We start from the raw sequence: 71,203 nt of genomic DNA on the forward strand, positions 1-71,203 counted from the left end.
CTAGGTTCGATCCCTGGGTTGGAAAGATCCCCTGGAGAAGGGAACGGCTCCAGTATTCTGGCCTGGAGAATTCCATGGGCTGTATTGTCCATGGGGTTACAAAGAGTCGGACACGACTGAGCAACTTCCACTTCACTTCATTTCACTTCACTGGATCAAGAGGGCAAAGCCTTCATGAATGGGGTTAGTGCCCTTCTAAAAGAGCTTTCTCGAGAGCTCCTTCCACTTCTGCCACGTGAGGACACAGTGAGAAGATGGTTGTCTTTGACTCAGGAAGAGGTCTTCACCCAACACCAATCTTCTAGATCTTTGATCTTGGACTTACAAACTGTGAGAAATAAATTTCTGCTGTTTATTAGCCTAGTATGTATTTTTTTTGTTATGACAGCTTGAGCGAACTAACATACCAAGTCCGACCATCCTAAATATACCCTTCAAACAATTCATGTGGCTATTTCTTCATAATGCGGATACAGACAAATATCCAGACATGCAATAATATCAATTGTATTTCTATTATTGTTTTGTTTTCTTTTTAGTTGCTAAATGATGTCCGACTGTTTTTTAACCCCATGGACTGTAGCCTGCCAGACTCCTCTGTCCCTAGGCAAGAATACTAGAGTAGGTTGTCATTTCTTTCTCCAGAGAATCTTCCCAACCCAAGGATCAGTTGGGTTTTTTACCACTGAGTCACCAGGGAAGCCCCATTGTTATGATACTGTTGTTATTATTAGTAGTATCAATACTACTCCTGATACACACTAATCAGCTGTTTACACAGGGCTCAGGTCCAACAGTTCTGAAACCCAGTGCCCAGAAGAACTGGACAGTGGGTGTGGTTGACAAAGGAAAGCCCTGTGAGGCAGGACTTTGTAAACACATTCAAAGGAGAGCTGGAGAATATACCTAAAAAGGACTCTGAAGGGTCCCATACGCTTTTAAGCTATCAATAACACTCACGTACCTTATATATAGAAGCCCTCCCTGGTCAAAGCCCCAGCTCCCAGGACTGCTTCCCAAGGGCTATGTGATCCTACTGCAACAATAGAATCTGGTATCATTGCTGATGGCGCAGAGAGAAGCACTTTGTAGACATCATCTCATTTAATCCTCCCAACAAACCACCAAGGGAGTGAATACCCCCACAGAAGAACCATACTTCAAGGAGCGGCAGGGAGAGGATGTTGACCCAGAGCCATTCTGAGATTTTTAGTTCAGTTTTCGTTTTTTTTCCAAACGAGTGAATGCTACTGTGGACTGCTAAGCATTATTCCCGGATTAGTGTGTCTTCGGCTGGCACCTGTGGGTGGTGGTGCTGGGCTGTGGAGTCACTTAAATGCCCCACTGACAGTTTTCACCAGACCAAAGAATATCTGATTGGGCTGGTGAGGACTTCTGCTCAGCCACTAGGAGTGGGGGCAAGTCCTGAGCTCATTTGGGGGTGATCTGATCGCCCAGATGTGGCCAGGGCCCTGCTTCTAGCATCTCCCTTGAGGGTGCCCCATTGGCAGAACAACAGCTTCCCAGACTCTGCACAGCAGCTGTTCTGACTTCATGGAAATAGCTGAGGCTGGCATGCCTCACCCCGTCTTCCCTTGGATACCCCGGGAGCCTGAGGCACAGCTGAGGCCTGGGTAGAGGGGGAGGAGGTCTCTGGGGCTCTGATCACAGAGTTCACCCTGGCAGAAGCTATAGAGCTCAGGGACCTTCCCCCTAACCCTTTAAAATCTGCCAGAGTCAATACTGCCTCAGACAGCAGCCTGGGGGGCAGAGGAAAGGGGATGAAAGAAAAAACTGTCAGGCAGATGCTCAAAGACCCCAAAGCCTCAGAAATGCACTGAGTCAACTCCCCAGCCCATTGCACCAGTGGGGAGAGTGAGGCCCCAAATCAGACTCTTTACAGGAATCTCATAATATCTCCTTAGAGAGAGTGTGTTGGGTGACCTTGTCCTCTCCTCCCTGGGAGGGGCCTAAAAGGTCCCAACACAGCTCATGTCCTCCATGCCTCATCCTCCATGCCTGTCTCGACTTTCCCCTCTGGAATCCAACCACACACCCTGGACACTAGAACTGGGGTGCCAGAGAGCTCTGAATTCACCTCCCATACAACACTCTCTATATACCCCTTTTAAAGCGACAACAAATCATTTGTCAATCTTTCCAAGCCTATAACAAAGATAATACCAATACATGCTTTTCCACTCCTGGGTGTATGCTCAAGACTTGAGTACATACGTCGACCAAAATACCTGATACATGTATTCATAGCTGCTGAGTTCAAAACGGACTCAAACCTGGAAAGGACTAAATGCCATCAACAGGAGACTGGAGCGTTGAGCTGTCGTGTATTTCTGTGACAGGGCGCTACACAGCCATGAGAAGGCAATGACCCACCGGCAGGCGCAACATGGATGAGTCACATCTTTACTGTGTACCAAGAAGCCAAATGCAAGAGAGTACTTACTGTATCATGCCGTGGGTATGGAGGTCAAGAACAGACAAAACTATCCGAGATGATAGAAGGCAGTGGTTACATTTGTCATATACTAAGTTCCTCTAGGCATTTAGCTACTATACCAGTTTCCCAAGGGCTGCTATAGAAAATTAGCACAAACTGGGTAACTTTAAGTAGCAGAAAGTTTTTCTCTCAACGTTCTGGGGCCTAGAAGTCTAAAATCAAGATGTCAGCTGGGCCAGGCTCCCTCTGGTGACTCTGGTGGAATAAATCACCCAATTAGCCTGTGGTACCTTCTGGTAGTTGCCTTGGCATTCCTAGGGTTGTGGCAGCAGAATGCCAATCTCTGCCTTGGTCTTTACATGACCTCTCCTCCAAATTTCCCTCTTCTTATCAGGACACCAGCTACTGGGTTAAAACCTAATCCAAAATGACCCTAATTCCATATGACCTCATTTTAACTTGATTACATCTGCAAAGACTCTATTTCCAATAAGATCATACTTTGAGTCCTAGGGCTTAGGACTTGAACATATCTTTGGGGGAGATACAGTTTTACCCACTACAAATATGGTTTCACATTTCCTATTCTGCTCTATTGATCCATCAGCTTAAAATGCACCAGTAGCAGACTGTTTAAAATATTGTAAGCCTGTTGCTGTTTAGTCGCTCAGTCATGTTCACCTCTTGTGAGACCCCATGAACCGTAGCCCACCAGCCCCTCTGTCCATGGGGTTTCCCAGGCAAGAATACTGGAGTGGGTTGCCATTTCCTTCTCCAGGGGATCTTCCTGACCCAGGAATCAAACCCAGGTCTCCTGCATTGGCAGGTGGATTCTTTACCACTGAGCCACCAGGGAAGCCCACTGTAGATTCATGCTGTGCTCTCATATCTGTCAAAACCAGTACCCTCCATTACTCTTCTTTTTCAGGTTCTCAGAATTCCCTTACTTATTTTGCCATAAGGACTTTAGGGTCACTTGCTTCTTTTAAAATTCCTATTGATATTTTACCAAAATTCATACATATATATGTAACATTACTCACCAATAACAAAAAGGTGAATTATTCAATAAATAGCAGTGGGACAGCAAAACAGACATCCAAAGAAACAGCTGAACCCCTACTTCACACTGTATACCAAAACAAATTCTAGAATAAAACTTTGGAATAATTGCAAAAGGATTCTCAGAGTAAGAAAGGCCTTAAAAGTATAATTAAAAAAAAATAAATCTAGGGACTTTCCTGGCGGTTTCATGGTGAAGACCCAGTGCTTCCACCGCAAAGGGACAAAAGGTCAATCCCTGGTAGTGGAACTAAGATCCCACATGCCATGAAGTATGGCAAAAAACAGAAAAAACGAACCCATAAATGAAAGGATTGATAAATTTGGCCACAAAAAATTATTTTAATTCTTCATGAAAAGTAACGTAAACAAAGTCAAAACGCATATTTATTATAGACATATCATATGTTATTGAGAAAGGGCTAATATTCTTGCTATTTTCAGAACTCTTACATATCAGGAAGGGAAAAAAAACAACCTAATTAAAATATAGGCAAAGTATATAAACAAACAGTTCCCAGGAAAGGAAATGTAAATGATTCTTAGTCATATGAAAACATGGTCAACCTCCCTTGTAGCAGGAGAAATGAAATTACAGCTACGAGATATCATTTTATATCTAACAGATTGACAAAGATCAAAAAGTTTGATAACATGCTGTGTTGGCAAGGGTGTGGGAAACAGGCATTCTCATTCATTGCAAGTGGGAGGGCAAATTGGTACAACCTCCCTGAAGAGAGATTTGGCAATATCTAAGTAAATTAAAAATCTACATACCCTTTAGCCCAGCCAGTCTATTTCTAGGAATTTGCCATACAAATACACTTGTACACATGCAAGTTGATGTATGGATGTGGCTATTTGTTGCAGCTTTGCTTATAATAACAATAGATTAGAAACAGCCTACCTTGCCATCAGCAGAGCAACAGTGAAATGAATTGTGGAAAATCTATTTGGTGTAATACTATGGACGGTTTTTTTATGGAGATGGAACAGTTTTATATTTACAATGTGGAAAAATCTCTGTAGCTAAGGGCAGGGAGGAAGCAAGGAGCAGAATAGCATGAACAAAGCAATACCATTCGTGGGGAAACAAGGACACGGGCATAGAGTATTTCTCAATGGATACACATGAAACCGGTAACAAAGACTGCCTTTAAGTAAGGAGCTAAGATACTAAAGTTAGGAAACAGCATACTTAATGCCTTCCAATACTATGTGCAAGTGTGAATAACGCCCCAAAATCCAAACATTTTAAACACAAGAAAATCATAAAGAAGGAAAAACAGTGAGAGTTTGCATCTGAGATCTGAGTTTAAATGTCAGCTCCACCACCTTCTTGGACAAGTTATCTCAGCTCCTAAACCTTAGTTTTCCCCATCTGTAAAGTGGGAATAATACATAATACCCATCTCAAGAACTAGAAGGGGAGAGTATGGAGAGCAAGACAGCAAAAGCAAAAGTGCAAAAGGCTAACAATTGGTGACTCTATGGGGAATTCCTTGGAGGTCCAGTGGTTAAGACTTCAAGCTTCCATTGCAGGGGCCACAAGTTCCACCCCTGGTCAGGGAACCCAACGTGCCACACAATGTGGCCAAAAATGAATAAATAAATAAACAAACAACAACCACACACACACAAAAAAACAATTGGTAACTCTAAGAATGTTGTTCTTCAAGCCAGGCTTTAGCAATACGTGAACCGTAAACTTTCAGATGTTCAAGCTGGTTTTAGAAAAGGCAGAGGAACCAGAGATCAAATTGCCAACATCCACCGGATCATCGAAAAAGCAAGAGAGTTCCAGAAAAACATCTATTTCTGCTTTATTGACTATGCCAAAGCCTTTGACTGTGTGGATCACAATAAACTGTGGAAAATTCTGAAAGAGATGGGAATACCAGACCACCTGACCTGCCTCTTGAGAAACCTATATGCAGGTCAGGAAGCAACAGTTAGAACTGGACATGGACCAACAGACTGGTTCCAAATAGGAAAAGGAGTATGTCAAGGCTGTATATTGTCACCCTGCTTATTTAACTTCTATGCAGAGTACCTCATGAGAAACGCTGGGCTGGAAGAATCACAAGCTGGGATCAAGATTGCCGGGAGAAATAGCAATAACCTCAGATATGCAGATGACACTGCCCTTATGGCAGAAAGTGAAGAGGAACTAAAAAGCCTCTTGATGAAAGTGAGAGAGGAGAGCGAAAAAGCTGGCTTAAAGCTCAACATTCAGAAAACGAAGATCATGGCATCTGGTCCCATCACTTCGTGGCAAATAGATGGGGAAACAGTGTCAGACTTTATTTTTGGGGGCTCCAAAATCACTGCAGATGGGGACTGCAGCCATGAAATTAAAAGACGCTGACTCCTTGGAAGGAAAGTTATGACCAAGCTAGAAAGCATATTCAAAAGCAGAGACATTACTTTGCCAACAAAGGTCCATCTAGTTAAAGCTATGATTTTTCCAGTGGTCATGTATGGATGTGAGATTTGGACTGTGAAGAAAGCTGAGCGCCGAAGAATTGATGCTTTTGAACTGTGGTGTTGGAGAAGACTCTTGAGAGTCCCTTGGACTGCAAGGAGATACAACCAGTCCATCCTAAAGGAGATCAGTCCTGGGTGTTCTTTGGAAGGACTGATGCTAAAGCTGAAACTCCAGTACTTTGGCCACCTCATGAGCAGAGTTGACTCATTGGAAAAGACTTTGATGCTGGGAGGGATTGGGGGCGGGAGGAGAAGGGGACGACGGAGGATGAGATGGCTGGATGGCATCACCGACTCGATGGATGTGAGCTTGAGTGAACTCCGGGAGTTGGTGATGGACAGGGAGGCCTGGCGTGCTGCGATTCATGGGGTCGCAAAGAGTCGGACACGACTGAGCAACTGAACTGAACTGTGTTGTATGGGAATTTACTGCATTAAAATTACTACTTTTCCTGTAATTTTGAAGTGTTTTCTAACTAAAAAGTTCTTATTTTTTTTGTTGATAGTGTGTCCCACCCCAGACCTATTAAATCAGGAATCTCTAGAGGTAAGGCTTGTGAACCAACCTCTTCTCCCAAGCAAGCTGTATTCTGAGAACCACTGGATCAGCACAAATCTGGGGTGACTGAGCAACCCCAACACCTCACTGCAGCCCACTTGCCTCCCTTCGTGGGGCACAGGTACAGTGGGTACTTTACCTGATGGGCATGTGCAGGACTGGGAACATGGAACTGGAGTCTGGGGCAGAGACTGGCTCCCCCTGGTTATCTTGGGGGACAAAGGGGCCCAGTGCCAAGCCCAGCCCCCCCACCCACTGCGGGGCTCTCTCCACGGGGCCTGTGCTGGGACACGCAGGGAACCCCGGCCCTGGCAGAGCCCCCATCAGATAAGGCCGCCTCCCCAGTGCTGGCAGCCTTCAGAGCCGGCGAGGAGTTTACGTAAGCCTGTTGTTGATGGAAAAACAAATGCACCAGCAGGCGTTTCCTGGCCTGCTCAGAGCCCTGGGCCCCAGACGCTGGCTCACCCCGGAGAGGCTCCGTCCTGACAGCTCCCCTGGGGGCTCCGGCGAAACTCTGGGGGTCCCATGTACTAGAAGCCCGGCTCTTTGGAGGCCACCCAGAGCCCCTACCCTCAAGCCCAAGCCACCCTGCACGTGAGCCCAGCATGCAGGAGGCATTTAATTAATGCTAATTCTTAACCACTTTCCCGTGGCCCTAGCACCAGCCTGGGCCTCCAACTCTGGCCCTATCCTCGCCCCAGCCTGGAGCCCAGGAGGGGCTGGTCCAGGCATCCATCAGCACCACTCCATTGAGTGCTTGGTGCATGCCTGGCCCTGCTCTGGGGCAACGTGGTGAGGGAGGTATGGGAACCAGGGAAGAACTGAAGATGGGCAGAAAGAAAGTGAAGTCGCTCAGTCGTGTCCGACTTTGAGGCCCCATGGACTATAGCCCACCAGACTCCTCCATCCATGGAATTTCCCAGGCAAGAGTACTGGAGTGGATTGCCATTTCCTTCTCCAGGGGGTCTTCCTGACCCAGGGATCAAACCTGGGTCTCTCGCAATGCAGGCAGACGCTTTACCATCTGAGCCACCAGGGAAGCAGAACTAGCAAGAAATTAGGGGGGAAACCATCTTCACATGGCACCTCTTTTCTTGCTTTTAAAACTAGGGAGCGCTAAGGCACCTTCACAGAGGTGTTGGACAGAAAGAAATGAGACAGCTGAGGGGTTTTCTTACCCACTCCCTATTCCCTTTCCATCTTTGCCTGGAGGAAGGGAGACAACCAAGGTTGCAATTCCAGCTCCAGCAGCTCCAAAACCTCATCAGCTTATGACCAAGTCTCTTTATAAAATAGGGCTATTTTTTTTTTATTATTTTTTTTTTGGCCTCACTGCATGGCATGTGGGATCTTAGCCCCTCAACCAGGGATCAAACCTGGGTCCCCTGCATGGGAAGGGCAGAATCTTAACCACTGGATCACTAGGGAAGTCCCTAAGATAGGGCCAATTCTTGCACCAACCTCAAGTACTGAGAATTAAATGAGACATTTTGAGAATTAAATGTGATAATGACTATAAAGCTTTTTTTTTTTTTAATTGCACCATGCAGCTTGTAAGTATCTCAGTTCCCCGACCAGGGATTAGACCTGCGTCGCAACAGCGGAAGCCCAGAATCCTAAGCACTAGGCGACCAGGGAACTCCCTAAAACTTTTAAATCACACCCTATCATTGTTATGTCAGGCACACAGTATCACACAGAAACAAGTCACCATAGATGTAAATATATTATGCCCACCTGCCTTTTCCATCTAGACGCAAATATCTGCTTTTCCCGGTACCCTTTCCTGACCCCCAACGGAGGGCTAGGTAGGTGCCCCACTTACTTTCCCTCCCAAGTCCCCCTCCATCCGCTCCTTCTAGCAGCCCTCGTCACCCATGTTACCACCCCCAGACTATGCACTCCCTGTGTGCCAGGCTCCACGCTGGCCTTGGGCACCCAGAGATAAATCACGTTCTGGCTCTGTCCTCTAAGGGGACCCAGCCTAGAGGGTAGAGATAGATGATTACAGAGAGCAAGGAATCACTAACCAACACAGCATTGTAATTATCCTCCAATTTAAAATAAATAAAAATTTAAAAAGAGAATATTATATGAATTACAAAAGCTAAAGTGGGCACTCTGCTGGCATGACACCTGACACACAGTAGGAACACCCTGAAGCCCTAATTACAGTAAACGATGCTATTTAGGGCTTCCCTGGAGGCTCACGTGGTAAAGAATCTGCCTGCATTGCAGAAGACCTGGGTTTGCTCCCTGGGTCAGGAAGAGCCCCTGGAGAAGGAATTGGCTACCTACTCCAGTACTCTTGCCTGGAGAATTCCATGGACAGAGAAGCCTGGCAGGTTACAGTCCATGGGGTTGCAAAGAGTCAGACATGACTGAGCGACTAACACACACAATGCTATTTAACAGCGGAAAGCCCTGGAGTCAGGTGCTGGCTCTGCCACTCGCCTGCTGTGTAACCTTGGGCCAGGCACCTTCTGTGGACTGCGATTTCTCCATTCATCCGGGGAGATGCTAACATTAAATACCCATCTTCAGGCTCTGGTGAGATTCTAACAAGCTAATACACCTTCTGGACTATCAGAGAACTGAGTTTATCAGCTACGTCTGATAAACGACTACCCTATCAAGGCCTGTGTGGGGAACACAGTCTCGGGTACAGGCTTTGGTATCAGGCCTGCTCTCAGGACCCAGCCTGGATGCCCCCTTGTTTTGCAATGTATGGCTAATGGCTCAGCCTCAGTTATCTCTAAAGTGAGGATAATGGTATGTACTTCCTAGGATGCGGTGAGGCGCCAAGGAGATAACAATGGTGAGAGTTAGTATTTGTTGCACACTTAATCATTGCCAGACAGGATTCTTGAGTGATTTTTGTATGTTAACCCATCTCTGGTCATTTTACAGCTGGATAAATTGAGGCAGGGAGACTGTAAGACCTTGCCCAAGGGAAGTGTTGGCAAGGGAATCATCCTAGCAGTCTGGTTGGCGCCAGAGCCCAAGGTCCTAACCACCCTGCATCACTGCCGCCCTTGAACCTGTTTCAAAAGCTTAGACATGGCACATAGTCAGGCCTCAGCAAACAGTAGCCACTATTATGATTCTATTAATATATGTGTTGGTATCATCACGATCCTAATTACTCATCAATCCCTTCTCTAAGCAGGGCAAGCTGAAGCACTTTGGGCCTGAGTGGGTGCCAGGTGAGAGCTGGCACGATGAGCCCCGAATGTGGGCAAAGTTTTAGTTCCTGGTCACACCCAGTGAGAGTCAGCACACGGGGCGGTGGGGCAGGTGGGTCCAGCACTGGGGCCAGGCCCCAGGTGAGCATGGATGTCACAGGTGGCCCTCTTCGCCCAGCCTGGCGCTGGACACCCACCCAGCTCCCGAAACAGGGCAGGGCCAGGCTGGAGAGGCCAGGGCAGACACTGGGCCTTTGTGCCCTACTCCCCACGCAGCCCAGCCCAGAAACCCATCCCCACCCTTGCCCCAGGCTGGGCGCAAGGTGTGCAGTGCCCTCCTGGGAGAAGAAAGAATTCAGGCCGGAGCTGGGAGTCTGGCCAGGACCCTGGCTCCACTGCCCTCTGGCTGAGAGTCCTGGGCCAGTCTCTCCCTGCTCGAGGCCTGGTTTCTTCATCTCCAAGATAAGCATAGCGAGCTAGACTCAGTATGGGTAGGGCTTAGGAAGAGGGAGGAAAGGAAAGCACTGGTCCTGACGGGCTGCAGTAAGGGGACAGGGTAGGGGCCTGGCCACCCCTCTGTTGGGTACAAACATGGTTAGGGCTTTTCACCCCCTCCTCAGACAGGCCCAGATCACCCTCAGCCCCATAAGCACAAACCCCCAAACTGCAGCATTCCTACCCCCCACCTGCAGTACACAGACACCCCCTTGAACACCTGTATTCATCTGAACTCTTATCCCTGTGTGAACACACAGATTTAAACACACCCTTGAACAAAGACACACATGCCTAATCACAAACACACACGCTCTGGATCACAGACAGACACACACTCCTAGTCATAGACACACATGGACAAACATCCCTGAACAAAGATGCCCACACCTGATCACAGACACACACATCTCAACAAATACACGTGTGCACGCATACATGGTCAGTCATGTCCAACTCTTTGTGACCCCCACAGACTGTACCCCACCGGGCTCCTCTGTCAATGGAATTTTCCAGGTAAGAATACTGGAGTGGGCTATCGTTTCCTACTCCAGGGGATATTCCCCACCCAAGGATCAAACCTGAGTGTCTTGCATCTCCTGCATTGGCAGGTGGGTTCTTTACCACTGTGCCTCCTGGGAAACCCCCAACAAAGACATAGACACCCCCAAATTAACATACATACCAACATGACACAAACAGAAACTGACATCAAAACAGTCTATACCCAGCACACCCCACACCTGCCTATCCATCACACACCAGGCAGACGGGCTTCAGTCCTCATTCATGGAGGCCACTGGGAAGGGAGGTGCAGAGTGAGCCCCCAGAGGAGCCCAGGATGGGTGCCTGGAATTGGAACTGCACTTCCTCTTCCCTTTTCATACTTGCGGAACACCTCAGGCTTAAGCCCAACATCTCTGCCCAGAGGCTTCCAGGACTGAGCCTAAAAGAAAGGAGGACATTTGGAGAGACCTCCTGGGTGCCAATCCCTGAGCTGTGTGAGTCCATGCCCTCAGAGCCCTGGACGCTGCCTAATGCAGTACCTGGCACACCTTAGGGACTCCAAAGCAGAAGCTGAGGAAAGCGTCCAGAGCCCCAAACAGAAATAGCTCTCAGGTCTCTCAGCTGAGGTTCCCCAGGTGGCTCAGCGGTAACGAAAATGCCTGCCAATGCAGGAGATGAGGGTTCAAGCCCTGAGTCGGGAGGCTCTCTGGAAGAGGAAATGGCAACCCACTCCAGTATTCTTGCCTGGGAAATCCCATGGCCGGAGGAGTCTGGCGAGCTACAGTCTATGGGATCGCACGACTTAGCGACTTAAACAACAGATCTCTGACCTCCCTGCAGGGTATTTCAACAGTGCGGACCCCACCAGAGCAATGCCGCGGTGCACCGCCAGGGGGCGCCCTTGGCCCGGTCGCTGCGGGGGCTCTGCTGCCCCACCCCTGGCGTCCCTCTTCCAGTCCCAACGGTGCCGGCGCGGCTCCCCCCGGAGCTTCGGTTAGGTCTCCGCGGGCGCCCCCGCAGGATGTCTCGGCTCCCCACCCTGCCGGATCCGACCTCAGCTCCGGCTTCCGCCCCCTCCCCAGTCCCCAGGGGCCTCCTCGAGCAGCTCCAGGCTCCGCAGCCACCCCCTCTGCCCGGAACCGCCCGAAGCTCACCCCCACCCCAGCCTCTGTCTGAGAAATTCTGAGGCCGTCCCACAGTGGAGCCCCCTCCCTCGCCTCTTCTCTTAGAGCAAAGACTCATAAAGGTGCCTGAAGTGAAAGACTGAATTGAATTGAATAAATAGCAACACCTCCCCCTCCACCACCCTCCCAGAGCCAAGCATCCTACGTGCCAGGCACTCTGAGTTATATCCTTCAGTGTTCACGAAACTCTGTGAAGTAGGTGTTAACCACTACCTCCGTTTTACAGTTTAAGATGCTAGAAGTTCAGAGAGGTTAAGTAATTTCGCCCAGGATCTCAGGAGCAGTAGGTAGCAGCCCAGCGTCTAGGGCCAAAGGTATAAGGGCCAGATTCTCATCCGCCTCGAAGGCCACACTGACATTTAATCTCTCCAGCATCTAGGAGGTGTTTTTTTTTTTAAGGACCCACCACCTGCCAGGCACTGGGCTGGGTGTGATAAAGAACACGGGGACACTGACTCATAGAGCTTACAGTGGTGAGAGAGTAAAATAGTCCTTAAGCATCACCTACATATTCATCGTGAATTTGCTCACTTGCTCTAGATATGTTACTAGGAACCCCATGTCCAGTGGTGTGCTGGCTGTGCTGACTTAGGCAGGAAGGGGCCAGCCCCAGGGAGCCTGTGGCAGGGGTTGAATGGGGACAGACATGCATCCCTGCTTGTGTGGTGAGTTAACTCTGAGGGCCCGAGTTACAGCAGGGTCAGGAAGGAAGAAGGCTAAGCAAGCAAGCGTCCATAAAGGAGGGAGCAACTGAGCAGGAGTTTTTGAAGGAAGAAGGGGGAAGGACCCCCAGGCAGAGGGCCCACCCGGTGTATAAAGCATGGGTGAGTTTGGTGTGTACTTGGCTGGCTTTAAACCCAGAGATGGACGGGGCCCGAGTCCTGCACCAGAGAGGTGGGCAGAGGCCAGCTCGTGACTCAAGTCTCACACACCAGCTTAAGGACCCACTTGCTCAGGAGGGATGGGAAACTCAAAGAAGAGAAGCAATGTAAATGTCCCAAGTGCCTTTCACACCTCTGTGACTCAGGGCCCCTTGATGGGAAGGACGGGTCAGCACTTCGATGTCTTAAAGGCATCGTAAACTCCAAATCCCTGGTCATTTCCACCCCTGCCCCCCGACCTCTTCCCAACAAATTTTCCCATTGCATCGAAAGGCACCACCATCCACCCAGTTGTGGCTCTGTCCCCTCTTTCTCTCCCCATAGCCAGCCCATCTCCTCTGCCTCCATGCAGTCGGGTGCCCCATCATCTGACTGCACCTTTATCTTTGTCCCCAACTGCCCTGACATCTTTTCCAGTTTCCTGGTGCTCTTGGAATAAAGATACAGGCAAAGTTACCTGGAAAGCAAATGGCCATGTCTCCAGCCCCAAATTCCCACCATTCAGACTTACTCTGAAAGCTCCAGGCATTCTAGCTACCTCTGAGTGCCTCGGACGTGCTCAACTCAGGACCTTTGTACATGCTGCTACTCCTTTTTCTCCACCTCCCCCTCCCACTTGTGAGTTAATTCCCACTCGTGAATCTGATCTCTGTGACACCTTCCTCCAGGAGGCTGTTCTTTCCCTCATCTGTGTGTATGGTCTCACATACACCTTGTCACAGACATCCATAGTCACTTTGAGGCTATTTTGTCTTGCTTCACAAGACTCTAAGTTCCATTAGGGCAGGGGCTGTCTTATCACTGGTATCCTCAGTGACCAGGACAGGACATACCTGAAGAAACTATGACAAACCTAGACAGCGTATTAAAAAGCAGAGACATTACTTTGCCAACAAAGTTCTATCTAGTTAAAGCTATGGTTTTTCCAGTAGTCATGTATGGATGTGAGAGCTGGACAATAAAAAAGGGTGAGCACCGAAGCACGGATACCTTCAAACTGTGGTGCTGGAGAACTCTTGAGAGTCCCTTGGACAGCAAGGAGATTAAACCAGTCAATCCTAAAGGAAATCAACCCTGAATATTCATTGGAAGGACTGATGATGAAGCTGAAACTCCAATACTTTGGCCACCTGATGCGAAGAGCTGACTCATTGGAAAAGACCCAGATGCTGAGAAAGATTGAAGGCAGGAGGAGAAGGGGATGACAGAGGATGAGATGGTTGGTTGGGGTCATCAACTCAATGGACATGAGTTTGAGCAAACTCTGGGAGACAGTGAAAGATGGGGAAGTCTGGTGTGCTGCAGTCTCAAACAGTAGGACACGACTGAGTGACTGAACAATAACAGCAAGATGAACCTGGTTCTGATGCTTACTGGCTGGGTACCTTTAGGCTACGGTCCATCAGGTCACAAAGAGTCAGACATGACTGAGCCACTGAGCACTGCAGACCTCAATGCCCAGCACTGGGCCATGGAGAAGGGAGGAAGAGAGGAGGGGAAAGGTCGAAAGGATGGTACAAAGGACCTGCTGGCACTCCTAGAGTCTCCAGGGGCCGGAGGATCCAGGATAGCCCCTCCCTGGGGCTTCAGCTGGCAGATGAAGCCTAGGGGTGTCCACTCTTGCCAGCAGGACCCACCAGCCACAGCGGCCAACATTTCCTCTCCAGAAAGCTGGTTCTGCCACGTGGGACTCTGACCTGAGTACAGGGTGGGGAAGGCAGTCTGCTCAGGAAAGAGCACGGGGATCAGAGGTATCTCCCCAAGGCCGCCAGGGCCACGCCCCAGCTGGTATCCAAGGTGTCTGTGAGCTGAAGCTGACCCACCTCCCAGAGCACCCGCAGCCATCAAATTACTCTCCACCCCCCAGGGTGCTCTGAATCCCCTTGCCTGTCCTGCTGTGTTCTCACCAGGAATGCTCACCTTCTCCCCTTCTCCACCTGGTCACCTTTGGTTTGTCTAAGATCCCAACTCACACACCACCTTCTTAGAGTCTCTCCCAGCTTCTTCAGACAATTTCTCACCTCTCCCCTGTAGCTCCCTTAATAGTTAGTCAGACCACAAATATAGCATTGTGTACACTCGTTTATGGAATCCTAACAGTATCTCTATATAAGGTAGATACTACTGGTCCCGTTTTACAGATTAAAATACTGAGGTTCAGACTGACTAAGTACCTTGCCAGAATTCCATCTGCCCCCGATGTCCCTGCTCCAGGGGAAAGGAGACTTCATAGGATGGGACAGGACGGAGCACATTCACAGTCAAGACCTCAGCCCCTGAAAACAGCTTAATTTGCAGTTTGGAAATGGAAATGCCTGTTCCTGGGTGTAGGTCCCAGGAACCAGGAGGCTCTCTCTGTTCACAGCAGGTTGGAGCCCACAAGGCTCTGGTGATGGTCCCTTGGTCCCCTCTGGAGGAACATATAGGGAGGTGGGAACCTGCCTCAGAGTCTCATGTGGCAATGATGACAACATCTCCTCCCTGCCATCACCAGGGGACAGAGCTGGGCTGGCAGCCTGAGCCCAGACTCAGCCCCTGCCCCACCAAGTGCCTGCCCTCCAACCTGAGTCTCTATTTCTACTGTCCTTCCGGTGCCACCTTCTCCCTCTCTGTCACTTTTCACCAGCCTCAAAGCGACCGTCCCTGTTTCCCTTGCTCTCTGTGTCTCTCTCGGCTCTCCCTTTCTCTCTCTGAGTCCCCCTCTATCTCTGATTCTTCTCTTCTCTGTCTCCATCTCCTTTCTCTCCATCACGCCATCTGTCCACCTGACTCTGTCTCTTAACCTGGGTCCCTGTCTGTGTCTCTCTGCCTCTTTACTACTCTGTGGCTACTCTCTTTCTGTCTCCCTTTCCCTGTCTATCAGGGATCTGTCCTTCGGCCTCTCTGCCCTGTATCTTTGTCCCTGTTGGCTTCTCTGTCTCTGCCTATGTATCTTTATCACTGTCCCTTTCTTTGTGTCCCACCCTTTCTCTGCCTCCCTCCCCACCTCCCTGTCCCTGTCGCTGTCTGAGTGTCACACCCTGTATATGTTACTCTGTCTGGACTCTGGAGAGAGCAGAGCCTCCTCTGCAGCGCCCCGTCCCTGGCCCAACAGCGGGTGCTGCTACAAAAGTTGCTCCCAAGTAGGGGGCGGGGGACCCCCGGGCATCATTCCAGGGCCTGCTCTGTCTGGGTGGCAGTGCTGACAGACAGAGATACGGATCAGACTCGGCTCTGTCCGGGCCTGAGCAGGGGGCACAGCCTGGCTATGCGGGGGCGTCTGGGTGCCTGCAAATGTTTGCCTATGTACACATCTGGGTTTGTGTGCGGGTCTCCCTGTGTGGGGTGGTCTAGGTGTCTGTCTCGATGTATCTGTGAGCGTCTGGGCCTGTTTATGTCTGTCTGCAAGATATGTGGGGCTGTCTGGGAGTGAGCATCTTAGCCTGTGGGTCTATCCATCCTTTTAATGCCTCCACAGACGTGTGCATGTCTGTGGAGTCAGGGTCTATATGTGTGGCTGTCCACAGGCCAGGTCCTCTGCTTGCATTCTCTTACCCAGTCATCAATGAGGTGTAGACTCTATTATTCTATTTGACAGGCAGAAAAGTTGAGGCTCTTAACCTCCATGCCTGGGTGTATGAGTATGAATGTATCTGTTTGAGGTTGAGAGCTTGGCATCTGGAGACAGATCTGGTTCAAATCCTGGCTCCTCTACCACTAGCTGCCTGACTCCAGGCAAGTTGGTTAGTCTTGGGCAATCCTGAATTCATTCAACAAAAATGTATCGATCAAAACCAGATAAAACTAATCCCTGGTGCTACAAGTCAGAATAGGAGCCACCTTGGGAGGGGCTGACAGGTAGGGGGCCCAAGGGAGACTTACGGGTGCTGTCAATATCCTGTGTCTCCATCTGGGTGGTGGTTACATGGGTGTGTCCATTTGGAAAACAGTAATCAAGCTGTTCATTTTCAGAAATGCACCCTTTATGCACATTATACATCAGCATAAAAGTTTTCCAAAAATTGATTGATCTCTATTTACCAGGCATTAAATAGCAACAATAGTGTTTTGTGAGTGTGTGTGTGTTTAACATTTCAGAAAGTGAGGCACTTCAGGATTTACATTTCTTCCCTATTCCCTTCTCCAGCCAGCTCCCCATCACGATGGCAGGAGGCGGAAGGGAGACGGATCGCCGTCCTGGGCTGGACTGCCCCTGCCCAATCTTGTCTGGCTGTTGTCTCTTCAAAGCAGCCATGATTTTCCCTCCGGATCTTCAAACTGGTGGGCACTGTGGGGCTTGGTGCTAGATGATGGCTGGTAACAAGAACAGTACACTGCGGCACGGCTCGGGGCAAAACATGGTAGGGTGTAAGACGCCCAGCGGACAGCTGCCACACCTGCGTGGTGCGTCTAGCAATGACAGGCAGCGCCTGGATATACACATTCCTGCTCTCCACCTGCAGAGTCCTGAGATGTCACTTGCCATTCCATGAAATACACTGAGCTCCTGCGGATGCCGGGTCCTCTGCTGGGCCCTTCAACACACCTCCCTTCACCCCCACTACAGCTGTCACATAAGGGTCATGACTGACACCTCGCTGAGGACACTGGGACCGGGAGAGATGAAATGACTTCCTTCAGCTCACACTGCTCAACAGTAGAGAGTCCAACGTCATTCGGCCTGGCTCTCATCGTCTATCCTCTCTGGATGCAAAGCTCTGGATTTCTGTGATTACCTGAAGCTTTATTAGTAAAAGAATGGAATTCATTTGGTTTTGCCCTGGTGAAGATTCTGAAATTCTGTGTCTTTCATTAGGAAAACTTGAGCTTAAGCTGCCCTTTGGTGACAGCATTCACTCTGTATGCGAACAGGCCTCCCTCCTTGCGTGACATACCCTTCCAGCCCAGAGAAGAGCAGAAGAGGCAGGTGTGATGGCCTCTGACCTTTGCCACGTTTCCAGCATGGCACGCTTATTTAATCTTTGAAAGAACAAATGCACAGATGAATGGCATTCTGCTTACACACTCCTCACTTGGTGCATAACACACATGCTGATGATTTCTTGTCTGTCTCTGCCTCCACTCTAAATTCCTTAAGGGCAGGATTGTGTCTACTTCATCTCTGGATCCCAACAAGCAGCCCAAAGTCTGAGCACAAAGAGGGACCCCACAAATATTATAAATAAATATTTATAAATTATTATAATTAAATATCAGAAAGAGGGGAAGACTTTGGAATTTATCTCTGGGCTTCAGTAAGACTTTTTCAAGTCCTGTGAATTTCACACCTCACTCAATAGCAGCAGCAACAACTAGTTTCAATAAGTGGTTTTATTACTTGTTAGATTTTACAAATTCTGATATTCGAACAGACTTCCACCTTAAAATTCTAAAACAACAAAGCGACCGTTGGAGGGGGTTTGATTTTTTTCCTTTTTTTTTTTTTTTTCTGTTTAGGACTATTCAAAGTAACAAACTTTTTTTTTCCTTTTTTTACATTTTTGCTCTGGTCATAAATATACAGAGAAAAAGAGGGAGAGAAAAAATGAACAAGTCATCCAAAGTATGGAGATAAAACAGTATTCCTAAGGCACGTGGCAGTCTTTGAAAATACAGAAGCTCTAGCCAACTTAAATTATTTGTTGTTTTTCCTCGCTCAGTCCACAAAACTGTACAGTGACACAAATGTTGTGTTGCAGATAGATCTTCCAAGTAATTCCAGTCCACAGAGCTGTGTCAGCCGGGGGTGGGGGGGCGCAATTATTTTCTTCCTCAGTTTCCAGGCGAGATCCTAAAATGTGGTTAGTTAGTTGCTCAAAGCCTCTATTTTAAAATACACTTGGAATTCAACTAAAGATAATTTCTTTTTTAAAGAAATTGTGGGGCGGGGGCAGAGGTGGGGTGCGGGGGCCGAAAGTCATTAGAAAAGGTTGGTAAGAGTCGTTTGCGAGGGGCTGTGAGGCTCGTGGCCCTCCAGGTTGCCAGGCACAGAAGTTAAGACGGACGTCACAGTCGGCAGGGTGGGGCTAGTCAAGTCTGTGAGGGTGGTGGGCGTGCTGGAGGGGCTGAGCGAGGCGTTGGACAGCTCCGAGGCCGGCCCCGACGGAGTCCCTGTCTGCAGCGCCGCCTCCGTCGACTTGTCCACGCCCGTGTTTTCCTGCCGTAAGAGGTTGCGCCTGAACTTGGCCCGGGCGTTCTGAAACCAGACCTGCGTAGGGGAGAGGGAAGGGTTGGTCAGAGGAAGGCGGGGCGGGCAGGACCAGGAGACGAGCAGAGCATCGCCCCGACTGTTTAAGCCCAGAGATGCTAATGGGGGTTCTACCAGAATAGGGGTGGGGGTGAGGATTTATTTAAAAGTCTGACTAAGGACTTCTCTGGGGTTATCAGCCTTCCAATGCAGGGGACACACGTTTGATCCCTGGTTGGGGAGTCAGGGTCCCTTATACCTTGGGACATTAACCGACCTCCCCCCCGCCCCCGCCACAGTGCTGCAACTAAGACACAACATAGCCAAATAAATTAAAAAAAAAAACAAAACATTTTTTTTAAAGGTCTGGCTGGCAATACTTTGTTCTTAACACAATAAAAACATCCTTTCCTCAAACTGCCTGTAATGGGGGTCTCCCCTTCTGTTAGAAGATTCCAGAGCTCAGCCCCACTCTCCAATATTGTAGCCACTAGCCACGTGTGGCCACCCAGCACTTGAAATGAGCCTAGCCCCTAAACAGCTGGTCTGTAGCTGAGAACCATGTATCAGAATAGTAGAACCCTATCAGAAGGAGGTAGAATATCTCAATGGTCACTTTTATTTTCATGAATATATTTTCTATTGGACAAATTGGGCCAAACAAGATATAGCCTTACAATTAATTTTACAAGTTTCTTTTTGTTTTAACGAAGGTACTGGGGAATTTTCCATGTAAAATTATGTATGTGGCTCAGGTTGCATTTCTCTTCTGTTCTGAAAGATTCGCACAAACCAAATTTCCATCATTTTTCACCATGGTTGAGAGATTTTTCTCAGCAGTCGATTTTAAGCAGGCAAAAGATCCCACAAGTCCTTGCTGGTACCAATTTTCAAGTTTTTCATGGTAAGTCTGGGAAATACCAGAATGGGTGTAAAGAACACACAGGACTCAAGTCAGTAAACAATACTGCTCCTAATCCCCGCCACCATCACTCAGAGAAGGCACCCTGGACCACTGGGTTTCAGGTCTCCGGGCAGAGTGGGAACAGCTGCCAGATTAAAGATCCCCCTCTCCCAACCTGCCCTCGTCCCAGCGTCCTTCATGGGGGAGGAGAGAGCAGCTACTGAGCTTGGTATGAAAAGAATGCCCGAGAGAGAATATGGGTTTGCTTTCATTTTTCCCTTGGCGCAGACACAGGCACACGTCCACGCCCACGCCATTGCACACGAGCCTGTACACACGAAGCATCAAAACTTGTCCACAAAGCAGCACCCCCACCACCAGCAAACTGCACAGAGAGATCCCACTGTACCCTCAGGTCCTCAAAATGCTTTGGGAGAAGCCTAGATTCTCTAGGGGGGGTGGGAGGTCATAGCTTGCAAAGAAAAAAAAGGCCAAAGGGCTGGGCGCCTTCACTTCCCTTTGCGTGAGGAAAACACTCGCCAGAAACCTCCCCATAAAACAAAGGGGCTTAGGGAATTTTACAGATTCTGGGGTGTCCAGCTGCATATTTCCAGATGTGCCTGCATTTGCCTGTCTTCCCTGTGTCTCAGACAGGGATGGGAAGGGCCAACTCCTGGCCCCACCCTACCCTGGGGTCCACCCCAGAGAGGGGGGCCTGTAGCCTCCAACCTGTCTTTTTGGTGGCCTGATACCACTTGGGCTCAATTTAAAAGCACAGCCTCAAGAATCCTGGGGTAAGGAGAGAGATGGCCACTGTGAAGTTGGGAAACAAAGCTCTCTCCCATGCATGCTGGCTCTTTCCAGGAAGAAAGCACATTTTCCCCTGGCCTTCTGCCCAAAGCAAGCCCATCACCTATTCTGGGGGCTCACAAATAAGGACAGTGCTTCTAAGACCAGCCTCCAGAGGCACTGCTTGGGGTGGGGGCTTCTTCCCTGCTCCCACCCACAGAAATCTGCAGAGGTGAGACTATGTGTCTGTCTGGGCCAGAGAATGACCAACAGAGAAAATGATGGAAGAAGTCCCCAGACACCCTCAGAGAGAGACGACGACTCCCCAAAAGTGTCATTGCAGACGGGGGAGACAAAGAAGGCTGGAGCCTTGATGCTCTTGCCATCATCCTATCCTAAGAGTGTGTGGCCCCGTGAGTGCCCTGTGAGTCTGACTCTCCAAGCAGTAGCAGGAGCAGGAAGCCCGGCGGGGGGGTGGGGGTGGGGGCAGTGCATCGCCCATTGGTCTGGGGTTCCAAGCCCTTGGGAAGGGCTGGAACCAGTTAGTTGCTGGCTGTTTGCTATTGCTCCCGCGTTGCCCCTAACAGTGGTTTGTAAACAATGACACCATCTTTCACAACGGCCTTCTCTGCTTTACTGGATCTGAGGCACTGGGAATCTGGCGGATGAAAGTCAACAACTCAAGCAAAAGCCAGTTGCCGTGGGGGTTTATGTGGAGTTTGTTTCTCACCCTAAGCCAGGCGTCACCAGAATTCTCCGGGGTATTTTTTTTAATCCCCTCCCAAGAGGATATTAGAACAGGGACCCTGTCTAAGCCATCTTCATGTCCCTGGGGCTATCACACAGGGACTGGCAAAGATGAAGAGTCAAGTCACATGCACTGAGTTAATAGCAATACTAACAGATAACATTTACAGACCTCTTTGTGCCAGGCACTAGTCCCTCCTCTAACATGCACCATCACAGCTTATCTCCATGACAGGCCAAGTAGGGGGCTACTGTCATTATCCCCATTTTATAGACTGAAAACCAGAGAGGAGGCTCAGAGAGGCAGTCACTTGCCCAAGGTCACACGAAGGCCAAGCGGAGGTTAGGATTCAGGATGATCTGCCATTAAAAAGTCCATACTCTCCCTGCCACATGATCCTGGGTGAGTCAGCACGTGAGTGAATAAATGAATGAGTGAGTGAGTGAATAAACAGAAGCAACTGTAATGTAGTGGAAAGCGCGCAGGTTGTAGCTTCATAACTCCAGCTGTGCTTCTGCCACTGACCAACCAAATGACCTGTGCAAGTCTCCTACCTTGGGGTCTGCCTCAGTTTCCCTGTCTATACAGGACGGGGGCTGGTCCACACTACACCATCCCTATGGCCTCTTGGGGGTGCTAACAGGCTGCGACTCCAGGGCAACCACAACAAGGAAGATGACCTGCTCTACCCACTCAGCCCTCCCTCTTCATCTCCCGGGGCGGGGGCGGGGTGCCTCAGTCGGTGCATAAGTCCGAGGTGAATGAGGTAGCCCACATGGCTGCGTACCCCCTCCTCAGATACCCACTGGCCCTGCAGGCTGCGCTTTCCCTCACAAATGCCCTTCTTCAGGATTCTTTCATCAAGGAGGCCAGGAGGGCCAGTGGGAAACCTTCTTTGCCCCACAAATCCCCTTCAGAACCACCACTAAGGAAACCAGCAGGAAGACCAAAGCTTCAAGCCCCGAAATGTCCACTGGCATTTTTTCATGACATGAAAACTAATGGCTGCACCCAAAGCATCTGACCAAAGATGGGACAAGTGGAAGTCTCCTCTGTCCATGGAATTCTCCAGGCAAGAATACTGGAGCAGGTAGCCATGCCCTCCTCCAGGGGATCTTCCCAAACCAGGGATTGAACCCAGGTCTCCTGCACTACAGGCAGATTCTTTACCATCTGAGCCACCAGGAAAGGGATGAATGTTACATGAGGTTAAAAAAAAAAGAATAATGAATCATATCCTCTGGTATCATAACTTCACAAAGCAAATAACAACGACCAGTATTATCCACTCACAAGGCAATGGCCAAGCAATGTTCTAAGCATTTCACACATGTGAACTCCAGTTAGTGCCATATAAGGTTGACACTAATATTATGGTCAGGCGAGGAGAATGAGGCCCACAGTCCAGCCAAAGAGGCAGAGCTGAGAGGTGAGTCCCTGCAGGCTGGGCCCACACCCCTATCCACGACTTGGCCTCCAAACTGTACACCTGGACTATTGGTTTCTTGTGTCCTCATAAGGGTAATCTTCCCCTCTATTTTTCTAACCTTCCTGTATGGTGGGGCTATTTATAAACTTTAAAGAAAGTTTTCTTGAAAGAACAAAAAATGTGAGCAGTGGACATCATGGCCCCTTGATCCCAGCTCCAGGGCTACAACTACTTTGCTGCGGGGCCTTGGACAAGCCCCTCTACATCTATGGGTTTCAGTTTCCTTTCTTCTAAAATGGGAGATTCAGACCAAATCATCTATAAAATTCCCTCCAACTTCAGCTGTCCGTTACCAGATCAAACACTCCCTATAGTCCTGCACAAACGACGGGCAGAACAATGTTCACTCTCCCCATCTTACAGGTGGGGAAGCTGAGGCTCGATGAACTGAAGTCCTAGTTTAAACCTCACCTTCTCGGGAAAGCCACTCCTGACTACCACCCTCCCCAGGTCAGCGCCTCACATTTATGCTCTCATTGCACCCCTATATTTTTCCACCCTAGCAACTTCTTCTATTTTATTTTTGTCAAGAGTTAAATAAGAGCTCTGTGGCCAAAAACACTTAGGAAATGTTGGATTAGACAGCGCTGAATCTCCTCAAGAGTTCTCAATACGTGGACTAGTGCCAATGTCCTCTGATCACCAAGAGAAGAACACAGTCAGTCTGTAGCCTACTGCAAACTTATTTGGTCCTGGAATCACTTAAAAGATATTTTAACTATGAGATATTTCACATATATGGAAAAATATAGAGCTCAATCCTATCACCATTTTAATTATTTATACACTACCTCACTGGACATTGTCTCCCCTCTGGACCATACAGTTCCAGCCAGGCCTGTTCACCGCTGGAGTCACCGCTGAATACTCAGTACCTAATGCCCCGCCCAGAAGATGGCAGCTCCGTGTACGTGTTGAAGTGAATGAACAGAGGAAAGCTTGTATCCTCGGGTCTTGAGCTCTCACATAGGTTAGTGATGACTAATGTCATCTGAAGAATGTTTTTAAACTGTTGATGGTTAAAATGTATTTTCCTTCAAAGTCACACCCGGAACCCCTAGGGAGACCCTCACCCATCCAAATCCATCAGCTCACCAGCCCCTTCCCCAAGTCTACGGCACCTTAATATTCTGTCTTCCTGACACCTCTCCAGGAGAAAAGAGAGGCAACACGGAGGTGCATGGATGTGCTGAGGAGTGGTCTCCAAGAATTGGTAAAGCTTAACATCTTAATAGACCTCTGTCCAAGGGGCCATTCTGTCTCCCAGTCACTTTGCTGACTGGTGACAAGTATTAAGGCTGTCCTGCTGTTGGTAGTGACAATTCTGAGCACATTTTATGCCCCTAGGGCTTTACAACAGAATTCCCACTTGCCTACCAAGACAGGGCATCCACGTCTTCCCTAGTCTCCCTTCTGCACTGCTGCATTTGGTGCTGCCCTAATAGCTTAGACAGTAAAGCATCCGCCTGCAATTCAGGAGATCCAGGTTCAATCCCTGGGTGGGGAAGATCCCCTGGAGGAGGAAATGGCAACCCGCTCCAGTATTCTTGCCCGGAGAATTCCATGGACAGAGGAGCCTGGTGGGCGACAGTCCATGGGGTTGAAAAAAGTTGGACACGACTGAGTGACTAACACACACACACTGCTGCATTCAGCAACTAGATTCAAGGGGAGGGGGCGCTGAGAATCTCAATCCCTATACTATGCTATATTGGAAAAGCTCTGGAATCAGACCAATCCTGGTTTGATTCCTCTCATCATTTATTAGCTGTGAGACTCAGTGCAAGGATTTTAGCCTCTCTGAACCTCAGTTGTCTCATCTGCAAAATGAACATCATTAAACTTTTAAAGGTGTGCAAAAGGGAATGGTAGCCTGAACCGTGCTAGGTAAATGTGTATGAAATGTAGTATGTATTGAGTCCCTGATATGTACTTTATAAATTACCCATCATGTCATCTTATTTACTCCTTGCAACCACCTAGTGAAGCATTGTTATCATCCTCATTTTATAGCTGAAGCTCAGAGAGGTTAAGTCACTTGCTCATAACCATTCAGGGAGTCAGTGGGAGGACTGAATCTGGACATCATATCAGCTTCAAATTCTGGCAGGGATACTGCACCCCAGACCCACCATATTGATGGTGCTTATGTATTATAGATTCAGTAACAGCCCAGAACCCCACCCTACATCATCTACTTCTGGGAACACAGCCTCAACCTCAACCTGCCCCACCATGCAGACCACAACCTGCAGGGGGCACCCAAGGCCTAGCACCATTAAGCTGGTGTAGCCAGTGATGAGAAACCATTTCATGGGCACCTACTTTGTAGCAGCAGGCACCATGCTGGAGCCTTCCCATTCATTGTCTCAATTCTCAGGAATTCTCAAGGGATGAACTATTATTATCTCCACTTCAAAGACAAGAATTCGGGGTCTGAGAGGAGACGTTAAAGTGTCCAAATCACATTGCTGCTATGTCAGAAAGGTGTTATCTTTCAAAGCCCCACGGGCTGCTTCGCCCCAAACTGCCCGCAGCTGGCCCATCAGTAGTCAGAACACCTGGGAGAACCCACCCTGCCAATACTGGTTCCTATATCCTCAAGTAAATCACTTCATCTCACTAGTTAAGCTTCTTATCTGCAAAATGAGCAGGAAAATATTAAGGTAAGGGAGATAGATGACTGACTGGAAAGACAATGCTTCGCAAACTGCTGCATAATCATGACCCATTGTGCCAGTAGGGAATATGAAGGATTTGTACAGGAGATTGGGAGAAAGGGGAGGAGGGAGAACAGTGGTCCAATGTGCCCTTCAGGTACAACTGTCCTCACCCCAGCGACGTTCAGGCTCTAAATGATACTCAGAGGCAGTCTCTGCTGGACTGGCTTAGAGGAGGAGCAATGCCCATTGATCAGATGGGCCTGGATTTGGATCCAGCTCTGCTACTTATCAGCAAAGTGTGACCTCGGGCAAGTGAAAATCATTTGGGCCTCAGTGTTCTCATCTGTACAGGGAAGGAGAAGGGATCATGATGCCTGATAGAGAGGACTTGATGAGTAAATGTATGTCACAAGCCTTTTAACACATAGGAGACACAGGAGACCACTCAAGCATGTGCTGATCAGTAGACATACCATAACTGCCAGTGGCTCTCTCTCTGTCAACTAGCCCCATGTCCTGGCTCTTACAAGTCCCCATGTGGAGAGGGCATGCAGGTGCTAACAGCCCTGGCTCAGGATTCCAGGGGAGGAGGGGCAAGCCTAGACCCAGGTCACCGAGGTGAACCTTTCCTCACACACAGGGTAGGTAACTGGTCTCTCCCCTGGTCTTCCACAGAATCCCTCCCCTCCCAGTTGATCACACTGTGGGGAAACTAGTCATGGGTCAGTCTTGACACCTAACAGCTGAAATTTGTCAGGGCCAGGGCTGTGGCTCATCCATCTCTGGGTCCCCAGCGCCTGATGTCAATAGGTATTTGGTCAGATGAAAGGTAACTATGCTGGAAATGGCAATGCACTCCTAAATCAAGCCACCTGCCTTACCAAGGCTGAAAGAGACTGGCTCCTCACTCCACATTCAGACCCAACTACAGGTGCTTACTCTTTATTTCATTTAATCTGGATTAAGTGTGGAGATGTGTGTGCCCTAATGGTGCCCATTTTACAGATAAGAGAGCTATGGCTCAGAGAGAGTAGTTCATCCAAGACACACATCCAATTGAGTATAGGGACAGAAGGGAATCAGCTCTGCCTGACTTAAAGTCCCTGTTCCTGCCCCTGCCTGCTCCAAGGGCTTGATTCAGGTATCCTTTCCATGGAAAGGTGAGATTCACCAATTCACCATAAGGGCATCTTAGAAAGAAACGACTACTAACCAGAGAGAAGGTGGCGGCTGCAGGTCCAGTCCAAATTCCCCCAGGGCTGAGGAACAGAGGGGGCGCCAAGGAGGGTCCTCTGATCTAACCCCCAAAAGGAAAAGTCCGAGGGAAATGGACCAGCAGGACCCGAGATCCCAACGAGCGGGGACGCGGCAGGGTCCCCGCCTCTTCTCGAGCCCCGGCCAGAGAAACCCTTGGGCATCGCGGACCCAAACGCAACCGCACGGCTAGCAGAGCTCTGGGGGGAGGGAGAGAGGGGCGGGCCTAAGAGGCGCAACGGCGTCCCATTGGCGGGCCCTCAGATCCCTCCTCTACGTCACCGAACCGGCGAGACCAAGCTGCCCCAGACCCCACTCCCGGTGCGCCGCGCTGGGCGCCCGAAGTCCACGGTCTCCGGAGACCTGCGGATCCTCACCCGCGCCACAATCCCATCCTGCCCCCTCTGTCACCCCCCCCCCAAATTTTTTTTTTTAAGTCCTAACAGACTCGCGGGAAAACTTAGTGTGGCTTCACAGCCTTCAGGGTCATCATCAACCCTCACCTACCTACCGGTGTTGCCACCCACCCCCGGGTCCTCAGTCCTCAAAGACTTGGGGGCTGGAAGTTGGGTCAGACTGGCCTGCACTCAAATCCCAGCACCACCCCTCCTATTATGAGACCGCAGACTGATCACTTCTTCTCTCGATTTTCTTACCTCAAAACGTGCGTTGTTATCGCTACAATCACATGGTCTGAAGAATAAACTGGTTAAACTGGCTATAAAGGGAGATATTCTCCCACCTTATTATACAGATGGGGAAACTGAAGTCCAGCCACCAGAATAATCGTTTATACTATTTAATATGTTAACTGATGAATCTAGTTAATGTTACTCTCACCCACCATCCACTGAGTGGTAAAGTGCCAGCTACCGTGATAGGCACTTACATTATCTCAATAGCTCCTGTAATGTAGATAATTTTTGTGCCCATTTCATACATAAAGAAACTGAGGCTCAGAGGGGTTAAGTGATTTAAGGCCGCGGATCACGGAAATGAGTAAGAGGAGGAGCTGAAGATTTAAAAATTGGTGATCCAGGACACTGTCATGAATTTGGGTCACCCTGGACTCCCCAAAGGAGGTTCTTAACATCTTTGAGGGGATGGAGCGACCCTCAGGAAATCTGGTGAAAGCTCTGGATCCTCTCTATCCAGAGAGCACGCTCACATACAAGCGCAAGGCTGCTCAGTTTCAGAGGCACCCATCTACTTCCACCCAGGGGATCTGCCCTAACCCCTCTCCCTTACCAAACCTTGCTTCTGGGCGAGTCTAAGAAACAACAAAGAAACAGAAGGAAAATCCAGAGAGAGACAGAAAGAACGAGAGAAACTAGAGAGAGCAAGTGAGGAGCAAGCAGCAGAAGGAGCAAAGGGCTAACAGCAGTTGCCTTGGACAGGCATCGTTGTATAAAGGGCCAGGGCGGGGAGGGGAGCTGTGGAGTTATCTGAAATGTTTGAACCTTTTACAACATGAACATATTTGTGTGTCACTTGAGTAATAAATAGCAACTAAGAATTGCTTACAAAAAAGAAAAAGAGGCTGTGTAGACAAAGACGACAGAGGGACACACAGACACAAAACAGAAACACTGAGGAACAAAAACTGGAGGAGAGAGAAGACCTCAGGGTAAGGGCGGAGTGGGGGGGAGGGTGCTTGAAATACAGCCAGAGATAGACTGAAAAGATGGAGAAAGAGAACAGGGAAAGATAAAGAGATAGGCGGACATAGAACGCAAGGTCCTTTCGCAGCCCACAGCCGCTGTGGGGTTCCACCTCAGGTCCTGACGCCACCGTGGCCCCCACCCTTAGCCCCGGCCCGGCTGACCTGCAGGACCCGCTTGGTGAGGCCTGTCTTTTGCGCGAGCTGCTTCAAGTCCTTGGCGTCGGGGTTGTGGTTAATGGCAAAGTAAGACTTCATGGTCCGAAGCTGGTGGTGCTTGAAGGAGGTGCGCATGCGCTTCGTCTTCTGGCTGCTCGGGTACGGCTGGTCTCGGTCCAGGTGCTCCGCGTCGTTCTCGTTGCAGCTCAGGGCTGGGGAGGGAAGGCAGAGGCCAAAGGTGAAACTCCTGGCCCAGCCCCCCCACTACACTGCCAAGTCCACACCCACCCCACGCTCCGCCAAATGTTTCTAGCCTCAGGACCCCACTGCGGGTGCCGCACCCCGCTGAGATGGAGATATTATCCCATTTTATAGATTTATAGGGGAATTTGAGGTTGAGCCATCAATCCAGGGTCTCTCAGCTAGGAAATGCTGGATTCAAACCCAGCTCTAGGAAATTCCAAAAAACATTCTGAGCCATCATGTTACAATAAAAATAGTAATGACAACAACTTCTCAATGACATTCAACTCCACAAGATGTGCTAATGGGCTTTACATGCACATTTTCATCCTCAAAACAACCTTTTGAGCCAAGTATTATTTCCTCCCTTTTTACAGATGTTAAAATTGAGGCTCCTAAAGGGAAATCACTTGACCTTGGACACAGCAGGCCCATTATCTTCCCGATTCTCCCCGAACTCCTAAGGAGAAATGCAGTCTGCAGTCTTCCCTGCCCCTTGCTCCCACACAGTGTCAGGGGCAGGCGCCTAGAAGTCACAGACTTACACTCACGTTCCAAACCCTCCACTCACTTTCATCTCTCCGTTCCCACACCCAAAGTACTACAGGACCCCTTAGCCCTGGGCCGGAAGCGCTGGGCTGGAGGTTGGAAATTGTATTTTATAGCTTCATCCTCACCACTCCTGTGAGGCAGCCACTTCTCAGTTTTACAAACGAGATGAATGAGGCAGATAGGTAGAGAGGTTAAGCGATCTTTGGAAATTTCGACGAGTGGCACGTACTTAGCCAGTAAGGGAAGGAAGTTGGAGGAAGAAATGAACATGTATTCCACACCCAGGGTATGCCTTTGGCCCTATATACACGAGGTGGGGTGGGCGGGTAGGGGGGAGGGCTTCACTACTGCTCCAAGAGTTGACTATTGCTATTCACCTCATTTTAAAGATGAGGAAACTAACACAAACGGAAATGAAGCCACACCATTGGTTAAGGCTGAGCCTAGATTCAACACTGCAGTTCTTGCCTCCTTGCTGTTTCTTTCCCCTACACCACAAAGGCTGGCAAAGATGAAGCATGACTCTTTGGGGAGCGTGTCCCTATCCAGAAGGGGCCCAGCTGGGGCTGCCAATGCCTGGAAGGCACTGGGGGTGGGGGATAGGGATGGAAACCTTGGGCCTCAGAAAGTTGCTTAGCAACCTGGTGGCTGATGGGGACATGCAGGACCCCTCTCCAAGATCCCCTCAATACATCCTGAGCCATCCCACATATAAGATCTTAGTTTGGGGAATGCCTCATAGGAGATTAATTCAGTCCCCCCTAAAGTGGGCAGCTGGGAATATATCTCCTGTTTCATCACATGCCCATAATAGAGCTGCAGATTTAGCAAATAAAAATACAGGTTGTCTAGTTAAATTTGAATCGCACATAAACAATGAACAATTTCTTAGAATGATATCTGAAATATTGCATGGGACATATCAGTACTGAAAATTAATCTGTCGTTTGCCAAAAACTCAAATATTGCACGGTATACACTTCTACTAAAAAAAAATTATTCATTGAATTAAAATTCAAATGTTGTGTGGGATACACTTACACTAAAAAAATGTATTTTTCCTTTATTTCAAAATGTTGTAAGAGATACACTTACACTAACAAAAAAAAAATTATTTGTTGCTTACCCAAAATTAAAATTTAACTGGGAGTCCTGCATTTTATCTGGCAATACTACCTCAGAAGCACTCCTGCTCCCCTGGTGGCCTACTCCTCCCCTGCCCAACTGAGGAGTAATGCCTTGCAGAAAAAGTGTGCAAGATGCAGGTCTTATCCCTAACCTTGAAGTTGTCAGCAAGGGGCTACACTTCCTAAAGGCCCCTTCCCACAGGCAACCAGGCACCCAAGTTCTCCAGCTGGGCTTTACTCTCACTGAGGGCACCCAGAGTAAAGAATGGGGATCCAGCAATTTAAAGGGGATCAGAGAATGACTCCAAACGGGATCCATGGAAACTGCCCTGCCCCCTGCTGTGGGGAGAGACCCACTTCTTGCCCCTAGTCCCCAGCTCCACAGGGGGTAGAGGGGATGGGGGGGGTAGGGCAGGCCTCCCCACAGGGGATCTCTGGGCCCATTCCTCTGCCCAGCCCCTGCCTGGGCCTTGCTGCTGTTAATGAGCTCCATGGGGACCCTGGCGCCCCACGCACCCAAGGGACGTGCCCTGAGCTCGGCCTAGATGGTGGCGGGGGGGGGGGGGGGGGGGGCGGATGGTGGTTGGGGGAGGGAGAAGGAAAGGGCAGAGAAAGGAGAAAAAGAGACAGATGTAGAAAAAAGAGAGAATGGAGAGAAAAGGAGAGATGGGGGCGGAGGGGGGGATGGGGGAAGATGGACAGAGCCAGGAAAAAAGAGGAGAGGGAGAGAAAAAGAAAGCAGTGGATATGGAAGAACCAGAGAAAGACAGCTACAAAGACAGAAAAAAATCAGGAGAGATAGAGAGAGAGCCAGAGGGGTCACCAAGGCCCAGAAATAGTAGGGATGCAGTGTGGTGAAGGGTCCAGGTTAAGGAACTGAGTCCCGGTCTGGGGCAGGCCGGGTCCCTTTGGCGTGGCTTTTTCAAAGCCGTTACAGGCTGGGTAGGGATGAAAAGGGGAAGGAGGAAAAAGGAGGGGAGGGCAGAAAAGAATTCGGCCCAAGGTAGGGAGGCCCAGGCAGGCCAGCAGCAGGGGCAGGGAACTGCACTAGGGGCAAAGGAGCGGCTGTTGGGCCCAGATTCGGTTGCTGCCCCAGGTTCCGTCACTCTGGCCCCCAGCTTCCCGGCCCGGTGGAGATTCCCCAGGATCGGATCCGGGGAGGAGCAAGGGGACGAGGGGAGGGGGAGAACCAAGCTTTCTCTCTCTCTCTCTTTTTTTTTTCCTCTCAATTAGGCCGATTCAATGGAGCTAAAGAGCTCGTAAAATCATGAATAATTTACTCGTGATCTGTTATTAACCCATCGGGTTTCGAGCTCTTGTCGCTGGGACTGAACCTGTAATCAAATCTGACTTCGCCTCATTTTACTAAAGACGAGATTGTAGGTTCAATTGTCTAAATAATGGATTGGAATCAAATCAGTAATTACGCCGCCAGGCGCGCGCGCGCACACGCACACACACACGCACACACACACACACACAAACACACAAAGCTGGGGCTGGGGGAGAACTGGGCATCCGGCCGGTCCGCGCGGGACTCTCGTGGCCGCGGCGCCCAAACTCGGACGCAAAGCGCAGAGTCCGGGGCCCCTGACCGGCTCCGGCCGCCTTGCCGCGCCTGGGGCCGGGGTGGGGTAGGTTTCAGTTCCGCCTCCGGGACCTGAGCTAAGATCTCGGATCAGAGGGGCTGCCAGAAGAGGGCCAGCCGCGGCGGCCACCGCCCCGGAAGGACTTTCCGACCCTGCGGGCCCCGCCGTTCTAACTGTCCTTCCCTAAGCGAGGGCCGGGCGCACCGACGGCGCCCCCTCCCACTCTGCCCGAGCTCACTGCCCGGTAGTAAGGTGCCGCTGCTCCTCCACCGACTGTCCCCCACAGAGATGAGCTTTCCAGGGGGTTCATGTGGCTGGGCCCCTGGGTGTAGAACACTCACACCAACAAGCTCGAGTCCTCACAATCGGAATCACGCGCGCGCGCGCACACACACACACACACACACACACACACACTTGCCCGGACGTACCACCAAAATCACACGCTCCACAGGGCCCTCTTTCCAGTCCCAACAGCCCGCGGCCCACACTGCGGCCCTTTCTCTTCAATGGGAGCAGGGAGAGGAGAGGGAGGCCTGGTCGGGGAGGCGCCCCCATTTCTCAGTCTAGTCCCGGAGCCCGGAATAAGCAATCTGCGCAGCCACGGGCAGCGCGCCTTGCTCGGGTTCCACCAGCTTCGAAAGCCCCAGCCAAGGCCAGAGATACGAACACCAGAATGGAGAAAGAGACAGGAACTGAGAAACTTGGAGACACACGCAGAGAGACAAAGGGGGGCCTAGAGACCCTAAAGGAGAAAAAAGGAGACAGGGACCAAAGAGAAAAGGAGGAGAAGGCATGTGTGGGGCACACTTGCAGAGGTGCCAGCTTCTCTGAGACTCAGCCTCCAGCCACATCTTGCTCTGAGTTGCGCGGCCTCCTCAGGGAAGGTGGAGGAGCAGCAAAAAGCACAAATAAATCACTGTACCGTCTACCTTTCCATTGCAAACCTGTCTGCCCAGGGAAAACATAATCCCGCTCCCCACCCATCAGGAGCCCTGTGGCCCAGCCCGCCTGCTGCTTTCTACTGGAGGCCAACCGCACTTGATAAATAGACCCCCTTTGTTTTGGAGAACCAGATCTGGACTCAGGATAGTCTGTTCAGGGTTGAGGGTGACCGAGGGATGCAAGTTTTAGAAAGCCGCATCTCTTACAGAGCTTTCAACAAATCTTAAATCTGCCTTGCAGACCTTGCTGCAGCCACCTCACCATTGACCAGACTGGGGGCTGTATTTTCGTCCCAGCTCCACACACCAAGACATGCCCCATGATCACCCAACAAACAACTTCGTTGGAGCGAACAGAGGACCCCCACCCGCCTATCATTCTCCACCCCCTGCCCATGCCAGCTCAGATTTTTAAGGATGAAAATAATCCTGACTTCTTCCCCACCACAGCCCTCTCCGCACAGTTCAGGGGTTTGGTTTTGTTTCCACTTGCGCATTAGACTAAGGGGAAAAGGAGGAAGAAAACAAAGTCTCTGAATCCGATTCTGCCGCAAACGAAAGAAAGAAAGTAATTGCAAATAAACTCTATCAAGTTCAGAAGCCCAGGGAGTCATAAACCTTCCCGGCCGTGCAGACTTCGGGCAGATGTTGACGGGCCTCAGAACCGCTGCAGCTGTCCCGAGCTAGGAGGGACGTGGGAGGGGGCAGAGCCTCTCCCGGAACGACCCAGGGTTCAAAGACGCCGGAAATGCGAAACAAGTCCTCCACCCCAACCCGGCGCAAAGCCAGGCCTTCCCGGTCTCATCCTGGGGCGCCGGCTTTGGAGGGTCGCAGCTCTTATCTCGGCGCCCCGCTGTCACCCAGAACTCGGAAGAAGAACGGGGGGCGGGGAGGGCGACGGAGACCTGGTGGAGCAGGATGATCGGGCAGGACACTACAACTCGCTTTCGCTCAAGAGGCTCCTGGGCCCAAGTTTCCCGAGCCTGCCGCCCACAGCACACTTTACACGACCTGGCCGCAAGCCAGGCCAAGCTCGGTGGCCCCGGGCCACCGCCAGTCCTTTCTCTTGGGACCCCCGCCGCTCGGCCTCGCTCATCCATCGCCCCAGATCCTCTCCCTCAGCCACACCAACCTACAGCCTGTGTGGTGTCGGCTCTGCCATGCTTTCTCGATACTTGGACTTTCTGCTCAGCCAAGTGGGTAAAAGGCCCAAGACAAAAACCCTCTAAAAGATTCCTCGGCTTCGAGGTACTGCACCGGGAGCATCCAGACCACTCCAGCCGAGGGCGCACAGGCTGGAGCGCAGGGAGCTAATGGCGCTTCTGCCAGGTCATCTGGTGGGCCTGGGGAAGCCAAAGCCCAGAGTGCCCAGAGTGACAGAAGCAAACGTGTACAGCACACTGAAATTCACTTTGCTCTCAGCCTCGGACTCCGTGCACCTTCCCTCAACCCGTCGGGGCGCGCTCGCGGCTCCTCGCACTCACCAGCGTTGTAGGCGGCCAGATCCGCCCCAGGCCCGGGGCTCTTGCGCTTCCTCGGCCGCCCCTTCTGCACCGTGCCCACGCCATTGTAGTAGGGAAGACCCAGAGGGTTGGCCCCGGCTGCACCCAGCCCGGCGCTCTTGGCCGCTGCAGCTGCCGCAGCTGCAGCCGCCACGTCGGCGTGGTTGAAGTGCGCGGGGTACTCGCCCTGCAGCAGCGCCTCGAAGTGCAAGCGGCAGTAGACCAGGCTGTCCTTCATGCCGAAGTGGTCACCCGTGGTCAGCATCTTGTTGCACGTGGTACACGTGAAGCAGTTGAGGTGATAAACCAAGTCCCGAGCTCGCATCACCATCTCCGAGGCCGAGATGCCCAAGTGGCAGCGGGCGCAGCGCTGCACAGAGAACCGCCTGTAGGGACCATCGAGGGAGGGACTGTGGGGACACACGGTTGGGTACCCCCCATATCCCTCCTCCAGATACCGCTGCTACCGCTGGCGGAAATCCACTCAAGATGGGCAACCGGGTCTTAACGTGGAGGATGCGGCAAGAGGGAACTAGATTTTGGCCCAGATCTGGTCCTACCTTGTAACATAGTTTCCCTTAACCATTTCCGTGTCTACAAAGGCTTTACTTTACCCAGAGTCTGAGCAAGCCCTAGGAAAGCTTTGCTGGGGAGTAAGGGAAACTTCCCATTAATCCCTTCCTCAGTCTCTACCCCTGCCCTCCACACCAGTGCCTGGGCATCCTACAGACCTTTGTTAATTCCTAGGAAAGGGAGACAGGGAGAAAAAGACAGGGGCAGGGGAAGGGGAGGTGGGGTTGAAATAAGCAGACCTAACCCTAAACCAGGAGAAGAGAACCAAGGAGCCTGGAGCCTGCCTGTTAGTGATTCCGGTTCTTCAATCCTGACCAGCTTTCACTCCCATCTCCAGGAAAGACCCGGAAATGCACCCAATCTGATCCCCAGCTCTCTCTCCAACTTTGTTCCACACCAGTTCAGACTGCCTGGGTCTGGGGGTGCCTGTTTCAGTTCCCCCCAGTTGACCCAAGAAACTTCAAAGGGAGAAGGGTTCTCAACTCAAGCTTATTTTTGGTCTAAACTAAAAAGAGGGCAGCTTCTGCTTTTCTCTGGGTCTCCACCGACACTTCACAGATCTTTCCAAGAGTTCTCTCAGATTTGTTGCTTAAAAAGGATGTCAGTCAATTTGTACTGGCTTGGAGAAGGGGTGAAACTACGTAGGGAACCCTCCCTTGGGACAAGACTGGATCTGAGACCAGGGGTCCTGGCTGCCCCGGGAGGTGGGTCCCGAGCTGGGGGCTACCTGTAGTAGTCTTCCTTGCAGTAGATGCTTCCATCCTTGCTGAAGCAGGTGAGCTCCGACTCCAGGTTGAGCTTGCACTCGCAGCACTTGAGGCAGCGCATGTGCCACTGCTTGTCCACCGCCAGCAGGTAGTAGCGGTCGGAGATCTTGCCCCCGCAGCCGGCGCACAGCGCAGCGCGGTCACTGCTGATGGACGGCATGGTCTGCGGAGGGAGGGAGGCGCGAGACCGCAGCGCCTGCGTCAGCCTGCGACCCCACCGCCGCCGCGCCGCGGGGAAACAGGCACGCACCCGCGCTCCCTCGGTGGCTCCAGCTAGCCCTAAACGCAGCGGGGTGGCTGCCAGGGTGTGTGGTGGGCTTCCTCCACGCCAAAAGGCCCATATCCAAGGCACTCAGAACCCAGGTCCGCCCATGCAGCCCAAGTTGGTCGCAGGCCAGGGACCGGCTGCTGGCCTGGATAGACCTTCCTCCCTACTTTCCTCCCTTCCTGTCCCCTCTGCTCTTTTCCCGAAGGGCTCTAGCTTCGTTGAGGGACTGGGGGCAGTCGTGGCTACTTCAGCCAAGCCCTCCAAAGCTGTCCCCAAACTGTTTCTTAAAGGAGCCACTCTGCTGGGTCCCAAGAAAAGGGATAAGATGACCATTATAAAAGTCACCCTCCACCCAGACTCCTCTCCAGAGACTAGGTCGAGTTCTTGGCCCCTAACCCCAGTGATCTCTGAATTCTTAAGCCGGAGGCTTAGGCCAGGGCAAATAGCGCGCGGCTACCTCCTCGGCCACATTGGCTGGGGCCCTCCTAGGTCCTGAGAGAGGGTGAGTGGGGTGCACGGGCACCCTCAAAGTCTCCCAACGCAGGACAGGCCCAATCCAAATCCTCTCCTAACCAAACTGACAGGCTGAGTGGGTACAGCTCCGGAAGAAGAGCTTGGAAGCAGAGGCACTGGGGCTGCTGTTCTCGCTTTCCAAGCAGAGACACTTCGCTGCTGCTCCCTACTTCCTTGGCCTCTAAAGGTCACTGCGGGGCCTGGCTTGGGCAGTGTCTGTTTTTCTGGCCCCCAGGGAGGTCGGAGGCAAGGAATTGGCTATTTGGGGCTGGGCTGGTGGAGCCAGGTGTGGAGATTCGAATGGACTCTCTTTCCACAAGAACCAGGCCAGAGCCTGAACGGCCAGCCCTAACCGGGCCGAGAGAGGCCAGCCAGGAGGCCCGAGATGCGAACAACGAAGAGCGCTGGCCTGGAAGACTTCGACCTCTGAAATTGCGCTGGGACGGGAACCCCGATTGCCAGGAGGCGGAGAGTAGCTCCAGTCGACTGGCTGGAGACCCCGGTGCTGCCGGGTTGTTTCGTCCTTCCCCGCGCCGAAGGCGGCCAGAGCCGAGGGCTGGAGGAGAGCGCAGGGTTGACGACCAAAGAGCCCCTTGGAGTGAGAAGAGAGCCATTGGGCCGCGGGTAGGACTTCGCTCCCACTTCGGGAGAAATGCTCTCTTCCACCTTTAGGGTCTGAAATTTCGGTCTCAACCTTGTTTCCCTCCTCCGCCCCAGCAGCGGGGTTTCCCGTGAGCCGGGAGCTCCGGGCCTTGCATCCTGTTCGCAGATCCCCAGCGTCCAGTCCCGCGCGGCACGAAGGACACTCCCCAAAGTGCCCCCAAACTTAGGAGAGCAAAGGCGCAGACCGATCCGGCCGCGTCCCAGCTTCTGGCCCGGACCCCGCAGCCGTGCGCCTACCGTCTCCGTGTCGCCGCGGTCGATGGCGGAGCTGATGGCGGGAGCCTCGCTCTTGGCCCTGCGGTCCATCTCGTCGATGACCCCGTGCACCTCGGGGCCCGACAGGCTGTGGAACAGCATCGCGGCGGGACCGGCGGGGCCGGGGGCGCGGCTCCTCCGCGGGAGGGCTTGCCCCCCGCCTCAGCTGCCTGGCGCTCCCCGCGCTAACGGGCCCGGTGCATCGCCACCGCGGCCCCGGCCCCGCCCGAGCTCGGCTGTGCCCCCAGGCCGGGCTCTGGGCCCCGGGCGCCCGCGGGCCAGGACGCCTCCCGCCGAGGCGCGGGGGCAGCTACATCGTGGGGCGCCTGGGCGGCGGCGCCAAAGCCAGGGTCACAAGGGCACGGGGCGGGTGGGGGAGGAGGTGGGGTGCGGGAGGGGGCAGGAGACCAGGGCAGAGGTCGGCCCCCGCCGCGGGCGCTTTCACGCCGCGGGCATCGCCCGCCCGGCTTCAGCGCCCCGGGCGCAAAACAGGAGCGCAAACTCTGCCCGAGGCGGCGACGGCTGCGGTCGGGGCTCACTGGGGAGCGACTAGGTGCCCGCGGCGGCCCAGCTGCCTGGACCTCTCCCCTCCCCGGGGTGTGCCCCCAGCCCAAGGCGACCCGCTTAGGCGCTGGGTCGGCTATGGGAGTAGGGGTTTCTCCGGAGCCAGCGAGCCGAGCGGAGACACCAGGAGAATTGAAGAGGAGGAGGAGGAAGAGGAGGAGGCGGAGGTGGAGGAGGAGGAGAAAAAGGAGGAGGAGCAGAGTGGGAGGAGGAGCCGCCGGCCGCGGGCCCCGCCGCGCGCAACGCTCTCCAAGAGCGCGCCGAGCCCAGCCCCGGCTCTGCAGTCCGCGCCAGCCAAGCGTCCGCGCCTTTTCTACAGCCGCGCCTGACATCACGTCCTGCCGCCGCGCCATTGGCCGCCCGGCACCCCGGGCCCCGGCAGCGCGTGCTCTGGGAAGGCGGGAGACCCGAGAGGGAGGGGAACCGCAAGAGGAGGAGAGGAGCGAAGAGATGGTGGGAGCTGGTGGGCGAGGCTGGGGGGCGGGGGCGGGAGCCAGCGAGGGAGGAGGGGGAGCGCGGGGTTTGGAGTTTTAAGCTACAGTTTGCTGCGATTTTCTTCGGGAAGGAAAACTAAACCTTCTCTCCCCGCCGTCTCCATCCTAAGAAGGCGCAGCCGCCAGAAGATGCTTGAGGAAGGGCTCCCTCGGGTAATCCCCTCGGCCCGGAGCCGCCCCTCGGGCACCGGCTGTGGAGGCCTGGGAAGACCAGCCTGAAGCAGAGCTCGGGGAGCCTTCGGCCGCTTCCCGCCGAGTCCTGCCTTCCGCCTGGGCTTCGCGCCGCGAGGCTGCGGACTGCCGCGCAGGCCTCCCGCGGACCCGGCTGAGCCATAGCGGCAGGAACCGGCGGGAGCTCTGGCTCCCCGGGAGAGCGGCCAGTCAGCTTACCCTGGCTCCAAGCGAGCTACGGCCCAATTAATGGCCCGGCATGTAGTTCCCACTCTCTCTTCCCGGTCTCTCTCCAACCTGGAAGAGTGAGTGTGAGCGTGGCTTTCCGAACTAGAAAGGCATGGGTTCGGATCCTAGTTCTGCCGTTGATTGACTTGCAGTGTAAACTTCGGCAAGTGACTTAACTTCCCTACGCCTGTTTCTGATCTTTTAAGTGAGGGACAAGAAAGCCCTCTCCACATGGATGTGATGAGCGAAAGAGATCACGAATGTAAAATAACTGGATCATAGTAGGCACTTAGGAAGTTCTTTCATCACTTCCTTTCCTCTCTTCTTCCCTTTAAAAACTTTCCCGCTCTGAGCTACATTTATCAGTGAGGTTCTTAAAAACCACAGGCCCATTGCGCTGTCCGCTGGGTGCCTCATGCCACAGACCAGTTATTGAAGGGCATCCTTCCTGCAGCTTGGCTGCACCACTTCTCCAACAACCTGGCCTGCCGCATGAGTCCCAACTACCACCCCAACCCCCAGACTCCAAGCTCCACCAAGAGACTCTTGGGAGTGACAGGGTGGATGAAGAGGGATTTAGGGAATAAAACGTGATTGTAGAGAAAAACTGAATGAGCTAGTTAGTTGCAGAATCTCAGTCTCCTGGCTCTGCCTTAGAGGCGGGTTCGTGTGCAATGACTTGCTTGCCAACAGGAGGTAAGGGGCTAGTCAGGATCTGTGTAGTTTACCTTAGAACTGAGGCTGTACAAAACATACTTTTATACAAATCTTACATAAATTTCAGACGACTACATGTGAGCTTGTAATGCCCAAGCACAGACATGCTTATGTGTGCAAATGCACATGTACATCTTCATTGGCAAACACCTCGAGTGTAAGTATACAATGCCAGGCAGGAGGATGCAGCTATACACCGGAAAATTGCAGTTACAGGTACAGCTGCACTCCCAGACAACTCTATGGAGATCCCTGTGTAGGATTCTCTGAGGCCATGTTTTGCATATTTGCAAAACTTTCGAAGTTACAAGAATGTGTGTACATGCTGCACACGCACGGATGCCCTCAAATGAGGAACGGACCATCAACCCAAAGACGCGCGTGCGCGAGTGTTCACACAGACGTGTGTGTGCTCTAGCGCCTGCACAAGGCCAGCGCCCAAGCACACTGACGCCTGCACGCGTACACATAAGCATGTTTTACTGACGCATCTGGGGCACTTTCTTTCAAAGAAAGGAGGGAATGAAAATCTAATCTGGGAGTCACCGGGGTTCATCGGGAGGTTGCTCAACGGGTAGGGGAAAAAAATGTAACAACACTTGAGCGTTTGTCCGTGGTACAGCTCTGTGCCCAAGCTGGAAGGATGCAATACGTTTCCTAGAACTCGAGGGGCTGGCTCCCTTCGGAGCTGCGGGGCGGGGGGAGGAGCACTCGGTTACTCTTGCCGCGGGCTTCCCCAGAAAGATGGAAACACACCCTGCGGCTCTTCACTTCCCCCGTATCTGTAAGCACACGCTTTCTTCGCCGCCTCTCTGACCAGCAGCCCATACCCACCGCCGACCGACCCCCGAATTCCCTGACAGTCAGGATTCCCGCCGGGTGCGCCCGCCTATGTATCCCTCCGTGTCTGGCTGGGACGCGCTCGGGTCGGCAATGGGTTCAAACTTCATTTCCCGCCACGGGATCTGGGCACCCCTCCCGCCCCCCACACCACAAACAACCCCAGCCCTGAGTTCAGAGGCCGGTAACTTTGCTAATCTCCCCCAGCGGCGAGGGAGACATCGCACAACCGCTGAGCCCTGTCCACGGAGACTAAACAAGAAGAGGAACAGGCTGTAAACACACATCTTGACACGTGAGTGACATTTACACGGTGCAAGAAGCCGCAGCCGCGAGGATGGCGGCGGGTGGGGGCACAGGCATCCGCAGGTAAGTGGAACCTCCGAAAGCGCCGGAAACTGAGGCCCCTCGACGCCCCTCCCCCAGGTAGGGGAACGGACTCCCCGGGTCGCTTGAACCTGCCTTCTGTGGGAGGTGACAGGTGAACGGAATTCAGGTCCGGCTACTCTCGCCGCTGCCTACCTCCCCGCCATCTGCTTCCTCGCAGACAGGCGGACCCGGCGCATAATGAGGTAGCAGCCTCCAGCCGGCCGCCGTGACTAACTCAGAACAAAAGCTCTCCCTCCACGCCTCTCCCAACAAAGGGGCCACCAGCCCCGGCGCTCCCCGAAGGCTGCGGGGCTCCGAGCTGCCGGCTGCGGAGCTGCCGCTCGGAAACTTCCCGGGGCTGCCGGCGCCACGGAGCCGGGGCCGCGGAGGGAGGAAGCACATGCCGCCCAGAGAAAGTGAGGCCGGGCCTGGCGGGGGAAGAGGGGGCGGGAGCCGGGCAGCCGCGGAAGGAGGGTGATTGATCAGTGCGCCGTTCCCGGCGCTCTGTCCCGTTATTAGAGGCGGCCAAAGCAGGGCCACGCAATAACCTCCGAATCGCCAACTAATTGACGCTGCAGGCAACTACTTCATTGTGCGCGCTGGTTTTATGTCTTCATAGCCGGTGATTGACAAGGTGTAATTAGTCATCTCACTCGGTGATAAACATGGGCACCCTCCTCCCGCGGCATCAGGCCGTGTGTACCAGCAGAGGAAGCGATAGTTGACGCTGATATACCATTAAATCAAAATGAAGACGTTCAGAAGTGTGTGTTTGCTGTGACGCTCTGATGGTTTATTTCTCAAATACGGCACCAACAGATTTACTTGATTTGCAAGTTAACTACAACATTAACTGGTTTTATTTATTTTGCCTCTTCTTTCCTTTTCCTAGGCAGGGATGTTGCTCTTGGAGAATGTGAAGACAGTTTGCTTCTTGACAAGCGAGCGAACGGGCGCCCAGATTTTTGCAGCCTCTCGAGTCTCTCCCGAGGGAAAGGCAGGCAGAGAAAACGCCTGATTTGGGAGCCACCAGGGAAGGATTCCGCGCAGGGGGAGCCGCCCTCTTTGGCCCCAGACCGGCCTGCCGGGGGGACCCCCTTTGGGCACAGCCAGCAGATGACCTGAAACACTGAGGATGGTGCTGGGGGTTGGGGTGGGGAAAGCCTTTTGGATAATAACTGCAAAGAAGAAAGAGGTGAAGACAACTGTTCTTCTCTGCCTTGCAGGAGGAGGAACTGTGTTCTTAGAGCTGTTGGCTGCAGTCACAGGGCCAGTTGCCTGCCTCGGTTCCCTGAGTAAAGTGTAATGTCTCCTGTTCTCAGGGTTGCACCCTTCAGCAAATTATATACCTTGCTCAGCTGTGAAGTAGGTCTTGCTTAGGAAAGTGTGTGTGTGTGTGTTTATGGGGGTGTGTCTCTCTATAGTGAGGCTGCTAGTAGAGGTGCTAGTTATTCATTTCAAAAACCTGGTGGTTAAAAACTTTAAAAAGGGAGGGAGCATCGCTGGTTGGGCTCCCTGGGATTGCTGGGGTCTGTCTTGACTATAATCCTGGTTAGAGAATGAGGACTGAACGGAAACTACCAACAACTGAAAGCCCACTTCCAGTGTATCACACAGGCCCCCAGGAACCCCCCAGTGGGGAAAGCTCCCTGCACTTTTCCCTTCTCTCTAACCTCTGTCTTGAGTTTGTTTAGCAGAGGAATGGTGATTCCTTGCCACCATGCAGGAATGTGGGGTTGTGGACATCTCCAAGAAGAGACAGGGTGAAGCCGAGTCACAAGGATGACAGAAAAGTCTCATATTTTCAAAAATGACCGCCTTCTACCCAGGCCTGGGCAGGGGAGGCAAAGAGGGGAGTGTTTTTATACTGATGTGAGAGGCTGTCAGTCAGCAGCAAATCAGCTCACGCATGGCCAGTTTATGAAATCAACTCTTTTTGCCTTGGTCAAACCTTACCGAAAATCTGCTGGTTACTCATAGTGACAATATAAATTAGCTGGTCCTTAGTTTTTTTGAGGAAGAACACCAAGTCTGTTGATAGATAAATGGCTTGGCCCGACTCAGGCAGAGAGGAGCCCAATTCCTCCTCCTCTTATCCCTGCAGCGATCTGAACAGTTCCGAAACCGCCTCCCAGGGCGTCAGCTGAGCAGGTTGGGGAACTAACCAGGGCCCTCTCTCTAGGGCCCTGTTAAATGCACTGAACTTAAAATGAAACACGAAGTGTGAAATTCAGGTTTGAACATGATGCATCAGGAAACGTGGAGGTTGGCAGCCCTTTTCTCCCTCCTGCCTTTCAGTAGCAGGTATTAATATTGTATTAAATGTTATGAGAAAGTAAAGGCTGCGGAGAGGAATGTGCTCAGATGCAATTTTGTCAAGGTTTTTATCTGTGATTATGATTCCAGATGTAGAAACTCCCGGAGGAGGGAAATGAGGGGCTGCTGGCGTGTGACATGTGTTTTAAGGTGTTTGGCAGTGTTTCTCAAAGTGGTGACAAAATGTTCAATTTTATTACAGGGAATTGGCAAAAGAAATATGAATAAACTAGGCTGGAGAGTGTTCATCTCAGCAGAGGATTTACCATTATTGATTAGGGTGGGGAAAGTTTGTATCTGGGTCCGCTTAAATCACATTGTCAACAATGTAAACCTGTCAGATCAGATTATTCTGAAAGCACTATCGTAACAAATACACAACAGCTAATTGCATCTCTCTACCTTCTAATTTCCATGCAAGATGTAAACTGCTCTGGAAGCACACACAAAAAGTAAATATTGCAATGTGTCATTTTTTAAAACTGGTGTACCTACCACCATTGCTTGAGAGTCATTTTTCTTAACCCAGAATATTACTCAGTCCTAGAAGGGACCCTAGTCCTAGAATTTTGCTCATTCTCTTAATCTGGTTGCTTTTTAGGTAGGAGAACAACTAACAGCAATGAATTTCCTCACACAGGGAACCACATTTTGCTAAAAGGAAAATTAGGAAAATTGTATGGGGAAAAAAAGTGGGGATGGGGGAGGAAGCAGCTGAACTCTTGACAGACAACTCTTGTATCTACATGCGCTTGAGTCTGGAAAAATTCCTACCAGTCTTTTCTCCATTCAGAGACATCTTGCCACCCTTCTCTGACACCAGTACACCCCTAAACTCTATTTTCAAGCAAAGGTTCCCTCATAAACCTTTTATGAGCTTCACATACACTAATCGACGCGGGTACCCAGCTAGCGATGACTAGACTGGAGGAGGATTTGGTAAACATTTCCATAGAACAAAAAGAGGGGGTTTTGGCTAAAGATGCTGGGCTTGGCTCTCCCACGAGTCCTCAACCAGAGACTCTCGGCACACACAGGACACATTACTGCATATGGATTGCCCCACATCTAGCACACGCAGTCTGGTCTGTCAGCCCATTTCCCGAAGCTCACAAGTATTCAGCCCCAGCCCTTCCTTAATCCCGGCTAAAGAATGTTGATTTTGGCTTTCCAGCCACTGGCACTACTTTACCATCACAAAACATACTGGTTCCTAGCACAAATCGCACCTTCCTGGGAAGGAAGAAGGCTCCTCTCCTGTGAAGTGGTACATTTCCGAGGGGAACAGTGAGGTTGAACGGAAGGGAAAATGCTCAGCGTGGTCACCATCTCTCCCTGCGCTTTCAGCAGAGCCCTTTCTCTACCCCAGCCCAACTTTCCACTGGCTTGATTAGCAAACCTCTACTGCTATTTGGGGAGCTGGCATTGTCTCCTTAGGTGAGGAACGAGTCATTTCCCACAGAAGCTTCAACCGAAGCCCAACCTCTTGCCCCCTCCCCCATTTTTATTCTTCCATTAATTAAAACAACTAATGTTCCATCGATTATCTTTGCATGAATGAAAATCATTACGGGCCCTTGCAGGTATATGGGAAATTCTGTTTGCTCAAGTATTCACTTTGATTTCCAATAGACTCATTTTCCCAGGCATAAAGAAATTCAAACAAAACAAAAACAAAAACAGAATCTCCTGACACTTTGCAGTAAAGTATGAAGACTGGTAGTAATGAGCTTGTGTCGATCTCTTGCAGGAAGGAATGCTCAGATGGCCCTGTTTTAGAGCTGAATTGTACTATCTGGTAAAGGCTTCTAGACAGTTAAGGCAAATGTGGATAGGTCATCAGACCTAGATTTTGAATTTGTGCTTGTGTTGAAGCAGATGAGCTCATCCAAATTTACTTTTAAGCTACCATCAGTCCTCAAAAGTAAAAAGGCAGGGGACAATCATCTCTGGAATTTCCCGGCTAGTTGGCCATTTCAGCTTGCATCTCCATTTCTGGGGGCTGCCATAATTAGAGCGATCTATTTTGCATTTACTTCTCTTTGCAAGCACTACATTATTCACTCTTTCCTGTGCTTATTAAACAGTGCCACCTGCACCAAATTCAACAAAGCTCTTCCATCAGTCAGCCCAGTAAGGATCCCGGACCATATATTATCATTAATTGAAGCTCAATTGAATAGCTGACGATAGAGGCATGAGTAAAAGCAATACATTTTCTAGGACCTGCTTATAAGAATGTTTGAGGCAAAAAAAAAAAAATCCCCAAATTGTCATTTTTACAAACTCATTTCATTCTCTCTGTATAGTAATTCAAGCAGCAATTAGCAAGTCTTTTAATTAATGAACTACTCCCTGTACGTTACCAAGGTGCCTGCAGCACAAATGTCCTTCATAAGGCACTAGCAGATGCAGTCAATATTTTGTCACCCAAAGCCTTCGAAGCTGACCACCTCGATAGCCCTAATACTATCAAAAGCATCTGAAGAGGCAGGGACAAGGCTGGGAGGCAGAGGACAATCTTGAGAAAACTAGCCGTGGATACCCTGAATCCAGAGAGAGGGAGTGGCAGGAAGAAGGGATCCAGAGACAGAAAAGAGAGGTAGAAAATGAGTGTAGGTAGATACCAGCGGTTAAAGAAAAGCCCAGAAAGTTTCTAGCAAAGATGGGACCATCTCTGAGTCTCAGCTATAACAAACTCGATCTAAATGCTGATGGTTTACACATTTTTAAGAGCATCATACCTCCCTGTGCCTTGTGCTTTAAAAAGCTCTCTGCTTTGTTCAAAATACTGCTTATCTTTGGCATTGTCAACAGCTCTGCATCTGGGAGAGATTAATTAAGTGATAGGTCAGGCACAATGAGGTGAAAGGGCATGTCCACCCAATCAGGACTGATTCATCCATTTCTAGGTGAATCAACTTTGTTGAGGGATGCCAATTTCAGTTCCATTTTCAGGGAGGATTTATCAATAGGAATGCCTGAGCTCCCCCAGTGAGGGGCTCTTAGATGGAAAAGCTACTTCCAGACAGAAAAATCTAAAATCCACACTCTCTTTTACAGATATAAAACCAAAACGTAACTATAAATTGTCTGTATGCTTAAGTTTCACTGATCTAGGTGAAGGCTGATTTTCTTGAACATGACCTTTTACAAAACCACTAATTGGATGATTACAAATAAGACTGCCATGCAACACAATTTTAAAAAATAAAGACTTTGCTTTCTTTTCTCCCCCTTCTCAACTGTTCCTCATTGCCTCTTCCTTTCAAAGTCCACTTTTAATTTCTAGAGGCAAAGTGAAAGAGACAGGAGGAAAGAGAGAGAATGTAAGAGAAATAGAGAGGTTGTCTAAGTGTTCGCTGAATTTTTCCAGACCAATTAGAGGTTATCTTTAAATCTTCACTCCTCCATGTCCCCCACACTTTTCTAAAAAATCTTTAGTGAGAAATCAGCTAATTGGAAAGGCCATGTGGCCAGTTCACCCTGTTCCTAACCAGAAGGGTTTTAAGGACCTTGGATCCTACTCCCCAAAATGACACTCTCCCCATCTCTTCAGCAGCATGTCAGTCTGGTTCAAAACTGTGGTTGCCTGTGTGTATTGAGGGGGGGGGGGCGGTGTGCAGGGGGGGAGGTACTGGTGAGAGAGAGACAGAGACAGAGAAGGAAGTAGACTCCCAGCCTGTGTAATGCTCAAGTAAAGTGACTGTTTTGAGTAGACCCCAAACAAAACACTTGGAATATTTTCACTCAGTTGGTGAACACCCCTGGCAAATGAAGTTCTCCTTTTACAAGGTGTGGTGGGGGTGGGGTGGGGTGGGGGGAGGAGTAAACAATGGTTTGTGTTTTTTGTAACTGACCAACCATTTCCCCTTCTCCAAAGAAATGTAGAATGCCAGTTTCTTAACTATCCAATTCTTTAAATCATCTGGGATCCATCTATATTTATAAAACTGAGCAGAAACACTTAACAGCCTGATCAATAGCCATTGACCATCAGTGCACCTCACACCCTAACATGCACAGCTTGATCATGTATATTTGATCATCGAAAAATTCAAAGCATCTTGCAGCAGTGTATCAAGCTCCCCATAAAACAGTCTATCTTTTTCTGTGGTCTTAAAAAGAGTGTTGGTTTCTCTCTCTCCTGATTTCATCTATCTATTTACACACACACACACACACACACACACCTCCCTTCCTGGAGAGTTTATTGCTCATATATTTGATGAAGAACAAGGTAATTAACTGTGAGGCTGTACATCTGGGCGGTACTTCATATCCACTGTAATAATAAAACATTTTTCCCCCATTTTAGCAGAAGAAAGGCTAGTCCTGCCCACAGATTCAGAGGACCCCAGAGTCTCCATCTGCAAAGCCTCCTTGTTATAAATCCTGCCTCCCTCTTAAGTGATGGCACGCACAATTGCACCAAGGGGCACTAAGTGTATCTGTAAAAAAAAAAAAAAAAAGAATCATTGGAAAAGCTTGTCCCTTCTCCAAGATTCAGCATCAGATACTAGGGGTTAGGAACAGACACGGCTGGCTCCTCTGTCCCTAGTCTCTTTGGCAGGAAACGGGAACAGGAGTGCAAAGGGCTTGTCCTAGGAAGAGACACAAGTAGAAGGGGTGTATATTGGGATCTCAAGGGCTGATCTCATGTCCTAAGCACATGCGACTAAGCTCCAGTATTCCCAAAAAGGACTCAGCCCTGCACACTTTTCTGATATTCCAAGGTCAAAATACCAGAAACTGGTTCTAAGTTTCTCCAATCTGTCGAAACTGCTCCAACCATCGGGTCAGAGGAATACCAGCTGGCAAGCCTGCTCCAAGCCTGCAGCACAGCCTTTCTAACCCCAACCCCAGAGACCACCTCCCACCCCCACCCCCAGCCAGCAAAACAAATTACCTGCAGAACCTCCCATTTCTGGAGTCCCCTGCTCTGTATTCCAAAGAGTGCCCAGAACAAATTTCTCGGGGCCCTTCCTTCTAAAAGCAGCAGCATCTGGGCAGAGGCTCCCTCCTTTATATGCGGGGGGTGGAGGGGGGAGACTTCATATGATAATACATGTAATATGATATGGAATGACAGAATGCATGACAGTTGCCCATAATATGGAGAAGTCAGTCAAAGGACAGAGGGGACATTTGGATAATTACCATCCATTGGCTAGTCAATCACGCGAACAGAGAGAAACTGCACAAAACCCACAATGGAGTTGGGAAACAAAAGAGACCCGAGCCAGACTCAGGATTAACCGGTCTAAAGCGATCTAAATGCTTTTGTATCTGAAGAACTGAGGCTCCTAGGTTGCCCCCCCTTCCCACTCCCAGGGAACTAATTGCGGGGATCAGAGTTAAAGCCCTCTCCCTCCTTTCCCCTTTCTCTTTGTAGACTGCTCACCACGCAGAAAAAAAAAAAATGATTTTTCTCTCTGTGTTCATTAAACTATTTTAAAGTTAAAGGGGTGGGGGAGGGAGCCTCCATGTGGGCCCTCAGCCCAGAAGCTGGGGTTCTTCAGTCTTGGAAGAGGCTGGGACAGTCTCAGTTGGTGTCAATTCTTTGTTTCTGGGTGAAGTCTTCCCTCCTCGCCCCTGGAAACAGATGCCCCATTCACCTGGGCAGCTGCCCTTTGCCTGGAGGCTAATGGGGATGGCTGGTACCTGTTTTGGGTGAGGAGTGCCCCTAACTGGCTCCTGCACCAGAAACAGACAGGTCCATCCCCTCGTTGAAAACTCAGATGGAGTCAGCATCCTCAGAATTAAACGGTGTGAAAGGGTGATAGAGAAGGAACTCTAGCCTTCATAGTGGGTAAGAGAGAAGACGACGGTGGTAAATTGTGAGAAGAGAAAATCTGCTTCTCAACCGGGGAGTGAGAAAGACGAAGAAAATCCTTCTCAATGAGGCAGGGAGAGACTATGCTTACTTGGGGAACGGGATGAGAAGGGATTCCTGCCTGAAAAAAGAGAGAGGCAAAGAGGTGATTCCTCAAAAGAGACAGAGGAAAACGGTCCCATAAATTTATAGAGACTCTGAGATGAAGGTGAGAGAGGAGGCGAATTCCTTAAAAGATAAAAGATACGGGCAGAAAGATACGGTCTGAGAGCGAGACCCCCGAGTTCCAGGGCGGAAAGACGGGCAACTGTCTCACCCATAAATTCCCACCGGGTCCTCCGACGCGATTCTAACTCGCCCAGCGCCCTCCCGGCCCGCGGGGCTCGCGTGTCCCCGCTCGGTGGCAGCGGCGTCTCCCAGTCCCGGCACGCGGGTGCCAGCCGCGCCCCGGTCCACAGCCCCCTGCCCCTCGGGGCGGCCGGGGAGCCCTCTTACCTTTCCGAGTCCTCCGCCGCGGGTGTGGCCGGCTCGGCGGGCAGCCCCAGGCCAGGGCCGAGGGGCGAGGGGCGGGGGCGCGGGGCTGGGGGGGAGCGGCAGGGTGAGGGCCGGGGGCGCTGGCACGGTGCCCAGGGGAGGCGAGGGGGCAGCGGGCAGCCCCAGGGCCCGCGGGCGAACACGGCCGAGCCGGAGGAGGGGCGCGGAGCGCGGGGCCGAGGAGGGGCGCCGGGGGGCGGGGAGCTCCAGCCTGCGGGACCGGCCCGGGAGCCGGGCGAGGCGCGGGAGGGAGGCCTCGCGCCTGGGGAAGCCGAGGACCCGTCGCGCGGGTCCCCTCGGCTGACAAATCAGTCAGGGCCCGCCAAGCCGGGGCACTGCCGCCGTCGCTGCGGGGCTCGCGACTCCCCGGCCCGGCCCGCGCCGCCAGCTGCCGGCCGCCTCGGGTCCGCACGGGCCGGCGTCGCGGGCGGGGCGGCGGTCACCCGGCTGCGGGCGCGTGCGGCCCGGGCGGAGGCGGGGGCGGGGGCCCGCGCGGCGCCGCATCCCGGCCTCTCCTCCCCCGCCCGCCGCCCGCCCGCGCCCGCCCGCGCCCGCCGCGCGCTACCCCCGCGCTCGCCCCGCACTGTCACTAGCTCGGGCCGTTCCGTCGGTCCGTCTCTGCCCGCCTCCCCGTGTGTCTCTCCATCTCCCGGTCTCTGTCGCGTTTCTCGGTCTCCCTTCCTCTCCCAGTCCCTCCCGCTGTCCCCAGCTCTCTTGCTCGCGGCGCCTGTTTCCTCTGCCTCCGTAGGGCTGATTCTCTTACCCTCTCTCCTCGGTCGTTCTCACCATTATCACCCACACTCTCCTCTTTCTTTCTTTCTGCCTCCCCTCACTCCCCACCCCTCCTTGCTCCCGATGCTCAGGAGGACTATGTATCTCTCCCGCCTTGAAGCAGCAGCCCCAGCCCTGGAATCAGAACTTAGTCCATTTCTCTGCTCTGAGACCTCGGACCAGTCACTTCCTCCCTCCCAGCTGCAGTTTCCGTGTCTGAAAGGAGTTAATAAGTCGCTCGCTCTCTCGGTGATGTGGTTGGGAGGGGCGCCGCCGCGAGGAGGGCAGGCGGGAAGTGTTCCTGGACTCTGGTTGTCCCTCTTGGAGTTCACACTTACCCAAGTGCAGCAGTCAGTGTGGCAGCTGCCTGGCGACTAGGGCTCACCAAGTGTCAAGTGTGCCCCGCAGAACCAGTTGCCCAGCCTCCTGGGCCAGACAGCTACCAAAAGGCCAGTTCAGCAGGGGAGGTCAAGTGTGGGGTCTCAGAAGCCAAAGGTGGGTTCTTCTGGGGTCTGGAAAGCCTCTTGTGAGAAACATCTGTGGTCCTCAGGGCAGATCTCAGAGATGGATTCAACATCTCATGCCCTGGCACTTGCTGGTTCCTCTTTCATTGACACCAAGCAGAAGGGCAACACTCTCTCCTGTCCTTAAACCCAAGCAGGAAAAAGCCTACTCCTCCCTGACTTAACACACAGACACACACACACATACACTGAATGACTTTTAAGCTTCAAAGATGTTTCCTGGATGGAGTGTGGCTTCAGAGACAACCTGTCTTGTGAATAGCTGTACCCTCAGTGTAATCCTCATTATGAATTTTTTGAGTGAAAGCTGCTGCTGCTGCTGCTAATTCGCTTCAGTCGTGTCCGACTCTGTGCGACCCCATAGATGGCAGCCCACCAGGCTCCCCCGTCCCTGGGATTCTCAAGACAAGAACACTGGAGTGGGTTGCCATTTCCTTCTCCAGTGCATGAAAGTGAAAAGTGAAAGTGAAGTCGCTCAGTCGTGTCCAACTCTTAGCGATCCCATGGACTGCAGCCCACCAGGCTTCTCCATCCATGGGATTTTCCAGGCAAGATTTTCCACGAGTAGGGTGCCATTGCCTTCTCCGGAGTAAAAGCTAGACAGAATAAATAAACTTCTATAGACACATGAGGCATACTGTGAATGATCCCAACCAACCCTAAAAGAGAGGTAGTTACCCTTCGCATTTCACAGGTGACGAAACTGAAACTTAGAGGGATATGACTTGCCCAAGATCACACACTAAGGGGCCTTGAACCCACATCTGTCTGTCTTCATGCAATTTGCAGGCTACCTCGGGAGAGAGACTCTGGATACCAATTCCATAATTATGTCATGCCAGTTGTACAAATGCCATGAAGGAGTAGAGAGTACAGTTGAAACCAAACATCCAGGGAAATTGACCTGGGCTGGGGGCTCAGGATGGGTTTTCTCAAGGTGAGACCTGAAGTCAGCTGTGGGGCTTGCAATTTGCAGGAACTGGGAATGTGCTGTTAAAGAGAGAGTTCTTAGAAGAGTGATCAGCATGTTCAGGGGTGGGGTGGGGGTGGGGGGTTGTTTGGAAAGGCAGAAGAGAATATCCCTAGAAAGGCCAGTGTAGCTGAAGCTGAAGGAATGAAAGGCATGAGGCTGGAGTGGTGATCGGGACCAGGTAGAGTGGAGGAGGGGCTTATAGATGGAGGAGGAGCCTAGCCAGGCCTCAGTGTTTCCATATGAGCCCTGATTTCCCTTTTCTTGACCGGAAGCCAGGCGAAGCCAGATTCAGTCCCCATAAGTGTCCTCTGCCTGTGGTCTGTCTCAGGGAGTTGTCATCTCTTGTCCTTTCCTCTGCCCTGTCCCAGCACTGTCCACCCGCAGTGTCATTGCTTGCCTTGGCATCTGTGCGGCCCCAGGAGCATGACCTCCCCCAGACCATGTATCGGAATGGCTCCTTCCTCTCTGTGTCCTTTACAGTCAGTTTCAAAGCCATGTCCTCAGCTGGCATTTGTTGTTGGAACGAATAGTCAGGAACTATCGAGAGCATGCTGTGTGCCAAGTTCTGTGCTGGACATTGTCCTTGCCTTCCCAAAGTGCTCGTTTCATGGGGGAGACCCTTTTTTTTGTTTGTTTGGCTGTGCTGGGTTTTCGTTGTGGCACGTGGGCTTCTCTGTCTGGTTGTGGTTCATGGGCTGGGTTGCCCTGTGGCATGTGGGATCTTAGTTCTCTAACCAGGGATCAAACCCTTGTCCCCTGCATTGGAAAGCAGATCCTCAACCATTGGACTACCAGGGAAGTCCCAGGGAAGACACTTTTGAACACACGGAACCATAATGACCATAATGAAGGGGCCTTGGGGCCTGGGACTGGAAGCTGTTTAAGGCCAGGCCGCTTCTGGTCTGCTCACCTTGTACAGTCTTCACGATGTCACACAGGGCCTGGCACAAGGTGGGTACTCAGTAACATGCATAGAGAGGATGGATGAAAAGGAAAAGCGAAGTTTAAATTCAGAAGGACTAAGGATAAACAGGAGGTAAGTGAGGCAGGAGAAAGGATGAGGAGACTTGTCTGTGAAGATCTAACTAAGAGCAATACACGCACAGGAGGAAACAGGAGAATCTGTACAGAGGGAGGAGCTAATGCCTATTGAGCTCCTCCTCTGGGCCAGGCAGGACCTGTGCATTTTTGGGCAGTTATCTTGACTAACCTTCACAGCACCACTGTCTCAGAGACACCATTGCTCTCCCTTTTCTGAGTAAGCATTGGAGTCCAGAGAGGTTAAGTCACCAATCTGAGGTCACACAGCTAGTAAAAGCCTGCATCCAGATGTGAACCCAGGTCTGCCTGCTTCTCACCACTAAAAAGTGGAAGCAAAAGAGGAGGCAAAAGAGGAGGAAGGAGATGACTGAGAACAAAAGAAGAGTGGTGGTAAAGGAGTGAGCTCTACGAGTAATTTTTCAGCTTAAAAACAATTCCCATTTCCCAGCCCTGCCGAGGCTGCTGTCGGCGGATCTGAGACGCGCCGGCCCTCTGACTCGCAGGAGCCTGCTGAGGGGCCCCAGCGAGCTGCTTCAAAGCCAGCCTCTTCAGTATAGGCGCTTTTAAACTTCACACGGGAAACTTTCCAGGGCTGACTTTTTGCACTTTGTTTCCAAATCAAGAGATGGGGAAGTCCCTGTTAGTCCAGCAGGGAGGAGATCTCACTGAGAGACTGACCCTGGGTTTCTGGGCTTGGCATTAGGCTCTCCCACCTCCCAAGGGAGCCTGGAGGGTGGGGCAAGGGGCAACCTGTCCCCTGCCCTCAGTGGGTTCCCAGGGGGTGGGCTTGGCAGCCGATCCCTCCTAGGGGATGAGGCTTCTTTTCCTGTGTTCTTCTGAGTCTGGTTTCTCACTGGGTTCCTGGCGGTATTGGCTGACAAGGTGTGACCAGGTTACAAGGGTCATGTGTATGCCTTGCTCTTCTCTGCCCAGCAGCCTCCAAACCAAAACATGCCGTCTGTCATCTTCTGACCACCATTGTGAGAAGCGGCGAGGGTCTTCCTAACCCTCAGCTCTCTCTGATTTTTGGAATTCAGACTTGGATTTTGGATGTACATCAAGAGGCTGGCTCCATGCATTTTAATTAAGCTGTCTTTTTTCATTTATTACTAATACACTCCTCTTAACTATGATTTATTTGTTAAACAAAGCACCATAAGCCGTCACTTATTCATCTTAATTTCAACAAAATTAAAGTAGTCGCTGTTAGATTGCACCTAATTGCACTTGCAATGAAGAAAACGGAGATGTTAATCAAAATAAATTGAAGATAAACAATAAAATCATTACATCTTTGCGGCGGTAAGTGTAACTAATCAGTTTTGACTCGAAGCGACCGAACAGGAATAATGAATGTGTCACTGAAGGCACGCTCATTAAGGAGAGCCACAGCAGCCTGGGTCCTCAGGGCAGCAAACAGCCACCCTGTCCAGGTGGCCCTGAGGGTTCCTGCCCCTGTGGGCAGGGCAGAGAGGCCCTGCTGAGAAAGTGGAGCCGGGAGGAGGCTCACAGAATAGGAGGGAGTCCTGGCTGAGAAGCCCCAAGGCTGCTGTGCCTTCGAGGGGTTCTCTCAGTCTGATGAAAAAGCTAGAGGTTCCAGGCCCATTTCTGGACTTTGCAAATAACTAAGGATCGGGGGAGAGGCCAGGAAAGAAACAGACATCCAGGAGACATGGTCAGACACATGCCAGAGGACACAGGAGAAAGGATTCCAGCAGAAAGAGAGGAGGAGAGACAGGCAGACAGAGGAGAGAACAGGACGGAAAGAGAAAAAGACGAGAGACAAGGGCATAGAGGCACAGCCAGACTAGGAATGGACAGTTGGATAGGATGACAGAGTAAAGAGCCTTGAGTTGTCAAGCAAATTGGAATTGAGGTGAGGCTGGAGACTAGATATTGAGATCTTGACGTGTCGTGACAGAACCAGTGAAGAGCATCCGAGTGGACATTTACTCTTTTTCACTGGTGTTTGCTTATTTGGGGGAGTTTTTGTTGTTTTGTTTTGGCTGCTCAGCATTCATTTGCTATATTTGAGGTGGGACTTATCTTTGGGGATTGCATCTTCCCCTTTATATCTCTTCTTCCCTTCCAGTCAGTCCATGTGGTTCTAATAGAGGCAACTCCACCTTGAGGCCAGAGGAAGGAACATGTGACCTAGACCTAAGCCAATCAGCACATTCTATTCCTGTGGCCACAATGATTGGTTGAAGGAAGGCTAAGCAGGCCCAATGAGAGCCAATCCAGTACTTTGGCCTGAGGACTTGACAGAGGTCTTTGAACCTTTCTGCTGGTCTCTAATTTAACAGGATGCAGGGTTTGGGGCTGCTGCCACCATCTCACTGCCATGCAGAGCTTGAAACCAAAGCCAACAGAGCAGAAGGCAGCATGACAGAGCAAAATGAGTCCCAGTGACATTGTTTGAGCCCCAAATCCAGCCAAGATGAAGCTAGCCCTAGCTCCTGGCCTTTTTTGGTTTCATGAGCCAGTAAATTTCCTTTTTGTGTAAGCCAGTCTGGGTTGGGTTTTCTGTCCCTTGGAACAGACAGTTCTAGCTGATAGGCTTCAAACAGGAGTGCAAGGCTGTGATGTATTTTAGTAACATCCCTCTGGCAGTCACAGTGCAGCAGAGGGACTGAAGGGAGTGAGCTTGGCGGCAAGGAGGGTCAGAGGGGAGGCTGGACTGGTCATGCCAAAGAGGGCTTATGTTGCAGAGCAGGCCATGCTAGGGGGTCCCGTCACCAGCAGTGCGTTATGTTCTTACTGCTGCCGTAACAAATCAATGCAAACTGGGTTACTTAAGACAACAGAAAATCCTTCTCTCACAGTTTTGGAGGTTAGAAGTCTCAAGTTAAGGTGTCAGCAGGGCCGAACTCCCTCTGAAGCCTGTAGGGGAGAATTCTTGCCTGCCTCTTCCAGCTGCTGCTGGCTCAAGGCATTCCACCTTCTCCTCCTCTGTGTCTTCTCATCTTCTGTCTCTTTTAAGGACACTTGCCATTGGATTTAGGGTCCACCTGTGTTATTCAAGAGGCCTTCAGCTCAAGATCTTTAACTTAATTACATCTGCAGGCCCGTTTCTTCCCCTCAAATAAGGCCATATTCATTGGTTCCTGGACATGAACTTATCCTTTTGGAAGTCACCATTCAACCCATTATGTCATCCCATAATGACAACCCATTAAAACCGAAAAAGGTATTTCCAACTCCAGTCCTCTGTGGGGCCCATTTCACACTTCAGAGCCTCAGTGTCACCATCTGTAAAGTGGGTCAAGATGACCAACACAGCATGTAACAGAATCATGTGAACACTAACGTCCTGTTCAAATACAGTGATTTAAAGAGAGATGAGGAGGCAACTTCCATATTGCTGCCTCCTGCACATGCCCATTTTGATGACTTTTTTCTCATAAACACCAATTTTCTCACAAAAACTCTTCTGTTCAATCAAAGAATGATAAAGTTGTAAGGATGACACTTTTTCCATGAGACACAATAAGGCACAATAGTGATATTCCATAAATGCATGCTTCCTTCCCCAACTTCAATTCACAATAAGGAAAGGGAATTGAAATTAAGATAGACCCATGGGGGCTTCCCTAGTGACTCTGTGGTAAAGAATCCACCTGCCAGTGCAGAAGACACAGGTTGAATCCCTGGTCCAGGAAGATCCCTCATGCCACGGAGCAACTAAGCCTGTGCGCCGCGACTATCGAGCCTGTGCTATAGAGTCTGGGAGCTGCAGTTAGTGAGCCCACGTTCCCTAGAGCCTGTGCTCGATAACAAGAGAAGACACTGCAGGCAGAAGCCCACATACCACAACTACGAAGTAGCCCCCGACTCACCATAAGGAAAGGAAAACCTGAGCAGCACTGGAGACCCAGAACAACCAAAAGTAAAATTTTAAAAGAGAAAGAAAAGATAGACCCATGGGGAGGAAAGGAGCTGGGCTTCACCAACCTGGAGTCTCCTCCCAAGTGTCCTCAGCTGGGACCTTGAGGCCCGCTCAGAGGTGCTTTGCCATCCCAGCCCTGCCCCCTCCATCTGGAAGCTCTGCCTCCTTCGGTCTCCTGCCTGACCAGGTGAAGATTACGGTCATGACAGCTCCATTTACTGACTATTTGATCTGTGCCAGTCAGAAGGCTCAGGGATTTCCAAGCCTTAGCTCAATTTCCCTATTGCTCCCATTTTATAGATGAGGAGACTGAGGCTTGTAAGGGAGAAGTGGCTTTCTCAAAGTCATAGAACCAGCAACTGCTAGAGTAAGGTCTCCAGCCCAGATCTTTCTGGTCCCAAAACTCATGTCTGCAACCAGGGCACTAACCTGCCGAGGCGCAGACCCTGGAAGCCAGTGGGGCTGTGGAGACAATGATGCCCTGGGGTGGGGGTCCCCTGGGCTGGCAGCAGGAAGAGGTAATCCTCCTAATGGTGCTGAGCCAAGGCGGCAGTGATTTAGCTTCATCTAGGGAGCTCTATCAAACAGGAGGGGGCCCCTAAATTCCTCTTTGAAGTGGGAGCCAGAGGCAAGAGCTGCCCTATAAGGGATGGCTGGATGCCATGTGTCAATGGAGGGCCAGAAACACACCAGTTTCTATACCCACCACAGTACAAGTCAGTATAACTCAGAGGAGGCTTGAGTTGGGCACCAAAGCCAGATGGTGGGCAGAGGGAGGAGGGGTGGAGAAGGAGCCCCTCTCTAGCCATGGTGCCCCTGTTTAAGTTCAAGAAATGGAGGCCTTAAAACACACTCTATAAAAATTAAACATAGAATTACCATATAATCTGGCAATTCCACTCCTAGGTACACATCCAAGAGAATTGAAAGCAGAGATTCAAACAGATATCTCTGTACACTCATGTTCATAGCAGGATTATTCACAGTGGCCAAAACATAAAAGCAGCCCATGTCCACTGACAGATGAATGGATAAGCAAAATATGGTGTATACACAGAATGGAATATTATTCAGTCTTTAAAAGGAAGAAAATTCTGACACATGCTGTAACATGGGTGAACCTGGAGGACATTATGTGGAATAAAACATGTAAGCCAGGGACAAATACTGTGTGATTCCACTTGCATGTGGTACCTAGAGCAAGTGTCTAAAATGCCACCTGGTACTTAGGACAGAAACTAGAATGGTGGCTGCCAGGGGCTGGGGGGAGGGGGAATGGGAGTCATTGTTTAGTGAGTGCAGAGTTTCAGTTTGGGAAGATGAGAAAGGGGAGAAGGATGGCAGGGATGGTTGTACAACAATGTGGATGTATTTAATGCCATTGAATTGTACAGGTAAAATAGTTAAAATGATCACTTTTATATTACGCGTATTCAGCGTAATATAAAAAACCAAAGCTGACGTTTCCCTTACTTCTTTTTTATGTTATTTTATTTATTTATTTTTTGGCTGAGCTGGGTCTTCATTGCTGTATGTTGCTTTCTGCAGTTGTGACGAGCAGGAGGCTACTCTTTGTCGTGGTGCACAGGCTTCTCATTGTGGTGGCTTCTCTCATTGCGGAGCACTGGCTCTAGGGCGCTTGGGTTTCAGGAGTTGTGGGTGGCAGGCACTGGAGTGCAGGCTCAGTAGTTGTGAGGCACCAGTTTAGTTGCTCTGCAGCATGTGGGGTCTTCCTGGACCGGGGATTGAACCTCTGTCCCTTGCATTGGCAAATAGATTCTTAACCAATGGACCACAGAGAAGTCCCTCCTTTACTTCTAATAAAAACCTTTCCTAGACTAAAAGGCAAAGGCAACCCCCCTCTATTACTGAGTGCTGTGTGCCAGGCTTTAGGCATAAGTATTCCATTCATCATCTATTTTGTCCTTTGCAAAAATCACATTGGTTATTATTTCTCCCGTTTTCCACGTAAGGAGGCAGGGTCTCACAAGAAACTTACCCCAGGCCTTACAGCTAGGAAGGAACTTGAACCCACCCCCTTAACCTCTATTCTCAGAGAGGGAAATCCACGTGCCCAGGAACACACAGCCAGAAAGTGGCAGCTCCAGGCTTGTCAGACTCTCCTTAGTCCAGGGGTAGAGTGAAAAGATGGGAAAAACCCAGAAGACTTTGGCTTATTTAACCTCTGGGCAGAGTGGAGAGGCAGCCTGGAGGCTGGCAGCGAAGGCCCGTAAGAGGCCGGTAGGGAGCCCAGCCTTACAGTGGATGCCTTTCATCTTAGAAAGTCCCTGGGACAGCTTTTCCGCCCTGTGTTTTACTGCCTGCTGGGAGTTGCAAGGAATCAGAGCATGTCCAATAAATGTTTTATTCCATCCTGAGCTGGCCCTCTTGGGCAAAATAAGCTCCTTTCTCCAGGAGGAAATGAAGGGGCAAGCATTTCTAGGGCACCTACATAGGGAATGGTCTCTTTATTTCACACGGAATGACCAGCTCAGAGAGATAAAGCAGCTTGCCAAGGGCCACACAGCCAGTCAACCCCCAAGGTCTGAACCCAGGGTTCCCAGCTTCTGGCCCAGGAGTCCACATTGCTCCACTCCACCCCAGAGCTGTCTGAGAGCTGGGCTGTCTCCTTCTCAGCCTCTGGGTCTCCCTTCTCTGTTCTAACAGAGGAACGCTCAGCAGGCTGTAGGCACTGAATTGCTAAGTCATCAAAAATCTCTGAAGGTGACTTTTCTTAGAAAGGCCCTCTGTGATGGGACTCCCTGCCTCCTTCTCCAGCCTCATCTCCCACCAGCCTCTGCTCCCCCGTCTTCTTCCTCACTCCAGGCCTTGACCTCTGCTGCTGCCTCTCCTAGTGGCTCCCCGACCCCCCACCTTTGCCAGCGTAACAGTTGTTCACTCTTAGATCTCAGCTTGCATGTCACTTCTGGGAAGCCTTCCCTAATCCTCACCCTGGTCAGTACCTGCACTCTCTACCACGCATGTGCATGCAGACACTCCTACACACTTACACATACATACTCACACACACATAGACAGTCATACACTCATACTCAAACACAAACACATCTTATCTAGTCCACGGTTGTGTCCCCAGTGCCTAAAACGCCACCTGGTACAGAGGAGACCCTTAGTTAATTTGACAGATTGAAAAAGCGTACAAAAAGAATGGCATCAGATTCAGTTAACAATCCTGGATTTGTCACTAACCAGATGAAGAAGCCTTGGGCAAGATGTTTAAACTCTCTGGGACTCAGTTTTCTCATGGGTGAAATGGGTATAAAAAAAGAACCTTCCTCACAAGGTGCATGGAGTCAATGAGTGATTCTATGTAAAGTGCTTTGGGGTGTCCCTGGTGGCTTAGTAAAAAATGAATCTGCTTCCCAAGGCAGGAGACCTCCTGATCCAGGAGGACCCCAAAGCCGCAGAGCAACTTAGCCTGTGTGCCACAAGTACTGAGCTGTGCTCTGCAACAAGAGAAGCCACTGCAATGAGAAGCTCGTGGACTGCAACCAGAGTGACCTCCACTAGATGCAACTAGAGAAAAGCCTGCACAACAACAAAGACCCAATACAGCCCCCCCCAAAATAAATTAAAAATGAATAAATAAACTACTTGGCTGTGACCTAGGTCATAGCCGGGCTTTAGTGAACCTTTGGCACTGCTGTACCTTGAGTCATAGCCCTCAAGTACCCTCTGTTGAGGAGGAAGATCACATGTGCAGAGATCAATATTCACCTTCAAAATCTGTGAGCTGCTGAATTGGAAGTCTGAGGCATACAAGCACCTTGGCCTTCAAGGACTTTGTGATTCAGTGGTGGAGAAAGACCCTAAACAGACAACCGTGCCTTAGCAGACTATGTAGAGGGAGTTCTCATAGGAGCCCCAAGGATGGTCTTGCAGATGATGTGAGGCTGGAGCTTTGCCGGGAAGGAAAAGTTAAGTTTTCCAGGCAGAGATTTGGGTGGAAGGAAGTCCTGTGGGCAGAGGGAAGAACATGGGCAAAGGCCAGAAGTTCTTGTTAGGAGCAGTGAATCGATCAGAAGGACTGGTGCCTGCTGGGGGCTGGAGAAGACTCAGGGGAGGGTGAGGGATAGCCGGCGAGGGCATAGGTAGTCTCCAGCCTAAGAAAGCTTTGACCAGCCAGCCAAGGTGGGCCACGGCAAGGTTCCAAGCACATTGAGGGTGAGTATTAGTGGGTGAGATCCTCAGATTTACTGTCTGGAAAGAGTGTGAACAGGGCTTAGCCTGGCAGAAGAGATTCTTCAGAACATGTTCCCCCTAAGTTCATAGAAATTAAAGTCTTTGGTTTAGGGGATCAGGTAGAGCTTGCTACCTCTGGCTCTGCTCCTTAGAACTGGGTGGCAAGTGGCTTCTTGAGTCTGGAGACCCCATCTGTAAGTCAGAGATAAGAAGGGTGACTTGCAAGGGTGCTGAGAGGGCTTGATGAGATTCTGGGTGTGCAAGTGCCCCCATGTAGCAGTCACACCGCAGAGGCTGGCTCCTTCCTCCTTGGGCCTAAGGAAAAATTTACCCCAATTATCCCAAGGACTTGGGTATGACCAAAGCTCCAGGTCTGTTTTGTACCCATTGTGTGTGTGTGTGTGTGTGCTAAATCATTCCAGTCGTGTCCAACTCTTTAGCGACCCCATGGACTGTAGCCAGGCTCCTTTTTCCATGGGATTCTCCAAACAAGAATACTGGAATGGGTTGCCATGCCCTTCTCCAGGGGATCTTCCCAGCCTGAAATTTTTTTTCTTTTTGGTTTCTGCAAGCTGAAAGCATAGTCACTGGTGCGCAAATATAGTGTGAGGTTAGACTGTATTGTTAGGAGTTGGTATGTGGTGGTGATTAAGTTGATAAGTCATGTTCAACTCTTGCAATCCCCATGGACTGCAGCCCACCAAGCTCCTCTGTCCATGGGATTTCCCAGGCAAGAATACTGGAATGGGTTGCCATTTCCTCCTCCAGGGGATCTTACCAACTCAGGGATCAAACCCGTGTCTCCTGCATTGCAGGCAGATTCTTTACCGATTGAGCCACCAGGGAAGCCCTTTATGCTTGTAACTTAACCAGGCTCATTCCAGAAGAAGCCTTTGGGATTTTCCAGTGCATACCACTTACTAAAGGCACCTTCCAAAGTGGGTGGGGCATCATCACGTATGCAGACCTGGCCATCTCAGGCAGAGGCAGATGGACTTTGTAGCTGCACATCACAGCTGCCCATCCCTGGTCCCAGGGCTTAGAGACAGAGAAACACAGACCCCTGTGCTTAGGGAGACGTCCCTGGCACAAACTTTCCATCCACCTGGCTAGTCAACCCTCCAGGACACAGGTAGATCAGGGCCTTCAAGGAGATTCAAGGCATATTGGGTGCAAGCTATGAGTCCAAAGAGCTTACAGAGTAGCTGGAAATATGTAACATTCCCTCCTTCCCAGTGCTGTACACACATTGCACTCTTGTCCCCTACAGGGTAGCACTTTGTTAATAATAATCACATTGATCATTTACTGAACCTTACTATATGCCAGGTGCCTTGCTCAGTTCTATCCTTGGGCTGTTTCTCTTTCAACATTGTCAAGTATATACAGTTGTCAGTCCCATTTCACCGATGAAGAAACTGAGATTCACTTGCCAAATCATCCAGCTGGAAATTGGTGGATTGGGACTTGAATCCAGGTTGTGGGCACGAGAGCCTTTACTCACAGCTGTTTGTTTAAAAAGTACCTGTCTAGATAAGAAGATGGAGGAAACGATGCTATCGGCTGGGCAAAGGCTGGGCTTGGTTGGGATCTGGGAGGCAGGTAGGGGGTCTGCAGGAGGTTGCCAAGCAACAGGATGGGGACACTGGAAATACAGAGCAGGGACTAGTCCCACTGGGACTGCACTTCCAGAGAGCAAGGTGGGAAGGTGGGGATTGGGGGACCCCTGCCTGATGCTTCTCACGGCCCAAACTCAGCTCTCACCAGATCCATCTTTTTTTGCCCAAAGACCTTTGCTGACTCTACTGATGTAAGGACAGAAGTCCACATCCCTTAGTGTGCCACTCAAAGCCCTTCACAAGCTCTCCACGCCTAAGCCTCTGGCTCCACCACTGCCATTCAGTCCATCTGAGAGCCTCACTCGTCTTTCATAACCCCATGCCTTTGCACATGTTGACTGTTCTGCCTCAGTTCCTCTTCCTGCCTTTTCCATTTGATGATCTCTGGCCCATTCTTCCGTACCTTGCTCACACATCAGGGAAGCCAACTCAATTTCTCCTACTGGGGACATCTTTCTCTCTCTTCTTCTTTTTCTCTATCTCTATCTTTATCTCTAGCAGAGACTAGGTCACAAGAAATGTTTGGGAAACAATCAATGAACCAATCGATGGACCAAGGCTACAGCTATGCTCATAGGAATCTCAAACTGCTGTTCCTGGGAAAGAAGAGAACTCAAAGTCACTGGGAGAGGTCAGGGTGGCTGGCAGGATAGTCCAGTTCCCTTTGACTGGCTAAATTAACAGACTTCACAATTTTTGTCTCAAGAAATCGTTTTAATGGGCTTCAGATGATTCATTCCTTGACAGCCTCTCCACTCCCATAACTTCCATAGGGGCCACATACCCCTGCCTTAACTCAGAAATCTTCCCTCAGCTCTGCTCACTCACTCATTCATTCTGTGAATCAGGAGAGGTTCAGTTCTGCTGCAGTAACAACCCCATGCCACCCCACCCCCACCCCATATCTCAGTGGTTTATCCTGTCTGCCCGCTTCAGGTTGACTGGAGACGGGACCTTTGCTCTATGTATATTATTCCCCTCAAGGAACTGAGCTGCGCAAAGCTCTTTCTCCAGGCTTCTGTGATTGCTGAGGCAGGGAAAAGTGAGCACCACAAATCACTCACCAGCTCTTAAAGCTTCTGTTCGGAGGTGATTCATGTCATTTCAGCTCATATTGTACTGGCCAAGACAAGTCACATAACCACACCTAAGTCTACATATGGCAGAGAGGTACAATTCCAGCATGTGCCTTGAAGTCAAGTCAATATTCAGCAAGTTACATTAAGTAGCACCCCACCCATCACCTTTTACTGCGCATCTACTATGTGGCATGCATGGCAGGAGTTCCTGAACTGGAAGGGGCAAGTGTTCTGCTCACTTCTTACCTGGGACATCACCTATGACCCCTTTCCACACTGTCTCATGTCGCCAAAACTCTGCACACGTACTTCTTTCTGCTTCAGATGCTCTTTAGTTCTTTTTAGCACTTGGAAAATTCTCGTTCTCCTTCCTTCTCGTCCTCCCTCCCTCCCTTCTTTCCCTCCCTCCCTCCCTTCTTTCCCTTAATAAATGTATATTGAGCACTTCAATGGTTCATCACAGTGCTTGGTGTTTCAAGATCCAGCTCAGGCGCGTCATGTGTTCTTGGAGGTCTCCCCCGATCCTCCCACTTCAGAAACAAGCGCTCTGGGGTCATAGCACCTTGAATATCCCTCTGCATGTCCCTTTAGGTTGTCAGTAGCTGCATCCACACTGTCTACTCACTAGGCTATGAGATTTGCAGGGTCAAGGGCTGTCTCTCATTCATCTGTCTCCCCAGTCTCTGAGCTTTGGCTCAGAGAAGGATTGTTAACTGACTGGCCAACTGGCTGATTGAATGAATGAGTGATGAATGAATGGATGTTCAACAGTAACTTGCATTCAAAGTAGGAAACGATTTCCCACTGCATGCAAAACAAGATCCAAACCCTTTTCATGCCTACCAGGTCCTGCTTGACTTGACCTTGGCCTACCATGTTCCAGTTCTGATCATCTTTCAGACCATCAAACACCAAGTTCATTCTTGGATCAGGACCCCTGCACTTTTCATGCCTTCCTCCAGGAACACTCTGTTTCCAGGTCAGTACTGGGCTGGCTCCCTCTCCCAGCCCATATGCTACCTCCTTGGAGTGCTACCTTCCACCACCACAGTCTAAAAGTAGTCCCACCTGTTCTCTTGGGCACGTTGTCTGTGTTTTGTTTTTGGCTGCACTGGGTCTTCATTGCCTTGCATGGGCTTTCTCTAACTGGGGCAAGCGGGAGATACTCTCTAGTTGTGGTGTTGGGGCTTGGAGGCCTGGTGTGCTGCGATTCATGGGGTCACAAAGAGTCGGACGTGACTGAGCGACTGAACTGAACTGACTGACTCTTACTGCGGGGGGCTTCCCTGGTGACTCAGTGGTAAAGAATCTGCCTGCTATGCAGGAGCTGCAGGAGATGTGGGTTCCTTACCTGAGTTGGGAAGATCCTCTGGAGGAGGGCATGGCAACCCATTCTAGTGTTCTTGCCTGGAGAAGCCCATGAACAGAGGAGCCTGGCGGGCTATGGTCCATAGGGTTGCAAAGAGTCGGACGTGACTCAAACAACTGAGCACAGACGCACTCTCGTTTGCAGAGCAGGCTGTAGGCACACTGGCTTCAGTAGTTGTGGCTCATGGGGCTTCGTTGCCCCGTGTCCTGTGGGATCTTCATGGACCAGGGATGGAGCCCACATCCCTTGCATTGGCAGATGGATTCTTAACCACTGGACCACAAGGGACGTCCCAGCACCCACGTGCACATACAGCTGAAACCCCACACAGCCATCCCTTAGATGAGAAAAAGTTCTTGGCCTGAGTCAGAGAGGTCCGGCAGGCTGTCTCTTTACTTCTCTAACTCCTGGCCCCAGGCTCTGCTGCTGCCCCCACTGCCTGAGGTTCCAGCCCCACGCAGCTGTGGCGTAATCCCTGGTTTTAAAGTCAGGTGTTGGGTGTTGGTCCTGTTCTGACTTTGAGGAGAGGGCACGGGGTGGCCATACCAAAGCTGGCAGGGCAGACAGAGACTTCAAAGGCTGCATCTTTAACTGCTGGTTGCCAGGTAGCAGGGAGACCAAGGGGCTGGAGGCAGGGTGGGGGGCAGCTAGAAGCAGGCAGTGCTCACACGTGCTGGGGTTGGGGAGGGGGCTGTCTCCCCTGCTGAGGCAAAGCAACTTCGTATTTCCTTTCTTCTCTGGGTAGCAGGCGACAGGTGAGAGCTCCTTAATAGTAGTCTGGGGAAGTTTCATCACTGGGTTCCCTGCAGCCGACATGGGACATAATGGACTACAACTATGCTCACATGTTCTCCCAAAGCCTATCTTCTTGTATTGTGGGGAAACCAGCCCTCTCCTAACCTCCTAACTTCATTAGTTCTTTCTTTTCCCCCCAGAAGCAACTTTGCAGCCTGTAAATATGCTTCAAAGAAGCACACCCTGGGTCTGACATTTCTCCTTTTAGAGATGTGCCCTGCAGACAAAAACGCAAGTATGCACAGATCCACTCAGTAATGTTCCTTTAGTTATTCACACAAAATAATCTGTTGACAGTCTACTATGTACCAGGCCCTGAACTAAGCAGCACTGAGAGAATCTCATGAACACACAGACAAGATCCCTTTAGGTTCACTTAAAAAAAATCTCAGAGCTTAGTAAGGGAGAGAAACATTAAATAAGCCATTCACAGAAATGCTCAGTTGAGATTATAAATACTTCAACTAAGGAGTGCAGGGCACGATAGGACAAAGTTCAAGAATCCTTCCAGCAAAGTTTTTTTGTAAATGATGAAAAGCAACAGGCAAAATATGCATCGACAGGGGAGTGGTGAGAAAAATTATGGATCTGTACTTTGAATTATCATGCACCTTTGTCTTTGTCAGTTTGGTTTGCTATAACAAAAACACCATAGACTGTGTGACTTTAAAACAACAGCAGAAATTTGATGTTTTAAAGTCACAACTTGTCACACAGTTTTGGAAGCTGAGAAGTCCAAGAACAAGATGCTGGCAGATTTGGTGTCTTGTGAAGGCCCATTTTCTGATTCACAGATGGACATCTTCTCACTATAACCTCACATGGCAGAAGGAAGGCAGAGGAGGGAGATCTCTGGAGTCTCTTTTATAAGGGCACTAATCCCACGCAATAGGGCACCACCCTCATGACCTAATAACATCTCAAAGGCCCACCTCCAAATACCTTCACAATGGAGATTATGTTTCAACATATTAATTTTAGGGGGACACATTCAGTCTAAAGCCACCTGTTAGAAAGAACGAGGCAGATTTTATGAACCGACAGCGAACGATGTTCTTAATATAGTGTTAAATTTTTGTAAAGGTGTGTGGTATGCTTTATTTCTGTAATACTAACAATTATTATGATATGATACTTGTGTGTGTTATTAATATTTGCATGGGGAAAGACTGGAAGAATATGTTCCATATTGTTAACAGCTGTTATTTAGGGGGAGGGGAATACCTGTGACTCACACATTGTAAATGTTCTGATGATGTTCAAATTGTAAAAAATAGGCATGAGTTACCTTCATAACAAGAAAAAAGAAAGGTTTTGGGAGAAAAAACTGATGCTATTCAACCAACCATAATCAAGGAATTCAGAGTGGAACCTTCCTTCTTGAAGACAAACTTTCTTCACTGAGGACTTAATCTCAAAAAAGAATCACAGTAAATGGGGCCTTGCAGGTCAGCATCATGCAGAGAATGGAATGTGAACTTCAAAGTTGGAAAGAACTGAGTTCTAATCCTGGCTGTCCCATTCGTTAGCTGGTAGATCTGTGTAGATCACTGGGTCTGTTGGCTTCCTCTCCTACGGGAAGGATATAATAACTTCTTCACAGGGTTGTTTGCCGATTAAATGAAATGCTACATTAGAATTTTCTTGGAAAGCTAAGACTCGGTGATTCTAAATAGAAGGAATGTCTTTGCCAGACCTGGAAACATCATATGGAATTGTTGGAAGAGAAGAAATAATTTTACTCTTGGCTCTTCTTGCAGGGAATTGGAGTTTGCTTACATCATCCACCTAGGAAATTTCAGTAACATGTCTGCTCGTTGATAAGAAGCAGTGATTTCAGTGTGCTCCCCTCGGCATCCCTCTCTGGCACAGAGAAAGTATCAGAGTTTATTGACAATAAATGAGCGACCTACTCCAACCTAGAAGTGACTTACAGTTCACCCAGTGTGACACTCAGCTAAACAATTCACTGAACAAAACCCACACCTTACTCTCCAATTAGTCTTGGTAACATTGTCTGTGAAATGTCTTAGGCATCGTTCTACCAGCCACATTTCCACAGTGAGTACTGTCTTGTATTATATGAAGTCTGGGGGGTACTAGGAAGTAAGCTGCATCTCAGGGCTCTATTCAAGGAGTTCTGGCTTCTGTGAGTGTGTGCTCAGTTGTTTCAGTCGTGTCCAACTCTTTGTGACCCTATGGACTGTACTCGCCAGGTTCCTCTGCACGTGAGATTTCCCAGGCAAGAATTGCTGGAGCAGATTGCCATTTCCTCCTCCAGGGGACTTTCCTGACCCAGGGATGGACCCTTTGTCTTCTGCATTGCAGACAGATTCTTTACCCACTCTGGCTTCAGTGGTATCTTCAAATCACAAGAAAAAAATAGACTTATTACGAGAAACTCAGAGAAGATACTATTGTATGTTTACTACATACAAGGCATTGTTGTAGGCCCTTTTTCTGGATTAACTCACAATTCCCTACAGTATATACTGCTATTATTCCCATTTTACAGGTGAGGAAACAGAGTCCTGCTGAGTAAATTTCCCAAGGTCACATAATTAGTAAGGACTCTGACTAGAGCCATACAAAGGTGACAATCACTGTCCCATTCATTGAATGCCCACACATGTCTGACTTTGGGTATAATGCTTCCAACCTATCTTGCAAATCTCCCAAGTCTCCAAGGGTAAAGACCAGAATCTCATCTTGAAAGTGAGGAAAGTTGCCCAGAGGTGCAGTGGCTTGCCCAGGCACACAAAGCCAAAACGTGACAACAGTGCAGGGCAGGGCCTCAGGTCCTTCTGGCAGTCTGAGTCTAGATTTTGAGGTTTTCCTACCATGTGGACTCCCAGGCAGCATGTAGGTGAAACTGAAAACTGAAACTAGGGGGCACCTGGGGCCTCAGAGATTCACTTAGACAGGTGAGTACCAGGTGGGTAATGGTCACACTGAGCCTGGGCCCTACCTGCCTGAGGCATTGGGCTTCTTTGTCCCTCCCTTCCCCTGAAGTCAGGGTAAGTCCAGAAGCCTGGCAGCCTGAGGCTATGGCTGGACCCAGGAAAGTCCAGCTAGGGGGTTGGCTGTCCTGGCCCAGCCCTGATGGCCTTCTTGGTGAAGTGAATGAAGTTACCCAGGGACAAGCCCAAAGTAGAGATAAAGGCTGATGGAAGGGGGGCCATGGTCCCCACTGGAGGGGCAGAGGCACCACAGAGAGGCAGGGACTCCTCTTTAGTCTCCCTGTCTCTTGCCACCCTCTTCCCGTTCCTCTTCTACCCTGAAGCCACAGGAATCTTATGGAAGCACAAATGTAACTCTATCACTCTCTGTTAATGGCCTTTGGAATAAGGTCCTAGCTATTCAGCCAGGCTTTCAAGGTCCTCAGAGTATGACCTGGACTTTGCCTTCCTCTCTAGCTTCAATTTCTACATATTGTCCACCCCCACTACACACACACATGACCGTTCTGAACAGTTTCCTGGGTGTACCAGGCTCTCTTAAGTTTCTGTGTCTTTCCACCTGTTGTTTCTTTTGTGTAGAATGTTCAGTCCTCCTTTCTTGCCTGGCTAGCACCCACCTGACCTTGATGTTGACCTGCACAACTCAGCTCTGGCAACACCTCCTCCAGTAGGCCTCATTGACCCCAAAGCTGGGTTAGGTGCCCTCCTTTGTGCTCCAGCATCCCCTCCTCCTCTGTCACTGTGTGTATCAGGCTAAATATGCCATGTCTCTCCCTCCTTAGCTTATGAAATCCTCTTAGGCTGGTCTGTGCTTCCCTAGTATCTCAGCTGGTAAAGAAATCTGCCTGCAATGCAAGAGACCCAGTTAAAATTGGGCTTCCCTGATAGCTCAGTTGGTAAAGCATCCACCTGCAATGCAGGAGACCTCAGTTCGATTCCTGGGTCAGGAATATCCAGTGGAGAAGGGAATGGCTACCCACTCCAGTATTCTTGGGCTTCCCTGATGGCTCAGCTGGTAAAGAATCCTCCTGTAATGTGACAGACCTGGGTTTGATCCCTGGGTTGGGAAGATCCCCTGGAAAACGGAATGGCAACCTACTCCAGTATTCTGGCCTGGAGAATTCCATGGACAGAGGAGCCTGGCAGGCTATATACAGTCCATGGGGTCGCAAAGAGTCCGACACAACTGAGCGACTTTCAGTTCCCTTCAGGCTGAACCAAGCCCGCTTGCTTTACCTCTGCTTCCCCTGACCCCAGCCAGGCCCCACAGAGGGCAGTTTAGGGTTCGACCAATGGTTACTGGGTGAATAAATAAACAAATGGGGGAACTCCAAAGCTCTCTCATACTCTTTGCTTTTCTGTCTCTTCCTTTAAGACAGCAACCAGCCACAAGAGGGTTAAAGCATGGAGATGCTTCAACATATTAGCAGGGTGAGGACTGTGAAAACAAATGGTTACCAGGCTGCCACGCCACATCCGCCAGGCTCCTGCTTGTTCCTGGCACCACATATGGTTTGCATGCCTGCCTGGGAGAAGGGTTGAGCTCAGAGAAGTCTGGGGGCTGCAGGGCTCAAATTGTGTATGTGTTTGGTAGGGGAATACAAGGAGAAATAGAGAGATAAATGAGGAGAGAAAGAAGGGAGGAAAAGAGAGAGTGATGGAGAATTAAAGAAACAGAGAGGGCAGAGAAAGTTAGATGGAGATAAGGGGGGAGGAGTTGAGTATGTACCATTTACCCAAAGGAGAAATGAAAATAAGGCTGTGACTTCTTATGAGCTTGAGAACCAGTAGACCAAGAATTCAGCCAGATAATGGGACTTCCAGGAAACATAGGACCCAAACAAGGAGAAGACGGGAAACTGGACTCTGAAGATTTGACCAGGGAACATCTCCCAGGACCCCCGACCACTCTCCAGTATGACATATCCAGATTATTCTTAGACCTTCTTCCACATCAGCTTCTCAGTGGATCCTCCTTCTTCAAGTGCCTTGAAATTTTCTAAGCTCCCCTCAGGTGACTGGCACTGGCTGAGCTGGTTGTGCCACCTGAAGATTAACTTCTCCCCTTAATCAGATGCTTGAAGAGCTTCAAGCCTTGTGCCCATGTGCACCAGACAGACTCTAGTTCCAAGATGGTCCAGTGAGTGGATCTTTTATTCCTGGTGGTTCATGTGGAATTTTGCAGAAGCTTATGATATTGGGCCATCAGAATGGTGCTGACTTGCAGATTTTGAGTGACTCAAATGGTTTGTATAAACAGGAGCC

General features: G+C 50.6%; 1 protein-coding gene across 1 annotated transcript; it reads right to left on the minus strand.

Annotated features, from left to right (window-relative positions):
• Nucleotides 1–18,110: 18,110 nt before the first annotated feature.
• Nucleotides 18,111–38,497, minus strand: LHX2 (LIM homeobox 2). The gene is made up of 5 exons (XM_069580132.1): nt 37,629–38,497; nt 35,908–36,110; nt 34,590–34,993; nt 28,657–28,862; nt 18,111–19,005 (listed from the first exon to the last, which is right to left on the minus strand). The coding sequence occupies exons 1-5, from the start codon at nt 37,746–37,748 to the stop codon at nt 18,718–18,720; spliced, it is 1,221 nt and encodes a 406-aa protein (XP_069436233.1). The 5' UTR covers nt 37,749–38,497; the 3' UTR covers nt 18,111–18,717.
• Nucleotides 38,498–71,203: the final 32,706 nt, after the last annotated feature.

The sequence above is a fragment of the Ovis canadensis genome, chromosome 3 (assembly GCF_042477335.2).
Source record: "Ovis canadensis isolate MfBH-ARS-UI-01 breed Bighorn chromosome 3, ARS-UI_OviCan_v2, whole genome shotgun sequence".
Lineage (NCBI taxonomy): Eukaryota > Metazoa > Chordata > Mammalia > Artiodactyla > Bovidae > Ovis > Ovis canadensis.

Excerpts from the sequence above, each read along its gene's own strand:
- LHX2 (XM_069580132.1), bottom strand. The coding sequence starts at position 37,748 with ATGCTGTTCCACAGCCTGTCGGGCCCCGAGGTGCACGGGGTCATCGAC. Across the intron at positions 36,111-37,628 it reads ACCGCGGCGACACGGAGACG|ACCATGCCGTCCATCAGCAG; the intron begins GTAGGCGCACGG and ends CTCCCTCCGCAG. Across the intron at positions 28,863-34,589 it reads TCTGGCCGCCTACAACGCTG|CCCTGAGCTGCAACGAGAAC; the intron begins GTGAGTGCGAGG and ends TTCCCTCCCCAG.